We start from the raw sequence: 72,089 nt of genomic DNA on the forward strand, positions 1-72,089 counted from the left end.
ACGGTTTTTAAAAGTAATAAAAACAAAATTTAAAACATAAATTTGACCTTTGACCTTGACCTGGTTATCTTTTTGGTGGATCAATGACATCTATTCAAAAGACTGTAGAGTTCTATCACTTTTTGTTTACCAGTTACAATTGCATATGACTTATATCATGAAGATGTAACGAGCAATTTGGTAAAATAAATGTGTCGGGTTCTTTTACTTTTGCAAATGAGGAGTCGACATAATAACAGTTTCTTAGGAGATAACTCTTACAAGAAAGGTGTTCTGTTGAACATGTTGAATAGGGTCAGTCTCAATAGCATACAAACTTTTTGATATCATATACAAAATATCTTAGCAACATTTTGTGAAACAACAAAACTGCACAAGAAAAAAAAAATAGGCGGAAAAAAAAATCAGAACAAAATCAAAAGGTCTTTCCACTGAAAAGTCGAAAGACTGAATTACACAAATAAAGTTTAATAAAATTGAGAATGGAAATGGGGAATATGTCAAAGAGACAACAACCCGACCAAATAAAAAAAAACCAACAGCAGAAGGTAACCAACAGGTCTTCAATGTAGCGAGAAATTCCCGCACCCGGAGACGTCCTTCAGCTGGCCCCTAAACAAATATATACTAGTTCAGTGATAATGAACGCCATACTAATTTCCAAATTGTACACAAGAAACTAAAATTAAAATAATACAAGACTAACAAAGGCCAGAGGCTCCTGACTTGGGACAGGCGCAAAAATGCGGCGGGGTAAAACATGTTTGTGAGATCTCAACCCTCCCCCTATACCTCTAACCAATGTAGAAAAAAAAACGCATAACAATACGTACATTAAAATTCAGTTCAAGAGAAGTCCGAGTCTGATGTCAGAAGATGTAACCAAAGAAAATAAACAGAATGACAATAATACATAAATAACAACAGACTACTAGCAGTTAACTGACATGCCAGCTCCAGACTTCAATTAAACTGACTGAAAGATTATGATTTCATCATATGAACATCAGGCACAATCCTTCCCGTTAGGGGTTTAGTATCATGCCATCATAACATATATGAGAAAAAACATAACCCGTGTCATGCCAACAACTGTTTTTAGAATAAATGTCTTTCGTTCCGACGCAAAAACCTTATCAGTGACTCAATGTTAACGCAAAAATATGCAATCTTTAATGACTTGACAACAGTATCGTAATTATATCCCTTCTTAATCAGTCTATTTAAAGGTTTTGTAAGTTTCTGAGATGAATACTGACACCTTTTTGCTTTATAAAGAATATTTCCATAAAAAATTGGATGTGAAATACCTGAACGTATAAAAAGTCTGCATGTTGAGCTATATTTACGTATGATGTCTTTATACCGATGATAAAATTTAGTAAATGTTTTGACTAGTTTGTGATATCAAAAAACCTTGGTGTTATAATTTTTTAGTAATACATAAATTTCTCTCGTTAAAATCAAAAACATTGTTACAAACACGAGCGAATCGTACAAGTTGAGATATATAAACACCGTAAGATGGTAAGAAGGGAACGTCACCATCTAAAAACGGATAATTAACGATAGGAAATGAAAAATCATCCCTTTTATCATAAATTTTAGTATTCAGCTTTCTGTTAGTGATATAGATATCAAGATCGAGGAAAGGGCAGTGGTCATTATTGGTATTAGCTTTATTTAAAGTAAGTTCAGCAGGATAAATTTCATTAATATACATACTGAAGTCGTCATTATCGAGAGCCAAAATATCATCCAAATATCTAAAAGTATTATTAAATTTGTTTATCAGATGTTGTTTTGATGGGTCTTTGCTTATTTTTTTCATAAATTGTAACTCATAACAATACAAAAAGAGGTCCGCAATAAGTAGTGCACAGTTAGTCCCCATTGGAATTCCGATAATCTGACGATATACGGAATCCCCAAAGCGAACAAAAATGTTATCTAGTAAAAATTCAAGGGCATATATAGTATCAAAGCATGTCCAATTAACATAGTTTTTTTGTTTATTGCTACTAAAAAATGACCTAAAAGAGTTTGAACATATATATTCACATTCTGATTTTTTGAATGCCCATTTAATTAGGTGTGTGAATTTTTTCTTAATGAGAATGTGAGGCAATGTGGTATACAGGGTAGAAAAATCAAAACTTTGAACAGATTCAAAATCACCTTAAGATTACCTAACGTTGTAATTCGAACACATTTTTAGTAAGTAAATACAAAGAATATTAACGAGGCAACCTACTTCACCTCCCGATCGCTATAAACATTAACGGAGAAGTAATTGTCTATTTTGTAAAGCTGCCAATACTAGCAGCTCTTTCATCAGCTACTTTACAATGTGTACAAGACAAAGCTATCCCATTCGAACTGTGAAATTGAAAACTCAATGTATATATTAACTTGTAACAGCTGTGGCTTTCAATAAGCGGGAGAAACAATGGAAAACATATTATGCTAAAGAACCATCGATCATTGTACAAAATAAGACGTAAACACTAGGTGGGATATTGCGGCGAGAAAGAGAGGAGAAAACTTGTGGATTCACCATTTCAATACTTTAGAACTTAATGGTTTAAATGAAAACGAAAACAAGTACAGCTGAAGGACGCCTCCGGGTGCGGGAATTTCTCGCTACATTGAAGACCTGTTGGTGACCTTCTGCTGTTGTGTTTTTTTATTTTGGTCGGGTTGTTGTCTCTTTGACACATTCCCCATTTCCATTCTCAATTTTACAGAAACGATAAAAATTAACTTCATTAAATGGTATCATCCTAATTGTTCGATTCAGGGAAATAAAACATTTTGAATAAATTCGGAAAAACTAAGTGGTTTCCGATGTCACTTTGTGGTCTGACCCAAATACCAATATATGTTTGATGAAATTTCCTTATTTCCTTATTTAAAAAAAAAGTTTGTTAATGTACTGCTGCGCAAAACGCACGATAAATTTCAAGGGAAAATATTGTATATAACAATAATACTCTGATAGATTACCTTAGCTGTATTTGGCAACACTGTTAGGAATTTTGGTCTAATGCTCTTCAACTTCGTACTTTTTTTGGCCTTTTTAACTTTTTTGGATTCGAGCGTCACTGATAAGTCTTTTGTAGACGAAACACGTCTGGCGTATATACAAAATTTAGTCCTGGTATCTATGATGAGTTTATATACAGACACGATGTAATACACTGACATTCAAATAAGTATATAATCACCAGGAACGCCCGGAATCAAATCACCGACCGTGCAAGGGCTGTATAGCCAGTCAAGGTCGTTAAAACTTCCATTTGTTGAACCAAATCTTTGAAAGTCAAAAATGTATCAGTACATAAACACGTGAATGGCTGTATGACAAAAAGGTACATAAGTATACTAACCAAATTCTTCTGAGGTCAATTTTACTTGAGGCTGTTGGAACCTTAATTTATTTCTTTATAATTTTTAACTTAAGGATCGGAACAATTTGAAAAAAAGTAAAAAAAATATGTATATAGTTTACCATCCTAAATATCTACAAAAATATGTCAGTCAATGAATATTAAGAAAACACACACAAATCTGATAACATGCTATTATGTGTGATTAAGAATCTATAAATCAAACCCAAGTTCATAAAATTACACCATCACGATATAATAGTTTCTCTAATTCTTACCCGATTTATCATTTTCCTAATTTACCTTTATGTCTGTTTTGGGTTGCTCATCCAATTTTGTCAATATAACGGAACTATAAACGACTGTTATACAAGTGGGAGGTTTAGCTAGCTATACAAGCAGTTGTAGCCCACCCTTTTCCCTTTGGCAATGCCTGTTCCAAGTCAGGACAATGTTTTTTTTCAATCGTGCTGTTGGTTGATATCGTTTGATTATGTCAGTTCTTGTGGACTTCTCCTTTTTGTATTTCAGTTCGTTTTTTTTTTGTTATACTCTTTTACGCAACACCAACAAACAATAAACACAAAATGTACCAGACTCAATTTGGTTTTTTTTCCAAAATGAAGCAGAATGTCTAACTATACCATCATACCACATCTTCTTTTTATATACAAAGTTTTAGTTAAATACGAGATGGATTAAACGCTTTCGTACTATGACGCAGTAAACCTTCTCTGAATATCATGCTAAAACGAAATATATCATTTATATATTTTTATATGTATTTATAGATTATAGATGTTTTTTGTTTTTTTTTAAAGAAGAGTGTGTGATATGAAAATTCATCACACAAAAAAAATCCAATGAAAAATACACCAAATAGCGATAATTCATTATATCTATATAAACAAAAAATAATGATGATAATTTTTAATAGTTCGTTTGTGAATGACTAATTTGAATTTAAATCATGTAAAAAGTTACCAGGATTATAATTTATTAGACCAGACGCGCTTTTCGTCTACATAAGACTCATCAGTGACGCTCATTTCAAAATATTTATAAAACCAAACGAGTACAAAATTGAGGAGCATTGGGGATCCAAAATTTCAAAAAGTTGTGCCAAATACGGCTAAGGTAATCTTTGCCTTGGATAAGAAAAAACTTACTTTTTTAAAAATTCAAAGTTTGGTAAACAGGAAATTTATATAATTCATTTTTAAAACATTTGCAAATATCAATATTTATTCCTACCTTTACATGATGTATGAAACATACATATCAGCCAGTGTTATGTTCAAACTAATGTTCAGCAACTTGATTCACTTTTGACTTTCACTCTGATATATAATAAAACCCCATTCAACAGGAAGTATTTACGAATAAAGTCCATTTTTAAACTGGAAATTTTTTCTGTATTAATATTCCCAGTTAAAAAATATTTACCGATGCTTAAATCTGGACCAACTCAACACTTATTTAACCTGTTCATGTTCCATACAAAATTGTTGAAAACGAAATGAATATTGCGGAAGATTATCTGAGTAAATTGTTGATTCAAGTTAATTGCTATGTCATCGAGGAGATGCATGAATTTTTTCTAGTCTTACTCAAAACATTACTGCGTTCGTAAATGACGAACATAACCTTTCTTGAATTATATCTGTAACCACAATAAAAAAAAAGACCTTTATAATGAGTTTCGAATTGATAATTTTTCTCACTCAAATGAATAAAAGAAAAACGCATTTCCATTAATAAGATAGTTTGATGTGGACCAACTCAACACTTATTTAACCTGTTCATGTTCCATACAAAATTGTTGAAAACGAAATGAATATTGCGGAAGATTATCTGAGTAAATTGTTGATTCAAGTTAATTGCTATGTCATCGAGGAGATGCATGAATTTTTTCTAGTCTTACTCAAAACATTACTGCGTTCGTAAATGACGAACATAACCTTTCTTGAATTATATCTGTAACCACAATAAAAAAAAAAGACCTTTATAATGAGTTTCGAATTGATAATTTTTCTCACTCAAATGAATAAAAGAAAAACGCATTTCCATTAATAAGATAGTTTGACGTGGAAGGAGTACACAATCAGTAAATAATCTGCAAAACGTAGTATTAGCCGTCGTGTATTTCGTTGTAAATGTGGCAAAACTCCATTTTCAAGATAGTCAATCATTTGTCGTAGATTTGTACTTTGACATTCGTTCGGCATGCAAGAGAGAAATGGCAAAATAAAAATTTATCAATTGAATGTTAAAGGAAACACCTATGTTGTCTCTTTTTTAATTGCTGAAATATCATTATACATTTGGTTTCAAAATCATTTTATTTTTAGATTATGACAAAATCGGAAGGTAACTTGTATCTTTTACAAGATTTAAATTTGTAATACTCAGTTTAAGACATGTTGTTTTGAAGCACATTTTACAGTGTACTTCTACAGTTCATCAGTTTGGAAAGGGATGTACCAATCGGCATTAAAATTATCACATCCCTTCGATATCGTTAAAAATATGCCGAGGCGATGTGGTCGACAGACTACCGGGCCCAATCACCCTGCAACCACGCCAAAACAGTGTTGGAAAGTATTTTTTGCGTTTTTAATGGAACTGGAGAGTGGAGTCGCATCAATAATTATCAGAAGATCGCTTCTTTGCGCTGTATCTGCTTCATCGTGCTGTAGGAAATATCCCAAACGAACAAATCTCAATATTGTCTGAAACATACGTAACTGACCTGGCATGTAATTTTGACGAATTCAATTGGGAGGTCGCTCTATACCGAACACGTACGCCGGTTTATAACATATCGCGAGTGCTACCATGGCCATGATGGAGATCTATCAGCCACGGTACTACGTATGTTATTGAAAACAAATGTATAATCAAAAATGAACAACGACAATTACATAGCATTACTGCATATTCATCGAGATTTCAGTCTGAATATTGACAAAGTAATAGAGAAGTGTGTTTCTGCTCAGACCCAAAGAGCAGATTTTGGACAATTTTGAGTAAATTCCACAAATATGTGTTGTTTATGTATTACTTTATTCAGAAGATTTATTAATAGTTTTGCATTCATAAACTTTTATATACATATAGCTTCTCTTTTAACCGTCATATGACCACTGTAATACCACTGTCCAACGTTAGGGTGAGGGTTGGGATCCCACTAACATGTTTAACCCCGCCATATTCCGTATGTACAAAAAAATTGTATGTGCCTGTCCCAAGTCAGAAGCCTGTAATTCATTGATTTTTATATCATGTACTAAACCATATATTATTCCAAAAGCAAACACTTTGATAAGGTATCCGAAACCAATGTATATATCTAATTATGAATGGTTTTCAGAATTAACCACCTCTAAAGTTTCGATTTTTTTATTAAAAATTGTTCAAATTGTTTTTATTATCATTAGAATGTATTTGAAATTTGCCACTAAATGAAATTTGAATCGAACTCGTTGAGAAGCCTCAATGAGAAACATACAATTATGAATCACATAATGACAAATTACTTTTGTAATTTTGGTTTTGAAAATAGAAAGAAAGAGGTGTTGTGGAAATCCTTTTTTTTTTATTCATAAGACATGCCTGGTATGGTTTATTTTGGAATAGGTACTGACGATTCGACGAAGGAGTTCCCAGGTGATAAAACTGGGTTAATAAGCTGGTATATGTTCCCCCCCAGTAAAATATCAAGACGGTAATATCACCAAAACAAATATTGTCTTTTTCGGAGGAGACGTGTTTTGTGGGTCGGTGTGGTTGGGTTGTTGTTTTATTTGTTTTTTTTTTATAATTTCTGCTTTATATTGTATTATATGATTAATAGTGATGAATACATCTATTTTTGCCACCCTATACGAAAAATTCTGATAAGCTTGAATAGTATGTGAAATAATTACTTGAAATAATTGAAATAGTTTATCGATACCTTTTTAAATAATAATCATAAGTTTAAAATCTTCCATGTTGAATTTGCATGGGGATTGATGCATGCATAGAAGAAGCTCAACCCGTCAAAGCACCCGCTCTTCCACATTTAGGAGTGCATGCGATTTCACATTTTTTTGTTGTTATTTTGATTTGTCTTTCGAATTGATTGATGAATTATAACACGGGTAATCTACTGTGTCTTTACCTTTATTTAATACAATCCGTACCAAGAAAACTATTTGGACCATTCGTTGTTCATTTGTTTTAATTTTTTGGGTAAATTCTATTTTATCTGATGTTGGCGGATAGTGTTGTCTGTTCCGGGTACGTATGCATAAAACCACGTGTCCCTAATCGTAATAGTTATTTATGCTAAGTTCACACGTAATTCCAATTCGATTCGCATTAACTAATTAATTTAATTCGCATTCGAAACGTTTTACGTCCTACCGTCAATTCTAATTCGAAAAACATTGCACGTCAAATTCGCTTTACTGTCCAAACGACGTTAACTTTTAACTCGTATTCACAAAAGCGTATTTCTATAAATGCGATTTAGATAATTCAAATTAGCCAATTCGAATCATTTCGAATTAAAAAAGAAGAGTGTGTGAACGCGATTAACGAATTCGATTCGCATTCGATTCGAATTCAATTTGAATTAAATGTCCTCGTGAACGAGGCATTATTATAGCCTAGGACAATTTAAAAATACGTTCATTCGGAACACATCTTAAATTAAGTAGCTTTATGCATTTGGGCCCTAATGTTCCAATGTTCTGATGTTGTTAGTGATTCCTCTTTACATTTTTATGAAGCAGATTCACCGAATTTTGGTAGGAACTTTATGATGTTACTTTCGAAATGTTTCGACAACATATGCACATATTTAAAAATGTTATATATGGTTTATTTTAGGTAAATATTATATAAAGCTGGGACATTTTCAACATCCTGTTCCTACACATATTATCACATGTAAAGAAATGAAGACATGGTTTCGTAGTACTGGGGATAAATACAATGACGACGCTACTGCTGATTTAATTGACAATGTAATCAAAGGTAAGGATTTATCAATTCCAGATAAAGACATCTAAGATACCAGGATTAACATTTTATATGACAGACGTATGTTTTGTCTACATAATACCCATCCGTGACCAAGGGATAGTTGTTAATGTATTAACTAACTTTATTGACAGTTTTCCATCTTCAAAGATCTTATAAATTCTCTATCAATGAAAATATGGTAACTGTTTGTGCTGACATGAATTATCATTGATATTGCTATATTCATATTTTATGAAATACTAAGGTTTTCTACCTCAGGGATAGATTACCTTAGCTGTATTTGGCAACACATTTAGGAATTTTGGATCACAATGCTCTTCAACTTCATACTTTATTTGGCCCTGTTTTTTTGGATTCGAGCGTCACTGATGAGTCTTTTGTAGATCTATGATATGGTAAGAAAAACAAGACAGGGAATATTTATTAACTAGGAGATATTTATTCCATGCCTTCCATATATACACATAGGCGCTGTTTAAATGTCCTTTTGGTATCATTTGTCGCTTTTTAAACATTCGATAAAATAACTATTTGAGTTTACTTCTTTTAGGTGTCAACAGGGTTTCATATCACGGAGTGTGTTGCGTTATAACAGAGACACCAACAGAAAGACCCTTCATTGATATGTTACATTCCCAATTTGGTGTTGCGATAGGGGGTAATGGGTAAGGTGCGAAGTCCAGTGATGAGATAGGACGAATCGCAGCGGCAATGGTACTGAAAAATAAATGGGATTCAATTATTCCGAGGACAGTATTTTAGGCTAGATTTAAAGATGTGGATTCAAAGTTGTAGACAGCATACAGATGTGTGCAAAACTGTAAATTAAGAGATTCAATTAGTATATATAAACAGAATTAATTGATATCATGAAATTGGATATATGACTTTATAGGATCACAAATAATTGGTTTGGAGTTTTGATGGAACGTAATTCCAAATATTGATTTTTATGCAGAAAGAAATTCGTGGATATTCACTGCAAAGCCTTTATGTTTTTATATCTTATAAAAATAACAAGGTTAACTCCATTGATACGGAAAAACATTATTTTATTATGGTATTAAACTATAAAATTCAAGTAATTTAACTCTTTGAGAAAACGCAGTTTTACCAAACATGAAAAAATATATTAGAACGTATGGATGAGCTAATAGTTTACCGGTCACTGGTTATGTGACATGTTATGATTTTACACATTCCATGCACGCTTTAAAGCGTTTGAAAAAAAACCTTAACCATGTTTTGAAATAAAAAAAAAAAGCTAGTATGATTATATATTGTATATCATATAAAATACAAAAAAGTAAACTACATAATAGTATTGTATTTTCTACATTAGCTAGTATATAGATAGTCTGTTCAAACTGTATGCCATGTTAATTACCTCATGTCAGAGTCTTTTAAATCTAAATCGACCAAAGCGGTTCTCTACTTGTACTTAAAGAACATTGTCTATGATAGAATGTTTGAATAAAAAGTCACACAACTATCTTGGATTTCTTAATCAAATGTGGCTTATTTTTGCAAAAATATGGATAGCGTGAGAATTTGCTGTTTATTACGAGCCAAGATTGTGGGAGACTCATATACATCTAATGTTAATGGATGTATATTTTTTGTACTAACTGACACACATTTGTTTGGTACCGTTGAATGAGTTGAAGAGTTTGTCACTCATTTTTTTCGCGATACCAAGAGAGGCGAAAGATACCAGAGGGACATTCTAACGCGTACACAGCTACTTTTGCATATGTACTATTAATATACTATTTATATACCACAAGTATGTAGTACTTGAAATCTACTAAAAATATTCAGTACTATTGTGTTATTTCCCAACTTATTCGATATTCAAGAGCTTGTAGCTCCTATTCAGACTTTGTAAAACGTCGACAGTGTCTGAGTAGAAAGTTGATAAATCAGGGGTATGCCAAAGAATGTCTCGTCCTTTTTCTAAAAAAAGTTCATCGGAAGGTACCAAGACTTTGTAGATAAATATTCCGTATCAAATTCTCAAATAATACACGATGGTCTTGATGTATAGATTCTGCATACTGATGTTGTTTGTCATCTTAACAACGTGTTTTATTGTTCTTTCATTTGTCTTTGTTTTATTAATAATATTACTTTTACTGTTGAATGGTTTTATGTGATATCCGTTTGATGTGGCTCGGTACTGTACATATACATCTCGTCAATGTGTTTGTATTGGCTTTCATTTTTTGGTGGTTTTATGTATATGCGACTTTTTGTATTTCTTTTGTTCTTATAACGTGACTCTGTACTTTAAAAGATCCCGTCAGTATGATATTGTTCTATTATATGTCGTTATGATATATTTCTATTATGAGTTACTATATACGTTGAACCACAAACGTCAAAATCATTCAATCGCGTAGTGAAATTAACTATTTTTTGATTCTTATAATTTCTATATATAACGTTTGGACTAGTTTAAATATCGGTCTACTTCTGAAATTTATTCTTACTTACTTTTGATTTTTTAACCCTGTATGCTAACATTGCCTATGTAAATTTTAAAATTGTTTGTATGCACTTTGAACGACAAAGGAGTATGTTCAATAAGACCACATTTTGGCCCCAAAATATAGCGGTTTTACAAAATTGTGAAAATGTAATATTAAAGCTATTTATTAGAAAGAAGATTTTTTCTGCTACATAAATATGGGCTGTTGTTGACAATACAATGCACACACACCGGGTACTAGCACCACTAAGTCATGCTAAATTACTGAAATCTTCAAAATTGTAGCATTTTAGTTATATTTTAGACGGTTTCCACGGATGCGGCCACTTTCATTTTGTGACAAAAAAACATCGAAAAAGTTACGTTTTTTTTGCATATTTGATAGATTTTCCAGATTTAAGCTTGAATCGGAGAAATTTTAATTACTAAATCAATTAAAATCTATCACATAAACTAATCGAATCAACTGAAATAGACACTTAAGAGTTTAAAAAGTGTCTAAAATCTTTCGTTAGATAAACTTGAAAATTGAGGCCAAAATCTGGCCTAATTGGACCTACTCCTTTATGTGACGTATACACAAATTTCTGACGTCAGACACTCAAATCAATCAATGTGTTCGTAGATAGTAGATGTTTTGTGTTCTGTTAAGTTGTTCTTTTTAAAATTGTTATACGATGATGAATGATGTACCCATATTTTTACTATTTTATTCATTGTGTCTGTTTATTTAACGCATCAATGTAAATATAAAGGAATTTGAAAAGACTGTCATTAAAGTGAGAGGGTTAGCGCTATAGAACCAGGTTCAATCAACCATTTTCTACATTTGAAAATGTCTGTACCAAGTCAGGAATATGACAATTCTTGTCCATTCGTTTTTGATGCGTTTTGTTATCTAAATTTGCCATGTGATTATGGACTTTCCTAATTGATTTTCCTCTAAGTTCAGTATTTTTGTGATTTTACTTTTTACCTACGAGTTATTGTAATATTTAGGTAAAATTGAGAATGGAAATGGTGAATGTATCAAATAAAGGCAACAGTAGTATACCGCTGTTCAAAAGAGACAACAACCCGACCATAGAAAAAACAACAGCAGAAGGTCACTAACAGGTCTTCAATGTACGAGAAATTCCCGCACCCGGAGGCGTCCTTCAGCTGGCCCCTAAACAAATATATACTAGTTCCGTGATAATGAACGCCATACTTATTTCCAAAGTGTACAAGAAACTAAAATAAAATAATACAGTACTAACAAAGACCAGAGGCTCCTGACTTGGGACAAGCGCAAAAATGCGGCGGGGTTAAACATGTTTATGAGATCTCAACCCTCCCCCTATACATGTAGCCAATGTCGAAAAGTAAACGCATAACAATACGTACATTTAAAATTCAATTCAAGAGAAGTCCGAGTCTGATGTCAGAAAATGTAACAAAAGAAAATAAACAAAATGACAATTATACACAAATAACAACAGACTACTAGCATTAAACTGACATGCCAGCTCCAGGCTTCAATTAAACTGATTTAAAGATTATGATTTCATCATACAAATATCAAGCACAATCCTTCCTGTTAGAGGTTAAGTATCATACCATCATCACATATATGAAGAGAACATAACCCGTGTCATGCCAACAACTGTTTTTTTAATAAATGTGTTTAGTTTCGATGCAAATAACCTAAGTGAATTAATATTAACGTCAAAATATGCAATCTTTAATGACCTGACAACAGTATCGTAACTATATCCCTTCTTAATAAGTCTATTCAAAGGTTTTGTTAGTTTCTGCGGTGAATACTGATATTTTTGTGCTTTATAAAGAATATTTCCATAAAAAATTGGATGTGAAATACCTAAACGTATAAGAAGTCTGCATGTTGAGCTATATTTACGAATGATGTCCTTATACCGATGATAAAATTTAGTAAATGTTTTGACTAGTTTGTGATATCGAAAACCCTGGTGTAATAATTTTTCAGTAATACATAAATTTCTCTCGTTAAAATCTAAACCATTGTTACATGCACGAATCGTACAAGTTTAGATATATAAACACCGTAAGATGGTGTTATGTACCTGTATTTTACAGTACTTGATTTGTACTTGAAATTTACGTACTATAGATTTTTGATTGCACGGTTAAATTTTCAGCATTTTGACCGTTTGTCTTTTTTAAAGCTCATGAAGTTATGATGTTCAAACATGGAATACTGTGATCAGTGTTGGTATTATTTTTGTACCAATATTTTTAGTACAACATGTACAAGTTTCAAGTACTGGAAAATACAAGTACCTAAATATTACAATAATGCTAATGTAAAGAAATAGTACTAAAAATTAAAAGTAAATTTCAATTACTACAGATTTTAAGTACAGAAATAGTACCTTTGCAAAAGTAGCTGTGTAAGTAAAAAATAAGCTGACAAAGCTATGGCCAAAAAGTAACACTCAATACATAAGCTAGAGTTTGAATATCATTTATTACATTAGAATATCTTTTTAATCAATACTCCTTCTCCTTTTTAAAGTTTTTGTCCTGATACATTTTAAGATCTTTGAACTTCGTAGAGTAATAATTAACGGAAAAAGAATACAAAAAATCGTTTCATAGAATTTGTATTATTTTCCTAACTTACCTTCAACCGGACCAAACGTACCCCTGTACAATCGAAAGCATTTGATCCTTTCAGTTATTCAGTCTTCAAATTTTGTTTATTCATAATTCTTGTTCGGACTTTCTACCTCCTCATTACTAGATTCATAAATACATTGTTTATTTGAGAAACATGTTCAAACGTTTGTAAGTGCACATCTAAATGTCTATATTGCAATGTATTGGTTTGTGAGTAAATCAAACACAAAAAGATGTAGATAGGTGCTTTAACCATTAATATAATTCAAAATGACTACAAACTATATGAATATTCAATACTGAAAGGAGATAACACACTTAATAATCATTTTATAAATAAATGACTACTCGTATAGGGACATTTGTGACGATTATTTTGTATCAAAATGAGTTTATAACAATGTAAATAAAACCATGTTTAACCAACAGATACAAAAAGACCAAACCAGAACATTTAAAACATACAGAAAAGATTCCTATGATGAAATGCATATCAAGATCTCATCGCTTTAAATGAGCTGTATTGGGAAAACGTTTGCGAAGTTTTGGTCGTCAATGCTTTTAAACTTCAGAATCGTATTCTGCCTTTTTAACTTTTCTATGATTCGAGAGTTACTGATGATTTTTTTTGTAGACAAAACGCGCGTCTGGAGCAAATATATTTTTTTAATCTTTATATTTATGATGAGTTTATGAATTAAACTCGTATAACAATAGTAAGCAATATTCAAGAAGCTGAAACCTAGAAATAGTTATCAATGGTACCACGATTATAATTTAGTACGCCAGACGCGCGTTTCGTCTACATAAGACTCATCAGTGACGTTCATATCAAATTATTTATAAAGCCAAACAAGTACAAAGTAGGAGAGCATTGAGAATCCAAAATTCGAAAAAGGTGTGCCAAATACGGCTAATAATGGGATAAGAAAATCTTTAGTTTTTTTCTCGAAAAAATCAAAGTTCTGTTAACAGGAAATTTATAAAAATGACCACATTATTGATATTCATGTCAGCACCGAAGTACTGACTACTGGGCTGGTGATAATTACAATGAATATCAATACTGACACAATGAATGATTATTTCATGACATACAAATAACTAAAGCTAAAATTGTAGAATAGTATGGGAGTATCATATTCACAGACTGAATACATTAATTTTTGTGTATCGTACATGTATAATTGTCAATAATTATATACACACATTTTAATATACTTGACATATAAGCAGATTTTCTTAATTAGAGACCATTATTTATATAGTTTGCAGTAATCTAAATAATGACCACTAAATCACTGATCAATACTACGATCAATGGTAAGGTCTCAATAATATCATTGCATTCGAATTAGAAAAATTGAAAAAAGAATGTTGTTGTTTTAATGTCTAAAAATAGATTTACACTGAATCTTTAATTAGAATCTACTTTACTCAATTCAAGGTCAAATGACAATAGAACTTTAAAGTGTTATTGTTACGTAATTTGATATTATGTTTAATTGGGTTGTTTACCAACTGAATATGTGATAATATTTCTAAGTGAATCAAAATGGAGGACGATGTGTATGATTTGTGTGTAGTTGGAGCTGGAATGATAGGGTCTGCAGTAGCAAAATATGCATCAGAATGGGGTCGTGTTTGTTTAGTTGGACCAGAAGAACCAAAGGTATTATAAAGACTGTAAATATGTATTCTTTTAATACAATGCATATTCTGGAACGTTAGGATGCAATGTAAAACTTATTGAAAATGTTATGATAAAATTGATAATGGAAATGGGGAATGTGTCAACAAAGACTACAACTACACCGAAGAGCGGTTGACATGTGAAACTCTTCACAAAATAACATACATTTAATATAACAAAATAGTTATCAAAGATACCAGGCTTATAGCATAAGTGCGATTCGACGATTGATGGGATTAAGACCAGGTGTCAACGTATATTTGTTCCACCTTACAGAAATTCCAGTGGAAACTTTGATATAAACAATGTCATAATACCTGTACCTGATGGAACAAATATTCCATACTATTTATTCCGTTAGGAATATCTACTGTAAAATTTTGTAATATTTATTCCTGTGGAAATAATATTCCAGAATATTTTCCCATTTGGAACTTATATTATGAAGGAACTTCTATTCTGTGACATCAATTCTTGAGTTCATCTATTCATGTCTGAAATAAACAGAAAATGATATTTTTGTATCGATATGAAAATGAGGTACGATGGCCAAATAAACAAATATCAACAAGAGTTTAAATGATGTAGATATAAGCATGCAGTTATATTCATTGTAAGGCATTCAAAAATATAATGTTATTTAATTTACATAAATCAAGTCAAGATAGGACCAAGCAAGCACGAGATAAATGCAACATAAGGTAAGGAAAAAAATCAATTAGGGAAGCAATGGATGAGAAAGCTAAAACCATGCATCGGACAGCGTAGCCACTAGCAGTCCATTATATTTAGTTTCAATAGAACATATCACAGATATTTTGAAACTAAAATAGTTGAATAAAATTGAGTGTTTCAATTTAATGGAAATAATTGAGATAAAATAAAACAAGATGAGCTATCTTTAAAATGAAAACAAGCTAACAAATAACATGAAACTGATTGTCTTAGGAAAGGGATGTTAATAGAAAGAGAGATATATTTGGATGTCACTATGATGAGGGAAGAATTGCGAGATGTTTAGCTCATGACCCCATCTGGACACAGATGGCACGTATTTCTATGTCAAGGTACAGACAAATAGAAAGTGATTCAGGTAATGACCACTCTGTATCAGCTAAACATAGTTCCGTAATTTATACAGTGTCTATATTTTTGGCATATCTCACTAAAAAGTAAAATCACAAAAAATATTGAATTCCGAGATAAATTCAAAACGGAAAGTCTCTAATCAAATGGAAAATCAAAAAACTAAAACACATCAGACGAATGGATAACAACTGTCATATTCTTGACTTGGTACAGGCAGTTTCTCATGTTGAAAATGGTGGATTGAACCTGTTTTTATAACTAGACAAACCTCTCACTTGTATCATACTATATATAGACAAGAGGATTGTTTTAACAGCTATGAACTGAAACAGCGATATTGATACCACGCTATGACAGGACACTCGTTCTCGTAGGATTCCTTTTGTATTCCATCAATACAATGACATGTCAGTAGTAACTATTCGCATTGCTAATTATTTATTAATAAACAACTGATCCTTTATTGCCATATTTGTGTCTATTTCATTGTATATGTCTTTGTCTTTGTATAATCAAATATCACCAATAAACAAATACTTAGATCTGGTATGATTACCAATGGGAACACTGACTATAAAGGACCACAGTACGAGGTTATATATCAAAATAACAAAAATAAGACAACTATATAGCAACAAACATAGGACAGACATGTACAAGAAAACATGTAAACAAAAAGTAAAAAAGAAGGATCAATATAACTGATTAAACATCCTCAGAATGGTTTAATAATTGAATATAATTCACATAAAATCTATATTTAAAACTTTATCTAAACTATTTTAAAAAAGTACCTAGGTGTTCTCTTAGACCATTATAGATGATTGATACAAATTGATGTGTTGTGAAAAAAATATATTTCCACTTGATATTGTGAAATATTTGTATACTTCAGTTGGGGAAGGCATAAGTCATTATATAAATCAATAAAAAGTCTTTTTTCGACGTTTTTTTATAACCAATATCGTCACCGATTAATTAATACATTAAAGTAATTGTAATCAAAATATTATAGAAGTTTATGGCATGATTCATTTACTGTAACTTGATCTTTCGGTACGTTTTAGTCACTACATTCTAATCTTATTTTGAAATTAGGAATATATTTTTATGATGAAGTTGGATCATTAGTAGCAGGAGGAAAGGATACAAAATATATGATTGACAATGAAAGGGTTTCAAAGGAACAACAGCTGGAAAGTGAGATACTGTCATACGAGACACTCAAAACGAAGTTTCCACTTTTAAATTTCTCTGACAAAGATCACGGTTTATATGAAGTTAAGGCCGGACATATCAGTGCAAGACATTTGGTCAGTGCTCAAATTAAGCTAGCTAAATCCAAGGGTTGTACATACATCAATGAAATTGTTGAAAACGTTACTGAGATGGAAAAAGATGGCAATAGTATAATGAATGCTATAACAGAATCAGGCAAACAAGTCTTATGCAAGAAAGTCCTACTAGCCACTGGTGCATTTACAGCTTTCAGAAATCTACTTCCTGTAGATAAAGAGTTGGACGTAGGATTGTGTCCCCTTACCACTGCTATGATTGAAGTAACTGCTGATAATTTCACGAACATGAGGTTAGATTGTGATTAAATAAAATAGTTAAATTACGATAAGCTGCACCCTCTTGAAACACTGAAAGTTCTGTAAATCATTATTATTTTGACTTGTATTTTTCTGTAATACGGAGAATCGTGTCATTATGCATAATTTAGTTATAGTCTTTCTTCTGTTTGTGGTTATATTGGTTTCTTAGAGTTACATTCATATTCTATTAGTATTAATACGTAAAACTTCGATAGTCACCAAAGCAGGTTATCAAATAAACGAGGCAAATTTAGTATGCAACTGCTAAAAAGTCAAGTGTATTCTCACTTTAAAAAATATTAATTTAAAAAAACAATTATCAGTATCCTTTGCAAAAAGAGTTCTGTTAATGTTTTTTTTTTTTTTTAGAAATTATCCCGCTGTAATATATTTCGGAAAAGGAGCCGATAATTGGAAGAAGGATTACCCGCGCTCAAAAGATGGTGACTACAACTGGTATATGTTGCCGCCTATCAAATATCCAGATGGTACATTTATATTTGCATCACCTATTTTCATCTATTGTATTATTTTTTGATGGACAGGTTTAAAAACTAAGACAATTTAAAAACGATTTTTCAAAAATTTTACGATATAAACGTGCATTTTTTACATTTGTCTTTTTTTTTTTTAGAATAGTCATTATACTAGTATTTGTTGTCTGAGTGTGTAAATACGTTTATATTGTTATCAAAATCAATATGCAGTACTATATAGAAAAAAAATCATATTCTGATATCTGATACCTATATCTGTAAGCAGAATTTCTTGAAATTACCATGATGAATTCCACTATTAAAAGTACTCAATAATTTCTTCATTTACATTACCGACTTCCCTAGCTGTTTTTCAAAATCTCATAATGTCGCCAATTTTCTTTCAGATCTATGCTCCCTTAAATAGTCCTTAAGTATTGTTCTTTAAAATAATGATTTATTATAAGACAATTCTCCACGAGAGATTACATGACACAAAAGTGTACAATCATATGTCACAGTAAAACCTGTAACAATTAGCAGAACCCATATCAAACGTTTCTTGAATACTTTTGAGAAGGTACGATTGGTAAAAAATTAAAGCTAAAATGTTATAATTGATAAGCCTAAAAACCAAAATGGAATTGCAAATAATGCTGGTATCAGTGATCCCGCCCGACAGTGTAAAACATCAGTAGTTCTTGCCTAGTGCGATAAAGTGCATCTACACGTTTTTCTTAAATTTTTAATTAGAAGGTTGGCACATCTATTCGTGCTCTATCAAATATATGTTGCATTTAATTCTTATTCAAACACTAAAACCTTTACAAAGTTAGTTTGTCAAGAATTTTGTTCTCTATGACACATCTAATGCAATAGATTGTATGTGTAGGATTCAGGCAGTTATAGCTTTTAAAAAATTCTTATTATAGAGAAGTACTATATAAAGCTAGGACATTTACAGCATGCTACATCTAAACGTTTTACCAGTAGCTTGGAAGTAAAGGAATGGTATTGTAGTGATGGAGACAAAACACTCGTCAATGATACAGTTGATCTTTTCAAAACTGTCGTTCAAGGTACGTTTCTATTGTTTAATGTTTTTGTTTTACTAAATCGGATGATTTTTGATATGACATGTGCCATAAATACAACACGAGATTGTGTTATTATATGTTCGAATTTATAACTATCGGTTAACATGTTAGGCATTTGATACATTTTTGATATCAGACTGATATCGTTGAACACTCACAAAAAAATCTTATTGCAAGCGTTAAGAGGAGTAGCTTATTTTGCTAAATTACAAAACATGAAGATTTAAATCTTTAGATTGCATGTCGCCATCTTCCAAAAGAATGAATTGAAAGCATAAGATTGTTCCGACAAATCACTGATTTTCTAAACGATGAAATAAAATCCAAACATTACAAATCTTGGAAACAACTTAAACATGAGAAAAGAAGTTAACAGTATTCTTTTACTTTTATTTCCGCCATATAGATAATGTTCCTACACTTAGTAATTAAAAAGTGGGTGATTTTGTTGGACGCATCTATCCCACCCCGAACTTGACATAAAAGATACAACAGAAACAGTTAATTCAGCCTCATATTTTGACTTACGTCTAGAAATTGATACTGAGGGTCGGAGGAAAGCAAACCGTTTCGATTTTACGACATAAGAGATAATTTTAGCTTCCCTATTGTGAATCTTTCATTTTTATATCGCAACATTCCATCAGCGACTACATACGAAGTATTTATCTCCTAGTTCATACGTTATTCTAGAGTTTGTAATTTCTACCATCTTGATTTCTTTTATGGAGGGTTGTTACTCACATGAAGCTGTTAAGAGTTTCAAGTGGTGACGTTTAAATCAACCCTTCGTAAGTTTTATAGATGCCATCACGGCTTGGTTGAGTGGTATCGAATATCCGTTTCACTGATTGAAGCGGATATGTTCATAATGTCCAACTATAATCCTGTCATCTTACATGAATGTGACTACCGAATTAGATTTATTATCGGATTTGTATTGACACGAGTACCACGATGGTTTCTTCCCTTTCTTGTAATATAATATTTGTAGATCTAAATTATATCAACTGTACAGATTTTGAATAAAAGACTATTATTGTATACAATTGCGTGTATCAGATAAGTACCTTGAAGGTTAGTAAGTAAGTAACTAACTAACTAATTTTATTCAGTATAAAATCGAGTACAAAAGGATCATAAGTATGTATATCTGTTAACTCTTCTGGAGCAACTTATATCACCCAAGTTTTTGGTTGGGTTTGTGTTGCCAAGTCTTTAGTTGTCTAAGTTGTGTCTAAGGTACTATTATTTGCTTTTGAATCTGTTTCTATTTTAGCCATGAAGTTGTCAGAATATTTTCGATCTATGCGTTTGAATGTCTCTGGTATCTTTCGTCCCTCTGTTATGAATGGTCATATGTTGAATATGTAGCTTAAATTATATCTGCATTATTTGTTTTATAAATTGTGTTTTTATTGTAGGCGTTATACCGATTTCCTACCATGGTGATAGCTGTGTTATAACAACAACCCCAACCAAACGACCATACATAGATATAATACATCCACAGCTAGGTGTAGCTGTCGGTGGGAATGCGTACGCAGCAAAATCCAGTGATGAGATAGGACGGATAGCTGCTGTGATGATGATAAAAAATGAATGGGATTCATCCTTAGAAAAGACAAATTTTCGCATTAAAATGAAAGAAAAAACGCCAAACTGACAGTTAACGTCTGCAACTGGTACCTAGCTTGTTTTTTGAATGACCCAACAAAGTCAGGAATATAACAGTTGTTTTACATTAGTGTGATGTGTTTAAACTTTCCATTTTGAATTTTACTTGGAATTATATATTGTTTTTCTCCCTACTACTCGTTAATCAATGATTTCAGCAACCCTAACATCAATGATTTCAGCAATGTTTACGGCACGATCTACCGCAACATGTTTTTAATCTTTTTTTAAATTTCAATATTCTTGATTGAACATACATTTAAAAGAACTAGTTTTTTCTTTTCTAAATTATGAAATATATATTTCTATATCATTATGTATCCATTACGTTTTAATTTTTAGTGGAGTCCGTGTTGTTTTTGTACCCCTATTTGCGACATTTTGTTCACACATAGTTGTCAATGTGATGGAAATTTATGCAACTGTCGTACACATTAGAGATCTAGCGATGTAAAACCAGGTTCAATTCACCATTTTCTACATTTGAAAATGCCTGTACCAAGTCAGGAATATGACAGTTGTTGTACATTCGTTTGATGTGTTTTATCATTTGATTTTGCAATTTGATTAGTGACTTTCCGTTTTGAATGTACCTCGGACATGTCTGAATTCAATATGTTTGTGATTTTACTTTTTACTTCCATAGTATTGTTATCGTATTAGCATGGTTTGAATTTTTCCTACTACAGTTATCTTTCCTTAAATTGATTGGTTGGAAAATTGATTCGTTTACAAACAAATATTTGGTTTTTACTAAAACAGTCAAAATGATGCAATATAAGTGTCAAGTTGGTTGGACTTCAACTTCATAAAAAAACACATTGACCAAAAACTTTAACCTGAAACTTGCACTTTCATTTTCTGTGTTCAATTGACCTTGAAATTTGGTTAAAAACTATTATTTGGCATTCAATTTAGAAAGATCATATCATTAGAAGCATGTGTACTAAGTTTCAAGTTGATTGGACTTCAACTTCATCAAAAACTACCTTGACAAAAATATGTAACCTGAAGCGGGACAGACAAACGAACGGACGGATGAAACGGCCGGACAAACGAACAGACGCCCGGTCCAGAAAGCATAATGCCTCTCTACTATCGTAGTTGAGGTATAAAAATCACAAGAACTCATTCCTTTAGAGATTAAAATCTATTAAACTGTTCATTTTATAAAGTATAAGTATATGTATATAACAGTGACATGAAGAATTAGCCTCTAATTGTTACAAAAATGCACATCAAACATTTAACTAGTAATCATCAAAATCTTGCATTGAAATATAAACATCAAATATCTAGTTATACTATCACTACAGACATACGGTGTGTTAGTAAGTTACATCTGCTGTTGCTACTGAACTAAAAATAAAGACGCGGAAGACAAAAATGAGACATTTAAACTCGAAGGTCGAAGGCAACGTTACATCTCTATACTGTAAACGGGGAAATTTTCGCGGTAGTTTTTTTTTCGCTATTTTCGCGGTAAGGTAGCACTCCACAGTTAGGTGTGTAGTTTCGCATTTTGGCCCCTGTGGATTTTTCAAATATGAGAGCTAGTGTGCAATAAAATTAATTTTTGGATAGCTGAGTATTAAAATAGCCTTTGTATTGGGTTTATATGAACATCAAGGTTATGTAATGTATGTAATATAGGCTGTTTTCTGTATGACAGTCCGTATTTGCATGTCCCTACCATACATTGGTCCGGCAATTATTGTAATGTTTTTTTCCAACTTTTTATCGCACGAACTTTGTGATTGGATTTTACGAAAAAATGAGGCGAAAGACACCCATTTTTTATTTGATCATTAGGAAGATTTATGAAAACAGTTTCTAAAAAGGTATCACTCAAAGGCATTGAAATTCTAGTTTGATCCAAATTTTGGGGGGGATATGTGACATGTTCACCCCCCTTTTTGCAATATTTTATGGTAAATAAATGCAGAATGTTGCCATGGATACACATAAAAGGAATTAATTTTCACCCTTTTAACTTTTGAAAATCAAATCTATGGAAGTTACTGATTACATGCATATGCACATGTACAACACAAACAGTTAGGTTAATGTATTAGAAATCCAGGAATAGGGGATGATAAAACATTTTGTGGCTCATTTTTTATTTTATTTTCTAACTGTGGAGTGCTACCTTATGGCACATCAGAAAGCACAGAAATGCATTTTTTAAGATAAAATTTACCACAAATCTTTAGTCTTTTATGTTCTTGTTTTAGTTCTGAAGGTAAAAAATCTGCTAGGAATGCAATTTATGTTTATTTTATTGTTTACTGTCCTTAGCAACCAAATATACACATTTTGACACTTAGACATGTTGCGGTCTTAAATTTGTACTCCATTAGCTTCGCCCTGGTAACCAAAGATTGCGCTTTATATGATATCCTCAGAATGTATCGCTATATATTTTTGAACGCGAATAAGTCAAATTAACATTTTTAGCATGATTTTATATTATAATTTGGCATTAATTAAATTTAATGATGCCAGTACTGTTAGAATTTTATACCCTGCTTGAGAGCTTCTAAACCAAGGTTAGGTATGCTATTTACAGCAAATTTGACCTGTAAGTGCTTTCAAATACCTAAAAATTGTACAATTTGTCCTCTTTTAAGGTAATTTTATGATTTTAAATAAGATAAAGGGAAAAGTTTTAGAAATTTACCCCAAAAATGAGACAGACTTGAAGTTTTTCACTATGATCCAGCATTTAATTTTAAATCACTTATTGTCGCCTTTCAACATCAACTGCTAACCTTCATAAAATCTTTGTTACTGAACCAATTTTAAAAACTAAGGTACCATTTTCATCGTAACAGCTAGTAGAACACAGAAAATATAATAAAAATTGAGGCAGGAGGGGAAAAATTTCACCTTAAGGTAGCACTCCACAGTTAGGTGTGTAGTTTCGCATTTTTGCCCCTGTGGATTTTTCAAATATGAGAGCTAGTGTGCAATAAAATTAATTTTTGGATAGCTGAGTATTAAAATAGCCTTTGTATTGGGTTTATATGAACATCAAGGTTATGTAATGTATGTAATATAGGCTGTTTTCTGTATGACAGTCCGTATTTGCATGTCCCTACCATACATTGGTCCGGCAATTATTGTAATGTTTTTTTCCAACTTTTTATCGCCCAAACTTTGTGATTGGATTTTACGAAAAAATGAGGCGAAAGACACCCATTTTTTATTTGATCATTAGGAAGATTTATGAAAACAGTTTCTAAAAAGGTATCACTCAAAGGCATTGAAATTCTAGTTTGATCCAAATTTTGGGGGGATATGTGACATGTTCACCCCCTTTTTGCAATATTTTATGGTAAATAAATGCAGAATGTTGCCATGGATACACATAAAAGGAATTAATTTTCACCCTTTTAACTTTTGAAAATCAAATCTATGGAAGTTACTGATTACATGCATATGCACATGTACAACACAAACAGTTAGGTTAATGTATTAGAAATCCAGGAATAGGGAATGATAAAACATTTTGTGGCTCATTTTTAATTTTATTTTCTAACTGTGGAGTGCTACCTAAGAAGTGAAACGCGAAAATAAAACGACCGCGAAAATAAAACGACCGCGAAAATATCAAGGAAAAACTCTTTTAATTACATTGACTTTTACAAATTGTGACTTGAATGAAAAGTTGCCTCATTGACACTCATATCACATTCTTTTATAGCTATGTTTATGAATAGAATATCTATACGACTACTGTATAACACTGATTTGGAAGACGACAAATATATAATTTAGATATAACTGTTTCTCTTAATAAAAAGCAATGTTAAAAAATATGTCTTTAACTCAAATCAGTTATTTCACTGAAGCGAACATTACGGATATTGTTATGTAAACAACACTAATTGAAATTATGTAAATTACACCTGTCAATCAGTATAAAGGTATCACCTCGTTGAATCTACTACCACGTTGATCTGATCAAAAGATCGATTAATTAGCATTAATCATGACAGCTATTTGTTTTCATTTATTCCTAATTAAGTGTACTTTTCTTTTATTTTTTATGTGTTTTACAAGCTTTGAAACATGCTAAACTTTTAATCTACTTAAAAATTAATGAACCGAAAACAAAAGATTTCTGATTGATGTTATCATTTGATTTTATTATATATGTAAAGCTGTTCACTTTCCAAATCATTTATGAAAATATTTATCTATTTATCACTGGGAAATCGCGAATTCAAAACGACGCGAATTGGGATCGTGTAAGTAAATCGCGAAATAAAGACGGCGCGAAAACTACCCGGTTTACAGTATTAAAAATATTAACGTAGATGCAACACAAAAACTCGTCACAAACTACCACATAGCAATATAAAGACTGAAAAACCCGCATTTTAGTATATACAGCTTACAGAAAACTACTTAATGAATGGTAAATAAGTTTTAGTCTAATGGATTAACATGACAGTTATTTTCTTTAACTTTTTGTTCCACTTTATAGATAATGTTTTCTGACTGTTTTTCAAAAACATTTTCTTATCCAATGCATAGATTTCCTAAGTTGTATTTGGTACAACTTTTTTAGAATTTTGGATCCTCAATGCTTTTCAATATGTTTGGCTTTATGATTATTTTGATATGCGCGTCACTGATGAGTCTGATGTAGACGTACTAATTCATAATCCTGGTACCTTTGATAACTATTAATCTCATCGCAATTTGAAATAGAGAATATCATAGGGACAATAACGGATTCTTTATACAATGACTTAAATCAAGACAGTAAAAATAACGTCGTTTGAGGACAATATTTTAGACAAAAGAGAAAGTTTAACTTTAAACAGTTGTATGGAAGCACACCATATGCACAAATTGTAAACATCAGTTGAAAAATGCATTGTCTCATTAGATCGACAACAAAACACAAAATAAACAACTAGTGCAAAATGCTCAAGATACATATCACCGATCTTAGACATGTTAGAAGAGTAATCACAGTTGTTGAACACAATATTAAAGTAATTTTTCAAAAATATTAGGGAATACGTATTTCAATTTACAGACGTCATAAAGAATCTCTTAAAAAAATATTGTACAAAGTCAAAATGTAAGTATTGTCAGGATGCAGGTCCGTAAGTGTAGTGTTGTCTTTTTGTTTTTTTGAACTACATTTTTGTTTTAAACTGGATAAAGGTTAAAGTATATATTACACAATGATTGGATATACTATTATACGGATGGGAGATAATAAAAATATAATATTTTTCGATGCAATCAAACCTAACTGATATGATTTCTAACGAGTTAGACACTAGTGTGTTTCTTGATGAGTTATAAATCTGGGATATACAATTAAAATTATATCATACATGATCATTTGACATCAATAGTTTGATTTTAAATTACATATAGTTCTTCTTCATTAATAACCCAATGCGGGAGTCTTCAGTATTTGCTAATTTTAATTTAGACTTTGAATATTCCCAAACATTCTACAGCGTTAATGAAATCTTGTTAATAATAATTTCAAACAATAAAAAATCACATATATACATGTTAGTAATACAAAATGTAAAAGCATTATACATTAGGCTGAAATTCAAAGTACAAATTCTGATTTGATCGTTCTTCGTTCTTTAAACCTTGATAAAGCGTGTGTATGTGACATCCGATTACATCCGCTGAATATGTTACCTTTCTCTACAATATTTCTAAAAAGTACATATACGAATAAAAAGGAAATATTTAAACGAAAAACTGTTCAAACTAACGAACAAGGCGGAAAAATGAAAATGTATGAAAAAATAGAAAAATAAACAGGTGTTAACAAGCGCTCAACCGTTGAAATCCGTACGACAAAGTTAAATCGAGTTACACGTTTCCTGTATCTATTACGCCTGTGCCTGTTTACAGATTTGATTGATAGGTCTAAAAAGCTATGTAACGGAAATCCACGCCGCATACGTTCTGCGTTTATTGCCACCAATAGAGTTAGATACTTCACCGGATAAAATCATCAATTACGCGCGCCCTTGTGACGTCATTTACTAGAAAGAGGGGCACCTGAATCTCTGCATTGTTAACGTGTTCATCAAGCGTCTTAGTGATCGTCATTGTGCAGTATAAAATTGAAATAATGTTTGTTCCGTAGGTAATTTATCATAGTTTCCTAATGACAACAATTCAGAATGTCAATTATAAGAATTCAATTGCCAAATAATTCGTGAAATATGACACCATATTTTCCCAACCACTAGCTTAACATGATAAAGGAAGTGACAATGATCCTAAAACGCACGAACAGTGTTCCATGACACCAAAGTTTTTGACGGATTTGCATCGAACTCGAAAGAATATTAATTTAATTTTGCGACGTGTCTGTATCTCAACTCAGGTATGCAATTTGTGTTGGTCTTAAATCTGAGGAATTTAAGAGTATCGTCTCATTAAAGGTTTAAAAACAAATGTCTACTGATCCAAATAATGACGATTTGCATTAATGCATCAACAGACGATCATCCAATCTGGATCCAGCTATGTGACAAATACAGATGTTTCTTTTGATATCTATGTATATCATGAAAAATTCCTTATTTAAGTTTCATTTTTATGTTTTGAGTTAATTGTCACGTGGACGTTATAATTGTGCTTTGGTTATTAAAAATGTCTAGTTCAAATGATGAATTCTTTCAATTAATAATAGCAATTCAATCTACTGTGTTGTTACTTTAGAATTTAAATTTAATAAAAAAAAAAGAGTCATAAGAAAATATTGTGTGACTGCCATTGAGACAAATATCCACCAGATAACAAATGATGTTAATGCGAGTACATGTAGGTCTTTGTACGGCTCTTGTTAATTATCAAAGCCCTTATTGTATCATGTGTATTGGGTACCATACAAGGCATTTAATTTGCATGTACATATCTATTTTTGTACGTTGATATCATGGTACTTACAATTATTCACATGTAAAAATGTCTTTGGCCATGTGATATTTTCGTCCATGCTTTCAGCGCTCTCCTCTGGATACCGTATTCTACAGGAATAGTGTCCTTCATCTTCCTTTGTTGCGCGAAGTATATTAAGTGATGGGTAATCGAATTGCGATCCTTTATATTTAGTTGATGTGGTCTCATCCACTGTCAGCTCTACTTCTTTAGAGTTTTTCTCCTTAACCCAATATACCGTCGAACCATCGGGCAACGGTACTACTTTTTCACATTCGAGTGTGCATCCGCCACCGATTTTCACTTCGAACGAAGGCTTCATTTTCAGTCTTGGAAATTCTATTTAAAAAAAAGTATTAACATGCAGATACAGGTTCCATGGAAATTTATGTTTGATGTTTTCATGATCATGAATTACATCAAAAGTTTTATTTCCTACATGTATTTAGTTTAAACATATTTATTTATAGTGGATTGGGAAACAAGTTTTGCAACTTATATTAATCCCTTTCCACTTTGCGGGTGCGAGTGCTGCCTTGTAGCGGCATTAGCCTTCTCTTTTTCGAAATCTACAAGGGTGTCTTTAACGTGCAAGAGATGTGGCTCTCTCTTAACACGGGTCAGCCATTTATCGTCCCTTTCCGACGGACTATCATCGTTTCCTCAAGACCATACTCGCAGATGGTGTCAAGGGAGAGCCGAAAATTGAGTTCTTGAAATTTTCATCCCAAACGGGAATCGAACCAGGAACCTTTGTGTTAGTAGTTCGATGCACTAACCACTACACATCGGCTCTCTAAATCAAATGTAGATCGATGCCACAACAACATATTGACTGAGAAAAAAATCAAATATTGGATTAAAGAGCAGTTTAAATCGGTATATTTTATCTAGAAAGGAGGAGCAATTGTCGAAAGATCAATAAAACCCTTCTTTCACTTGGAGTAAAATATAATTCCTTTGCGCACATCTGACGAGAAATTTTTTTGGAAAACATGTTTTCTCTCTCCGTATTTTGTATTCAATATCTTTTCTTTTTTTCATCATAAATGCAACTGTTTTGTTGTAAATAGAGGATAAGTTTACTTCGCAAAATATTTTTTTCAAATACAAACAAATACTCACTCACACAAACTCCCCGGCAGTTCCTGCACCGATCCGCATAAATTAAGTGATGGAGTAAAGGGAAAAGATCCCAAATGACACAATCACTGTACGGAGTTTGTTACTCACATTAAACACAAACTGATAACCGTTCCTCTATGAATTCTTACTTACCGTAAGTTATTTTCTTTTGATAAGTTTTCCAGTCTTGTAATTTTGTCTCTTTCTTTTTCACATTTTTCATTTGGTCTGTGTAGAGCTTTCCTTTCCCGTTATAGGTTTCTAAACGATGGAGGACTCTCTCTAAAATACCACATAGTTCATAGTATTTGTTGTCATCCAACGAGAACTTCTTTGAGTGAGCCATATCATTTCTGGACAACCTGATGCGTTCAATATCGTCACCAATCAGAATGTCGAAATTCTTAATATCAGACCACCTTCCTCCCCATCCATGGCTCGGAATATGCTTGTTTTGTTTTCGTAGCTGTGCATAGAGATAAGTTATATCACACTCGTCTCTTTGTTTAACGAGAAAGCCACCCCTATTGGCGATTGACAGGTCAAATAATGCATTGGTCAGAATTTCTAAAATGATGATGGCCATTCTTGTTGCATTTATTTGCTCACGGCTGAAGATTTTCTATAAACACAATTCACAATCATATTTACTTAGTTAAAACTACATTCATGTGTATAAAAGCAGATGGAAGATGACGAATGAAACTACACATTACATCTTTAACCAGTCTCATCCTTAACGAGAGAAGAAAAGCGCAGTGAAAACTAAATATTCATTATATTTTTTTTAAGAACGAATATTTACAGTCAAATTATTTTTTTTTTAATGTTATTCAATATGAGTAAAGTCATAAAGGATTATAGAAAACAAAGACGACAGCCGCTAAACAACAAGCAAAAGATCTTCATTACAGACAACTTTCATTGCTAGATATGATTGCAACAAACAATAATTTACTTTGTAATTTATATCAATTATACACTTACATTGATTATTAAAAAAATGTGTTTCAAATTAAAAACAAAATAGAATTATACACTTACACAAGATCAATTAAATGTAGTGCTTAATATGATGTGATACAAACATAGATAGGCAGTGATCTTTTTGTTTTAATTTGTGATTGAATAGAAATAACTTTAATATGTCATGTCAATGAAATACTAAGTATCTTTACCTGCTCAATTTCTCCTAACCAATCAAAGAAGATTTCCTCTGAACTGTGGGTATTTCCATGTTCTTCACAAAAATATTCTTTCTGTGGTTTTATGACCTTCAGTTCAACCATTCCATCAAGGCATTCGTAGTCTGTAAATTTGCATTTAAGTTTTAGTTCAAACGATAAACTAGGCAGAGCTCGAACCTCCTTCATCTCTTCTATGATTCCTATCAACTTTGCCTTGACATCGTGATACGAGCGCCTCTCTGGTTCTCCCCATTTCCATATTTGCATCTGCAAAACATTCCGATAATTAGCAATGAGGATCTTTTCGCAACCAGTAGCATCTAAATTGTAAATTGCAAAATCTCTAAAGAAAGCAGGATGTCTTCCATCAGTTGTCTGTGGACCTTTAGCAACGGTGTAATATCGAGTACAGGCTACTAGTATTTGAGTGGCAAATGCGGGTGGAAGAAAAACAAATTCAACACAAAGGCATGATGACTTTGAATTGCAGGAATAAAATATGTTGTTGATGTTGCTCAGTGAAGTGCTTTTGATCATACATGGCACATAGTAGTCTATTTCTTCATTAATTTCACATGTGTCTGACATTGTTCTTGGCCGAACAATAATGTTAAATTTTTCCATGATTTTCAGTAAGTGTATTCTGTATTTCTTTATGTTAACCTCCTGTTGAAGGAAAATTTCATTTAAAAGTTTCTCGCTCAGACGTCCATGCTGTCTTAGCTCTTCCCACTCTGTTTGGTGTACCAAATTTATCTGGAATTGATTGGCTGTTATAATGCATCCAAATGCACTTGCCAACCATTGTGGATCTAAGACGACGTATTTGGGTAGGTCCGAAAAGTAAACATATGTTCCGATACCATTATGATACGTGAGAAACTGCTCTAATTCTTCTTCGTCTGTGATAGGTTGTATAATGTGTTTTGCAATTTCTGCAATGTCTGGTTTAGCAACTACAGGTTTTCCGTATAAATTTTCACCAGCAAGGGCTTTTTCAAGTTGGATCCATCTAGCGGGAGTTGTTATATTCCACTGATTTCGGCTTTTTGCAATTTCAACTATGTCTCTTCGTAAAATATCGAATTCATCATCCGTATCATCTGTATTAGATATCACATACATTTTTCGTATATTTCTTCGTATCTGGGAATTCCTTACTATCTCATGTACTTGGCGCTGAAATTTTGTCTTGCAGTCAATGTTGTTTCCCTACAAAACAGGTAAAACTGGTTGGACCCAAACTAAAACACATACATACACAACTTCGAAGTATAGTATTTAACAGACTTGATGATTTAAGGATGTACTTAGGTGAGGATTTGGAATAAGTGTGAAATGTTCGGAATCCTTGGTGTTTTTCAATACAATGCAAAGTAAAATATTTTGCCCCATGACACCTATTTATTTTTTAACCTGAGAATTAATAGTTCATAAAAGGTCATTTGACAAAATTTAAGCAGATTCTAAATTTTCTTTCTTTTGATTTGAGACCCAAATAATACCAATGCAAGTATAAGGTAAAAGTCCGAGTCAGCCTTTTAACGTCATATTTTATAAATTAAAGTACCGATGATTTTCTAGTGGACAATAAATTAAAAAAAATAAAATCACAAAAATACTGATCTCCGAGAAAAGTTCAAAACGGAAAAACCCTAATCAAATTACATTATAAATATTATCATAATAATACAACAATGTCAAAGTCAACATACATGCATAAATATGTAGCAGCAAAACAAATTTAACCAAAAAAGATTCTATGGGGTTTAATATATTGATATAATATCGCAAGCAAATTATTCGTATTGTATTACAAGTGTTTGCCTCTATTATATTCAAAGATGTTTATTTTTTATGATAGAAAGTTTTATCCTACTCACTGTAAACTGATCTTTGTGTGTTCCTACAATAATAACGGGTGGTTCCTGATATTCATTGTGGTATTCCACGTCGACGGGTAACTTGCAATGGCAATGAATGGTTTCAAGCCAAAATGCCAGACCGTCTGCAAAATATTTTTCTAGGTATAAAGTTTTATAGAGCGAATATCATATATTTGTTTATATATACATAATATCAACATTCAAACAGTCGATTACAATCTGTTTTTCATAATTACTAGAAATTCACAATATTTTATTCTCTCTTTCATCAATGGTGTCATTTGAGTGAATACACAGTTATGCAAACGACACTCAATTATCAAATACATATGATAATTATTCTTAAATGAATATTGATTCAATTAAACAACAAATACACGTAGAAATTTGGTACTGCATAACACTGTGACAATGTTAACCGAAATCACATTAGAAATGGGGAGTAAATAGATGGACACAATCATTTCTTTAAAAAAAAATGATGACGCTTTGGCACGTACTGCTGCCATGGTTGTCAATTTTTGGATATATTTATTGGATTTTTGTAATAAAAAAACATGACTCTGGATTGATTTTCCCTGGAAGATACACATGTCATGTGGAAAAACTATGTATCATCTTGTTACACTGTATTCTGCTTGTATACATAAACTTACATTCTAGGTCGTCATTTTTAATAGTGTCCATCACATTTGTTACAACCACATATATCGATTCCTGGCCAAAAAAGGTTTGATGTGTATTGAAGTGTTCTCGGTCCCCTGCAAAATCCCATATTGCGATTGGTGCAGTATCTTCAACGTCAATATCAGCATACACGATGTCATAAAGATCGTAAAAATCTGGTACTGGAACTTCTTGTGCTTGATAAAATGTTGTCGGATTCACATCTGCTTCCTCAAGGTTGCACGCATTAAATTCGTTGTCAGCCTTTTCTGACTCACTCTCGTCTGGTCTTTCCGACGAAACGTAACCTTTTGACACGTTTGAATCGTGCGCAAGATTATCTTTACTTTTCGCAATACAGCATTTCAAAAGCCTTGAATATATTTCATTTTCATACGTACGATCTGTAAACGATTCAATATGAAAAATTACCCATGAGTCTCAAAGCATAAATTAATGTCATGTCTAATAAACAAAAGACGTAATGGGGTATCTAGAAAAAGCATGTTGTCTATAAAAAATCAAATCCCTAGGTTATAACGTTCTCAATTAACATTGACATTGTGTTTGAATCAGTATTATAATAGGGTTTTGGTTTTTAGTACAATCCTAGGTTGTTACACTGAAAATAAACTATCCAATATCTGTTTGAAACTGCATAGTTGGGTTCTAGCTTTAAAAGTCCACTGATTATTCTATAAATATTGCTAACCCTGTCAACACATTTGGACTCGCTCCTATAAAATTTAGGGTATTGCTTCATTTCTTTGGTTTTGTAAACACTGTGCATACAAACGATTGAAACTGACCGTACGTTATAAAACTTTGAAACAGATTAATTGCTACGGATATGCGGTGTAATTATGAAAATCATCATTATGTTAATGCAAATTTGACTGAAAATCTACATTAAGAAGTTTTGTAAAAACGATACATTTTCAAACGTAGTTGTTCAAACATACTCATCATAAGATGGAACCACGTAATGTTTTGAAAATTTTTTTCTTTTTTTTTTATCATAGATTTAGAAGTTGAAGAACGACAGCCGTGTTTTAGTGTTTAACAGATATATATGCAATATCGGGGTAGTGAAATATGTTTCTTACCATCATGGAAAATCCAGTCCCCTTCATCTACTTTGCCTCTGCACTTCAGTGTATGTATTTCTATTCCATTTGTTTTCAGCACATTTTCAACTGATTCCTTTAAAAGTCGTTTTGTAAGGCTTGTCTTTCCTGTATTTTTTCGTCCAACAATAACAAGGCGAATCACATTGCTTCTTTCCTTACCGTCTTTTAAACATCTAAGATATGTACTAACCGACTCGTGATCAAGGCGAGTAAGTACCTCCGGAATTACCTGTTGGGAGTTGCGTTGTTGCGTGCCAGTCTTTTGTAGCTTATTCCACATTGAGCTATAATAGTTTTCATCTAAAACAGATAAAAAAACAGGGTCTTATGATCTTTGAATGTAAAACAGACTACAGCGACAGACTATATAGACATACAAACACAAAATTATTACGATGAACTTGGTCCTGTGTAAGGGCGGGGAAAATAATACACTTGATTAATTGGTGTGTATCTTTCAGAAGACCATGTGTAACTTTGAATTACAGAGGTGACCAATATTAACCTATTGTGTTACATTTCAAGACTTGTTATTTTGAAGACATTTGGTCTATACCATTAACTTAAAATAAAAGGCCATAACATGCGTAAAAATTACACATCAATTAATCAATCGTCAAAAAAGATAAAAATTCTGAAATCCAAGTTTAAAAAATGTTTGAGTAATATTTAAGTTTTAGAAATAATTTTCTGGATATGACTAAAGGGAAATACAGAGAGACAGCTACAAAGTGTTTATTTATTTAAGAACATTCTCTTTTGTCTGCTTGTTCAACATGCAAACGGCCAAGGTTAATTTAGACGATCATCTCGATAGCATCCATTATTCCCGATAATAAGTACGTATTTACCAGTGTTATCGTAGGCATCATCTGTGTATTCCTGATAATCTTCCTTCATGTTTGCTCCTTCATCTATAACGGAATAAGACATGTTAGATCTCACACGTCACGAGTACTGTCAAACAAATATTTTAAATATGTTTTCGAAAGGAAAGAACAATCACTTGCACGGCCATATAATTTTATTTTTGATAAGTCATGTGATCTTAACTTGAAATGACAGAATCAATCACTTTTATTTAAAACATAAGCACTAAAACAATAAAAGTATAGTATTAAATTAAGTCGACATTATATTTTAAAGTATTCAAAGAGCACAATATTATTACAACATTACGAAAATCCTGAAATATAAAAAAAAAGGAGACATAAGCTGTTACTTAGATATGAGTCAGTTGTGAGTAACGCGCCTGCATAATGCGATAACAACATAATCATAGAGTGCTCGCATTCACTGCCAATCCATTTAGTTAATAATATAAAGGCGAGTGTTTTTCATATGCTTGTGAGCGCTCAACCGTCACTCTTAACAAGAAAAGTAATGACTGTTCAATATATTAACCAACTTTGAAAATAGTTGGATATGGTATGTAAATAAACTCATCACAGATAACAGGATTAAAATTTGCATTAACGCCAAACGCGCGTTTCGTCTTATATAGCCAGCCAAATTCTAGATATAACATAAGCAAATGCCAATTCAAATGAAGTAAAACTGTTTTCATCCAACAGATTTTAATAATAATAGCTACAACGGAATAAGAGGACACACGTCACGAGCAGTGTCATAAACCTAATTTTAAGAAACTTAAAAATGTATAATTGGAAAGACTTTGACCAACACTCATCTTTTCGCATGATCAGGGCTTTTTATCTTTTGTTAATGTTATAGACACAATGGCTTCAAAATAACACATCTTGACATGTCACATAATATCTAAAGCTTAGTCATGACTTTCATTCAAAGTGTACACACTAATTAATCAATTCTCAAGAAAAAAGAACAAATTCTAAAGTCTAAGTTTCAAATATGTTTTTAAAAAGTTTGAGTAAAATTTAAGTTTCAGAAATCATTTTCTGGATAGGACTAAAGGAATAAAAAGGGAGACAGCTACATAGTGTTTAATAATTGAAGAACATTCTCTTTTCTATAATTGTTCAACATGCAAACGGCCTAAGTTAATTTAGTTGAGAGATAAAATCCATTATTCCAGATTATAGACACGTATTTACCAGTGTTATCGTAGGCATCATCTGTGTATTCCTGATAATCTTCCTTCATGTTTGCTCCTTCATCTATAACGGAATAAGACATGTTAGATCTCACATGTACGTCACGAGTACTGTCAAACAAATATTTTAAATATGTTTTCGAAAGGAAAGAACAATCAAATTTCACTTGCACGGCCATATAATTTTATTTTTGATAAGTCATGTGATCTTAACTTGAAATGACAGCATCAATCACTTTTATTTAAAACATAAGCACTAAAACAATAAAAGTATAGTATTAAATTAAGTCGACATTATATTTTAAAGTATTCAAAGAGCACAATATTATTACAACATTACGAAAATCCTGAAATATAAAAAAAAAGGAGACATAAGCTGTTACTTAGATATGAGTCAGTTGTGAGTAACGCGCCTGCATAATGCGATAACAACATAATCATAGAGTGCTCGCATTCACTGCCAATCCATTTAGTTTATAACATAAAGGCGAGTTTTTTTAATATGCTTGTGAGCGCTCAACCGTCACTCTTAACCAGAAAAGTAATGATTGTTCAATATCTGAACCAACTTTGAAAATAGTTGGATATGGTATGTAAATAAACTCATCACAGATAACAGGATTGAAATTTGTGTTAACGCCAAACGCACGTTTCGTCTAATATAGCCAGCCAAATTCTAGATATAACATAAGCAAATGCCAATTCAAATGAAGTAAAACTGTTTTCATCCAACATGTAAATAATAATAGCTACAACGGAATAAGAGGACACACGTCACTAGCAGTGTCATAAACCAAATTTAAGAAACTTCAAAATGTATAATTGGAAAGACTTCGACCGACACACATATTTTCGCATGTTCAGGGCTTTCATCTTTTTTTAATGTTATAGACACAATGGCTTCAAAATAACACATCTTGACATTTCACACAATATCTAAAGCTTGGTCATCACTGTCATTCACAGTGTACACACTAATTAATCAATTCTCAAGAAAAAAGAACAAATTCTAAACTCTAAGTTTCAAATAAGTTTGAGTAAAATTTAAGTTTCAGAAATTATTTTCTGGATAGGACTAAAGGGAAATACAGGGAGACAGTTACAAAGTGTTTATTAATTGAAGAACATTATCTTTTCTATAATTGTTCAACATGCAAACGGCCAAGGTTAATTGAGTTGATCATTTCGATAACATCCATTATTCCAGACTATAAACATGTATTTACCAGTGTAATCGTAGTCATCATCTGTGTATTCCTGATAATCTTCCTTCATGTTTGCTCCTTCATCTATAACGGAATAAGACATGTTAGATCTCACACGTCACACGAGTACTGTCAAACAAATAATTTAAATATGTTTTTGAAAGGAAAGAACAATCATATTTCACTTGCACGGCCAAATAATTTTATTTTTGATAAGTCATGTGATCTTAACTTGAAATGACAGCATCAATCACTTTCATTTAAAACATAAGCACTAAAACAATAAAAGTATAGTATTAAATTAAGTCGACATTATATTTTAAAGTATTCAAAGAGCACAATATTATTACAACATTACGAAAATCCTGAAATATAAAAAAAGGAGACATAAGCTGTTACTTAGATATGAGTCAGTTGTGAGTAACGCGCCTGCATAATGCGATAACAACATAATCATAGAGTGCTCGCATTCACTGCCAATCCATTTAGTTAATAATATATAGGCGAGTTTTTTTCATATGCTTGTGAGCGCTCAACCGTCACTCTTAACCAGAAAAGTAATGACTGTTCAATATATTAACCAACTTTGAAAATAGTTGGATATGGTATGTAAATAAACTCATCACAGATAACAGGATTAAAATTTGCATTAACGCCAAACGCGCGTTTCGTCTAATATAGCCAGCCAAATTCTAGATAAAACATAAGCAAATGACAATTCAAATGAAGTAAAACTGTTTCATCAAATAGATATGAATAATAGCTACAACGGAATAAGAGGACACACGTCACGAGCAGTTCCATAAACCTAATTTTAAGAAACTTAAAAATGTATAATTGGAAAGACTTTGACCGACACTCATCTTTTCGCATGTTCAGGGCTTTTATCTTTTGTTAATGTTATAGACACAATGGCTTCAACATAACACATCTTGACATGTCACACAATATCTAAAGCTTGTCATAACTGTCATTCAAAGTGTACACACTTATTAATCAATTCTCAAGAAAAAAAGAACAAATTCTAAACTCTAAGTTTCAAATAAGTTTGAGTAAAATTTAAGTTTCAGAAATTATTTTTTTGATAGGACTAAAGGGAAATACAGGGAGACAGCTACATAGTGTTTATTAATTGAAGAACATTATCTTTTCTATAATTGTTCAACATGCAAACGGCCTTAGTTAATTGAGTTGATCATTTCGATTACATCCATTATTCCAGATTATAAACATGTATTTACCAGTGTAATCGTAGTCATCATCTGTGTATTCCTGATAATCTTCCTTCGTGTGTTCTCCTTTATCTATAACGGAATAAGACATGTTAGAGCTCACACGTCACGAGTACTGTCAAACAAATATGTTAAATATGTTTTTGAAAGGAAAAAACAATCATATTTCACTTGCACGGCCATATAATTCTATTTTTGATAAGTCATGTGATCTCAACTTGAAAAGACAGCATCAATCACTTTCATTTAAAACATAAGCACTAAAACAATAAAAGTATAGTATTAAATTAAGTCGACATTATATTTTAAAGTATTAAAAGAGCACAATATTATTACAACATTACGAAAATCCTGAAATATAAAAAGGAGACATGAGCTGTTGTACTCAGATATGAGTCAGTTGTGAGTAACGCGCCTACATAATGCGATAACAACAAAATCACAGAGTGATCGCATTCACTGCCAATCCATTTAGTTTATAATATAAAGGTGAGTTTTTTAAATATGCTTGTGAGCGCTCAACCGTCACTCTTAACCAGAAAAGTAATGACTGTTCAATATCTGAACCAACTTTGAAAATAGTTGGATATGGTATGTAAATAAACTCATCACAGATAACAGGAAAAAATTTGCATTAACGCCAAACGCGCGTTTCGTCTAATATAGCCAGCCAAATTCTAGATATAACATAAGCAAATGCCAATTCAAATGAAGTAAAACGGTTTTCATCCAACAGATGTAAAAAATAATAGCTACAACGGAATAAGAGGACACACGTCACGAGCAGTGTCATAAACCTTATTTTAAGAAACTTAAAAATGTATAATTGGAAAGACTTTTCGCATGTTCAGGGCTTTTATCTTTTGTTAATGTTATAGACACAATGGCTTCAAAATAACACATCTTGACATTTCACACAATATATAAAGCTTGGTCATAACTGTCATTCAAAGTGTACACACTAGTTAATCAATTCTCAAGAAAAAAGAACAAATTCTAAACTCTAAGTTTCAAATAAGTTTGAGTAAAATTTAAGTTTCAGAAATTATTTTCTGGATAGGACTAAAGGGAAATAATACAGGGAGACAGCTACATAGTGTTTATTAATATGAAGAACATTCTCTTTTCTATACTTGTTGAACATGCAAACCGTATATTTGCGATAAAATCCATTTATTCCAGATTATAAGTACGTATTTACCAGTGTTATCGTAGGCAACACCTATGAATTCCTGATAATCTTCCTCCATGTTTGCCACTGCATCCTAGAGAATATCATATATTTATCTTTTAAATGTAACTGGCAAATTGAAGCTCGTTTCACTAACACGTTTGTGTTGTGCTTACATTTTTTACAGTTTATTGTATTACTAGTGAATAAAATACTAGTTAACGCATATCAAATACAACATATACAGAAGATATCTTGTAAATATTGGAAAATTCGCTGTTGAGCGTATTTTTTTTTTTAAACATACATAACTTATAGTATTAGTTGTGAATTGAATAGATGTAAAGCAACAGAACTACTAGTCTATTATCCGATCACAACAATATTTTCATTTAATTCATTATTGGCATTAACATTTGCACACACAGACGTTTCCCGTTTTATAGCACATAATTTTAATACTGCAATTGTGATTTGTATTGGGTTTATTAATTAATATTTTTTTGAAAAAAAAATCGAGTGAACGGTCGATGTTACAGGAGAAGATTTTTAGATAAAAAATCATTGTAAATGTAGCTGTAACATGGTATGACTATTTTGTACCTGTCACACAATGATGTGAATTAAGCGGTATTTCTAACAATGACATATAAGCGGGAGGTGTTGCTAGTCAGAAAATGTCTTCTAATGTCCTATACCAAATCAGGTTATGTCATATGTTTTCAAATAATCCGTGTTTGATTATTTATGTTGGTGTTTGGTTTTTGTAGCAATTCAGTGTTTCTGCTGTTTTTCTTTTATAGTTGATGTGTTTCCCTCGGTTTTGGTTTGTAACCCGATTTTTTTTTTAATGAAATGGAATAATGTCTATTGAACAGCGGTATACTACTATTGCCCTTTTTGTCTTATAACAATAATATAGTATCATTGCCTATGAGAAAACTATCCACCGTAGTTCAAATGAAGTTGATGTACGCAATTAAAGGTAACCGTACGGCCTTCATTATTGGGATAAACCATACCGTGTAATACTATAAAAGGGCCGTCATTAGAAATATGTAACAATTGAATTGAGAGAACTAACGCCTTAGTTTATAAGATTAGTTTACGAAAATCAAATATGATTGACATGAACCAGTGACAACCACTGAACTGCAGACTCTAGACGTATGTTACATTTCCAGGTGTATGACAATGACATCTGATTTTCTGATTGAAATGATACGACATATTCTTTTTATATGAAAATAATTTACTGCTGTTTAAATCCAATTGATAGATCGAGAAGACAAATTAATATACTAGACTTGATGCGTTGACAGGGAAAGCATCATTTGAAAGTGTTGAAACAAAAAGTGTGAACACGTAATAAGGTGGACACAGTAAGGGGTTGACACGGTTAATGCATTTAATTCTATTTCTTTGAAGAGATGAAAATAAGGAACATAATGCAAAAGACCCTATTCATCTTGGTTGGGAAACAAAAATATTAAATACCCTAAGAAAAGTGTGACAAAGTGTGATTTTCAGTATTTTTTTTGCACTTTTATCTCAATAACCTTATGAGCTATCAGTAGCGGATCCAGTAATTTTCATAAGTGGTAACCCACTGACTGCCTAAGAGGGAGCCCGCTCCAGTCACGGTTCAGTGATTCCATATATAATCCGCCTCTTGCTGTGTGTAAACGATTGACATTACCGTAAGGAGTAACACATTTTTTATGAGGGAGGTTATTTTAGGTCATGACATTTCATCCATCAAGCGTCTGATCTAAGGTTAACTTGTTTTTCAGTCCGTCACATATATATATATATATATTCCTCTCCGTGTTTGAGGAGGGTTGAACACTAATTTTCTTACTTTCACATGGATTTTTGAATGCATAATGTCGAATGAGCATGCGCGAAAGCGTATAAGACACGGATAGATAACGGTCTCCGAATTTGGATTTTTTTTCTCCAAAATAGGCGTTTTCTGTGGGAAAAAGATTGTTTCAAAGACAAATTTAGGAAAAACAAAACACTACATTTATACGTCATATCACAAATATTTCCGACTTTGTATGGTCTCAGAGGAGTTGCTGCTCAATGAAATCGGTCCCTTCTTTTAGTAGTATAGATTTAGATTATAATTTGAGTCCGGTTATCATGAAATTGAGCAAATGATTTTTTTTTAATCTTTTTTGAATGTTTGAGAAAGGAGGACGGTATATACTTGCAGTAAGAAAATATAAAGATAAGCTATATCTTTTATATCAACTCTTTTTTATATAATATGTAATCTTTAATACAGTTGATTTGGTGATAATTATTTTTTTCTTTAAATATTTTTCCACGCATCAATCAATATACATTAAAAATATCTAAAGCTTGGTGTATATTGATTGATGCGTGGAAAAATATTTAAAGAAAAAAATAATGATCACCAAATCAACTGTATGAAAGATTAAACTACCAAAAAATAAGGGATCTTATGTATATTAAAATTTTCAAAAAAAAAAATTCCCAAAAATTAAAAGGCAGATAATGACATTGAATTTGAAAGGACAATCTTGTGATGCTTTTTTGTTTAAATTTGTTGAGAAAATAATACCTATGACCCCCTTTTTATTTTTATTTTTTCGGAATATTTATGAATAGCAAATCTCTCATTTAATTTCAGGTTTAATCCACCATTTACTACATAAGAAAATGCTTGTACTCAGTCAGGAACATTCGTTTGATATAGTCTTGAGGTTTTGTTTTGCCATTTGATAAGGGACTTTCTCATTTGAATTTTCCTTGAAGTTTAGAAATAATATATCGTCGAACGTTTAAACACCCTTTATACTTTAAGTTAGATAAGTCAAGCGACAAAGGAATAGATCAGTTGTATATTTGTATAGTCTGATTACAATCTGTAAACAATGCTTACACTTGAGGAGGTTCAAAGGTATAACATTAATAGTACAGTTTTTCCTAAAGTTTCCCCTATACAACCAATATAAAAATAAATGTGATTTAGTTCATTTCAATTTATTGTAGCGAGAAAAAGGCCATAACCCCTAGTTTTTATATCAAAATTTGATAGTACATTCACCAAAAAGTGTTTTAGAAAGTTGACAAAACATATATTGTAGATCATTTAGACATCCCAGCTACATTAGGTTAGATCAATCAAGCACTAAAAGAATAGTGTATGAGTATTGTTTGATTACGGAAAACCCTGCTCACACTTTTATTGATTTATATCAACAACAAAAAACTTGTGACTTTAAACGAAAACACAACTTCATATTCATCTCGTTTATATTAAAACCTTTTTTATAGATCATTCGTGGTAACGGTCTTTTTAAAAGAATCAAGAATACGCCTAACATCAGACGCAATAGTTAATCAAGAAGAAACGAAAAGCAACAGGAGTCTTAATATGATAAAAGATACCAGATGGACATTCAAACTCATAAGTCGAAATAAACTGACAATGCCATGGCTAAAAAAGAAAAAAAAACAAAAACAAAAGTACACAAAACACTTCAAAACACAAAAAAAAACATAAAGACTGAGTAACAGGACCCCCACCAAAAACTGGGGTGATCTCTGGTGCTCCGAAAGGGTAAGAAGATCCTTCTTCACATGTGGCAGACGTCGTGTAAGGATTTTCTTACCCCAGGAGTAGATTACCGTAGCCGTATTTGGCACAACTTTTTTGGAATTTTGGGTCCTAAATGCTCTTCAACTTTGTATTTGTTTGGCTTTTTAACTATTTTGATCTGAGCGTCACTGCTGAGTCTTATGTAGACGAAACGCGCGTCTGGCGTTTAAAATTATAATCCTGGTACTTTTGATAACTAATCTCATGTTACAAACACCCGGTTAAGTCTAATTCGGTATGTCACATTCGTGAAAAGGGAAAGGAATCGTGGATACGACATTATGAACATATCCCCTCCCATCTCATGATATGTAGCAACTTTGATTCGAAGGAGAACTTACAAATATCCAAACCGGTAATTACACTTTCCATGACTCCTTGTAATACCTATAAACATAATGTAGTATTTACATTCTTAACTCTGATGTACCGTGTACGTTAACTTTTTTTTAACGTTTGAAACCTATCAAGCTGATAAGTATGGTCTGCTAAAGCATGAATTGTACGGATAATGGAAACTTGAAATATTGTTGTAGACTAAACAATATTTCAAGTTACCATTAGCTTTTAAATACACCTAAAACAGGGTTACCACTATATGATATATAAAAATGTCTTATTTTGCCTTACTTACATCATACCCTTTATGAATGTAGCAATCATCACTGTCTTCGTAATTAATTGACTCCTGGTCTAAAATATGAAATGTATAATGTTTTAAAATATATCAATTAATATTTCTGATGGATGTTTGTGACAGTGTATTTGAACAATTAGATAAACGTAAGAAAACGTGCACAAAGAGATTGTTTCCTCGTAGAAATATGAATGCACAAAAATTCATATTGATGGTTTTTTAGAATGAATGAATGATATGTTATTTGCACCTCGCCATGTTCCTTTGGTAATAGATAGTTAGAATGTGATGACTTCTATGTTTTGTATTGTCAGTACGACTATATACATTTTATTTTTTCTTTCAGAAGTAGTCAATTTTTATATGTGTTTCCGATAAAAAAAAAATGACAAAAATGACAAAACGGAAGAACAATCATGACTTTTATATTTCACTTGCACGCGTACGGCCAATTCATTTTTATGCATTTATGTAAAAACATATGAAGAAAAAAATTGATATTTAAGTATAAAGAAGATATCTTTCTTAAATGCTGAATTGATTAGTTTAAGAATTAATTTATTCAAAGGAGCAAGCAGTTTATAATGATTGCATCTTCCAATTACAGCTCTAATAACAACATCCACGTGTTTTCAAAGCACTTTGGAAGATGTGGGACAGATTATTGGAAAATAAACACGATGAAAATAATGACGTGCGTAAAATTTGATTATAGTTTTGCATTGTATGTTCTAAAACAATGTTAATTAGTGTTTGAAAACCAAGGTACACGTGAATATGCATTTTGCCATTTGTTGACTAACGTTTACTAACTTTTTTCTAATGATTAATGTTATTGCAATGTTAAATATCCGTTCTAACTGGAACGACCAATCAACAGAGTCGTCTGTATATTAATTACTTTTTTCAATGATCTTGACTTGAGAAAATCAATGCAAACATATTCTACGATGCATTAACTACAAACACTGCGCCTCAAATTTTCCTGATATACAAATGTATTTAAACTTTTTTTGAATTTTGTTAACTTGATATGCAAAAAAACACCAAAAAATATTTACCACGATATATTTAGTAAGCCTATTTCATTGGTGACCTGAAATGTTTAACTCATCAACACTAGTGACTTAAAAACAGTATTTTCAGAAAACTTTAAAACAATTATAAAATAATTGAACAACCGGTTTCTAAAGTACACAATATATATATTCATTCTGTGAGACCTTAACAAATATAAATATAAAACTACAGAAGTATACAATATGGACAATAGAATAAAAACACCAAGTTTGAATAAACTCACAAATTTGCTTTTCGTCGTCACTTGGAGTTAATAAGCCTGCACTTTCTTGGTCTGTAATTCTCTTGAAAAATGTATATAGAAATGTGTACTTAGTATCAAATAAGTTCACGTATTTTAAAATAATACAACCAATAAAACATCATCCCCTTTCTAATACAATGAATATCAAATCATCATGAACTTTTTCCTGATGAAACTGTCGTAGATTTAAAATAAATGTATTAAATAGAAGGGAAAATTAACAACAGAAAGCAACAATATATATATATGACTGTTGTTGCGAGTATGTTTTGAATTGCAAAGTTCCTATGTAGAGGTAATATTGATTAAAGTGATATTCGTAATATTTATTAAGAGTATTACAAAGGAGTTTAGAAAGGCTTTTTTTTTACAACTGAAATTATCAAGGCATATATTTAAAATACAAATATAAACAATGTTTTAAGCGGTAAACAGGTTTGAAACTCGAAATCAAAACTAGATGCTCTAAAGAGCCTGTGGCGCTCACCTTAGTCTATGTGAATACTAAACAAAGGACACAGATGGATTAATGACAAAATTGTGTTTTGGTGAAAGTGGTGTGTTTGTACATCTTACTGTACTGAATATTCTTGCTGCTTACAATAATCTCTATCTATTATGAACTTGGCCCAGTAGTTTTAGTGGAAAATGTTAGTAAAAATTAAAAAATTGACTATAAAAGACATTAACTCCTTATGGGGTCAATTGACCATTTTGGTCATGCTGTCTTATTTTAAGTCTTACTTTGCTGTACAATATTGCTGTTTACAGTTTATCTCTTACTATAATAATATTCAAAATAAGAACAAAAAACGGCAAAATTTCGTTAAAATTACCAAATCAGGGGCAGCAACCCAACAACGAGTAGTCCGATCAATCTGAAAATTTCAGGCCAGATAGATTTTTACCTGATAAACAATTAAACCCAGATTTGCTCTAAATGCTTAGAATTTTGAGTTAGAAGCCAAAAACTGCATTTTACCCCTATATTCTATTTTTAGCCATGGCGGCCATCTTGGTTGGATGGCCAGGTCACGCCACACAGTTTTTAAACTACATACCTAAAGATGATTGTGGCCAAGTTTGGATTGATTATGCCCAGTAGTTTCAGAGGAGAAGATTTTTGTACAAGATTATTAAGATTTACGAAAAATGGTTAAAAAATTACTATAAAGGGCAATAACTTCTAAAGGAGTTAACGGACCATTTTGGCCCTGTTAACTTATTTGTAAATCTTACTTTGCTGAACATTTTTGCTGTTTACAGTTTATCTCTATCTAAAATAATATTCAAGATAATAACAAAAACAGCAAAATTTCCTTGTTATTACAAATTCAGGGGCAGCAACCCAACAACAGATTGTCTGATTCATCTGAAAATTTCAGGGCAGATAGATCATGACCTGATTAACATGTTAACCCCTTTCAGATTTGCTCTAAATGCTTAGGATTTTGAGTTATAAGCCAAAAACTGCATTTTAACCCTATGTTCTATTTTTAGCAATGGCGGTAATCTTGGTTGGTTGTCAGGGTGACGCCACGCAGTTTTTAAACTAGATACCCCAAAGATAATTGTGACCAAGTTTGGATTAATTTGGCCCAGAAGTTTCAGAGGAGAAGATTTCTGTAAAAGATAACTAAGATTTACGAAAAATGGTTAAAAATTGACTATAAAGGTCAATAACTCCTAAAGGGGTCAACTGACCATTTCGATCATGCTGACTTATTTATAAATCTTACTTTTCTGAACATTATTGCTGTTTGCAGTTTATCTCTATCTATAATAATATTCAAAATAATAACCAAAAACAGCAAAATTTCCTTAAAATAACTAAATCAGGGGCAGCAACCCGACAACAGGTTGTCTGATTCATCTGAAAATTTTCGGGCAGATAGATCTTGACCTGATTAATAATTTTACCCCTTTCAAATTTGCTCTAATCACCTTCGGGCCAGGTGAGCTTATAATAACCAAATATGTTAGAAACTTGTTAGAACTAATAGATCATACCCTGGACTCAATATGACTGCCTATAAAACAAACACGGTTTCATTTAAATAAACAGACATAAATGATTGGGCAAATGGAAAAAATCGTAATCACTGCACAATATCATTCACCAAAAATCGTTTCGATATGTCAAGTAACAAAAAACCATCTCAGATGGCAGAAGAAATAAAAACTAATCGGAACAAAAGCAAAACTGTGTGCTGTGTTAATTAAAACCTTGCTATTAAGGGGGTACAGAACACCTAAGAAAAGATAACTCTTACTCATAGTCTGATTCTTTGCTGCGTTTTAAAATAATGTGCAATAAGCAAGCTTTTAAAAGATCATGATCAGAATGTTTACATTATTGCTCCATTTGTGTGAGACCAGCTGTACACCCTTTGTTATTCATTTAATCTTTAAAAATCCTTTAAAGTTAATCATTTTCAATAAATGAACCTTCAATGAGATATAATATGGAAATTTCAAAGTGAAATAAATTGACCAAAAGAAAACAAGGACGTTAGAAAAGGAGGGAAACAGAAAGAGAAGGGACCATAACTGTTTTCGTTTTTTACTTGGCAGTGCCTACATGTATGTCTTAAATAAAATAAAATAATGTGCAAAAAGTCTAAGGATGCTACCATTTGATTTTAAAAGTGGGAGGGCTAGGATTTATAAGACTTTGTCCTGCATTTTGTTTTATAGTTGAACTCATCATTATATTGTCCTGCATTTTTTTATTTTTCATTCTTTACGGACCTGTATTTTTCATTAGTTTACTGAAATTGTTTTCATAAATTGTCATCCTGTTATGCTAAATTACTGATCCTGCCTTTGTTTCTTCCAAAGTCTGTCTTGCCTTTTTCAAATTTCATCCAAGCCCCCCTCCTCAAATGAGGGTGGATAGGGCCTTTGTCAAGACTCCTGGATCGAGTGTTTCTAATGTCAAGATTTAGGGATTGACCCTTTCGAGATCCGAAAATTCTTTTTTCGAATATCGGGATGTCGGGATTTAAATTTATTTAAATTTGGGACCTCGGGATTTCGTGTTTTTAAGCCGGGATTTCGGGATCCGGACCCCTCCTACCCTCCTCTCAAATGCGAAATGGTAGCTCCCTCCGACAATAAAATGTTAACCAAATAAATAAGAATCCCTGGACAATAACACAATGCTTATGTTTGTAGATCTTCTTATAAAATTGATAAAATCAAAACTGAATTGACTTCTCATACTTTTTTTTGTTAAACGAAACTAGAATTTTGAAATAAAATTCACTATGGCCTTAGTAATACATGAAGTAATGTAAAAAAGATTACGAATAATTCATGATTTTATAATTGCTGTCATATTATTTAAAGTGCAATTGAATATTTTATTGAATGATTTATATTCATGAAAAAAGTTCAAAGATACCCAGAGGGATAATCAACCACCAGTGCATCATTAACATGTCACGGAACAAGGCAAAAAGAAGAAACAAACATCTCATTCAGTTAAAAAAAACACTACACATATTTTTGCTTTCTTACTTCATCTGAATAAAAAAAAAACTATATCTTTCTAGTATCTTTTTCCAACCTTTATCTTGACATGTGTAGAAAATTATAACGGGTGTCTTCTATTCCGTCCGCAATTTTAGGGAAAGTAAAGTCTATATTTAGAATCATAGTTGAAACTGAAACTACACATGTAGGATATAAATAGAACATGTTATTTTCGCTTTATCAAATTTCAATTTCGAAGGGATAGCAAAATTTGTTATTTTCTTTTGTTGCTCCATTGTCATGTTTGTGTATCTTTCCGATTTTTTTTTATCAAATAAAATTTTGAAATAAATATATGAAGAAAGTGTGGTGTTATTGCAAGTGACAATTGAAAATGTTTATTTTCAAGTCTCAATTCAAGATTATTACTGAATAGAGTCATGTATCATTCTCTATCATAATAAGGGGCCCAAAAATAATGTGAAACTTGTTACTGCCGTGCTTTTAACTAAAAATCAGTTGTATCTATTTGTCATATAAACCTCTGCAGAAATACTAAAAAAAGGTCTATGTTTAACGAACTTGATTTAAAAGTAAAAGTATTTTGCACAGTCAGCTCTATTTCATCTCTCATAAACCATAATTCTTTGCACCAATGGTTTTGACGTAATGTTTTGAATCGTATATTTTTTAATCTGGCCAAACGACCAATAAATTGAAATCTTGATCATGTAAAGCATCTGCCGACTTTTTGCCTATGTATCATGTGTATTTTTGGTGTGTCATGCTTTTAATTTTAACAGCTCGCATTCGTATCTCAAATCAAAAATCAATTACATCCTTTTGTTCCCCCTGCAACTGATTGTCGGTTGGGGTGGGGGGTACCCCTGTCTGTCTGTCCCATTATTGGTATATAGTTATTTGGCATAACTCCTCCTATTGTTTGATTCCTAGAAAGTTTTCACTTAGCTGTCAGTTGAGTATTTAAGTACGTACACTGCGCTTCAATAGATACGATTCCCGTTTCAAACAATTTTATGTGACTACATGTCCATTATGTATTCCGTGTGCATTGAATTACTTGAAATGTCATAAAATATGTCTATATTGTTGTATGGTCGATTAAAGCTTTCGTTGTATGATTTTTTGAAATAAAAATGAATTTATAACTACATGTACATGAAAGTTATGGCCTGTACAAGTGTTTCTTACCAAAAAAACACAATTATCGTCCTTGAGGTCAAAGTTCAAGGTCATATGAAAGTCAAATTTTTTTGAAGGACTTCACCTCATGATGATACATACACATGCCAAAGATGTAAGGTCTAGGTCAAAAGGCAAAGAAGTTATGGCCTACATGGTTGTGTTTTTCACGCAAAAACACCAATAAAATTGACCTTCAGGTCACATTTGAAGGTCACACAAAGGTCATCATGATGCAAGACACTTAACCCTGTGATGATCCATCCACATGCCAAATAGCTATGGTCTAGTTCCAAAGACGAACAAAATTATGGCCATTATGTACTTTTTTAATAGATTTTGCTCTTATTTAATGAACCAATTTGAGGGTGGGGCCTAATTTAAACTTAAATTCCAAAAATTCTAACGGTTAAATTTTGAAAAAAAAATTTGCAAGAACAACCGACTAGTATAGCACTCCAAATGCTTAGTTTTATGAAAAAATTAAACGACACGTTTTAAAAAAAAAATCTTCTTCAAATACAAGAAGCACAGCATTCACTTTTCAGGGCTGATTCTGATACCCCCTTTTAAATTTCTGGCAATTTGTTTTAACCGGAATAAAAAAACTTACAAGAAGGGGGTATCAGTGAACTAATATTCTCCTCAGCTATCATTATTAGCTATGGTATTGTCAATTTAGGATTAAATTTTAAATTTTTTAACAAATTCAACCCTATACCCATATTTCAGAAACTTCCAATTCTGGCCGATATTAGTATGTAAAAGATGCCATATTTGAATTGCCAAATCTTTTAACCCTATGGTTCAAATCTTTTAAAAGATGTTTAGGTTTGCCTAGTTTATCAATGAAAAAAATATAAGAAAAATTAAACGACAGGAATTTTTTGGGGTTTAGTGTTGGGTACCCCCTTAAATAAAAGGTTAATTTTGCTTTAATCAAATTCACTCGTTAGTAATTACAGGATATCATATTTGTTCTTGACTACATATCAATTAGCATTTCGTGTGATGTTATGCGAAACTGATGACTCATTATCTTCTGTGTTTATCTATATACTGAATAACTTATGACATTCAGTTGATGTTGGTAAACTGCCTTCATATTATGCACAAACTGCTGCATTACGGATGTTTGCTACTTTGTTTAAAAAAACAAGCTTTTTAAAGGGCTGTTATGAATTGATAGTATATAAATAAAGAAACAATAAAAGCAGAAAAAAATGGAGGGTCCGTGAGCTTGTTTTCGCTTGTTTTCGAGATTTTAGTTTCATAAAATTTTGCGGGAAATAATTCTCTCTAGATTTTCATCCAATTAACATTGACACTTTTTTTAGTTCAATGATAATGAAAAAATAACAAGGATTTTATAAGATTTTGAATATGGCTTTTTGAACTTTATGTAATGAAATTATGAAAAGAAAAGTAAGAGTTAGTGGGCATTTTTTTAAATTGTAATACATGGATAAAACCAGAGGATTCCGAAAATCTGGCAAAATTTCAAAAAATGGAGGAGCAAACATCCTTTAGATTCAGATTCAGCTGTCTCGCTTAATCTCAATCCTTATATAAGATGATCATAAAACAAAAATACCTCTACGTAGTTCGCAGGAAATAGTCCCTTACAACCGTTTATTTCTCCAAACCACCATCCTTCATCAATACATTCAATGACATTAACTATTTGGTCTTCTAACAATGTCAACTCGTCGTCGCGTTCAGCTGTATAATCATAAGTTACACATGCTTTGAATATTCCTGTAAAGAAGAGTGAGCCTAAAATACTCTTATTACATGAGAAGGAAATCACAAAAAAGTGAAATAACAAAAATACCTTAGAACTCTGAGGAAAATTCAAAACAAAAAGTCTTTTATAAATCTCAATAACATCAAACAAATGGAATACAACTGTCATATTATTACATGATACTACAGATACAGTTAAGTCTGCCTCCATCTTGACTTACATCTAGAAATTGACAATGAGATTCGGTTGAAAATAAAACTTTACGATAAAAGAGATGATATCAGCTTTCCAATTGTGAACTTTCCATTTCTAAGTGGCAACATTTCAGCAGCACCTGCATACGGTGTATATTTCTCCAAATTGATACGATATTCCCGTGCTTGCGTTTCCTATCGTAATTTTTTTGATAGAGGGTTGCTGCTCACAAGGAAGCTATTAAACCAAGAGTTCCAAATGGCAAAGTTGAAATCATGCCTTCGTAAATTTTACGGACGCCATCACGAGTTGGTTGACCGTTTCACAAATGATATCTGATATGTTCTTACGTCGTAACTACAATCCGCTTCCCTTTCATGAATGTGACCTACCGAATTAGACTATTTACCGGATTTGTTATCACATAAACAACACGACGGGTGCCACATGTGGAGCAGGATCTGCTCACCCTTCCGGAGCACCTGAGATCACCCCTAGTTTTTGGTGGGGTTCCTGTTGTTTATTCTTTAGTTTTCTATGTTGTGTCATGTGTACTATTGTTTGTCTGTATGTCTTTTTCATTTTTAGCTATGGCCTTGTCAGTTTATTTTAAATTTATGAGTTTGACTGTTCCTTTGGTATCTTTCGTCCCTCTTTTGGTACAGGCATTTTCTTATGAAGAAAATGGTGAATTAATCCTGGTTTTATAGCTGGCTTGTATTTCTTGTAGTGCAGTATCTCTGAATTTATTTTCAAAATGTTGTGATGTTTTTGGATTTCGCTTTGATTTTCGTTAAATGCATTTTTTTTTTAGTTATTAACAGAAAACATTTTTTTTTCAAAAGATAAGTTATTATTTATATCATTTTCGATTTCATCTTTTTCAATAAATCTTTTCAATGTCAGAACTATCTCTCTAAATAAATTCATCATAGTAACCAGGATCGAAAGAGCATTGAGGATACAAAAATTCCTAAAAGTTTTGCCAAATAAAGTTAAGGTAATTTATTCCTGATGAGAAAATTTTAAGTAATTCAACAATTCAAAGTTTGGTAACAATTGATTTATAATTATTAAGATTTAGAAAGGAGTTAAGAGATTATGGACGTCATTCTAAACTCCGAAATATATAAATGAAACTAAAGTAAAAAAAATCATACAAGATAATTAATAAAGGCAATATGCATCTGACATAATTCAGACACGAAAATGCGGCGGGATAAACATGTTGTTTTGAGATATTAACCCTCCCCTTATACATCTAGCCAATGTAGAAAAGTAGACGCATAACAATACGCATAGTAAAACTCAGTTTGAAAGAAGTCTGAGTCTGGTGTCAGAATAAGTAACAAAGGAAACTAAACAAAATGAAATTGCTACATAAATTAACAAAAGACTACTAGCAGTTACTGACATGACATCTCCTGACCTCAATTAAACTGATTGAAAGATTATGTCTTCATCATATGAATATCAAGAACAATCCTTCCCGTTAAGGGTTATGTATCATAACACCATAAAGTATATAATTTTTTTTTAACCCAAATCACAAATGAATCATTGCAACAACCGGTTTTAGAATACATTTCTATATATATCAGATATATGACCTGTATTTTCCATTCGTTTGATGTGGTTGAACTTTCTTTTTATAATTTTATTACTAGTGGTTGTAAAAGTTATATTTGAAATTCTAATAAAATCCCTATTATTTTTTTCAATTTTTTTTAAACAAAAAGGGTGCCAATATTAAATGTAAGAAAAATTGTGATAAAATTATTTTCCGCCACAATTCCAATGGCTTTATATAGCACACGGACCTTTCGAATGATATCCTTATACCGATGAAAAAAATTAGAAATTGTATCAACTACTTTGTGATATCGCAAACCAGGTTGTAATGTTTTTTCAGTAATACATCTTTCGCTAAAATTTAATGCGTTGTTACATACATGAGCGAATCGTACGTTGTTTTCAGATTAACTTTGTTATATTGAATTGATCGTTAACGATATTTACCAGTTTGACTTGATGCGTGTTCTTCTTTCTCTTTACTCAAGGGCTGGTGTTCCTCCGGTTTTCCTGTAACAATATGAACACACATGAAATCATTTATCTATTATCTTGACAAGATGTTAGTCTATCTCATTCAAGCTTTCATATTTTACAAGTTGGTTCTTTCATTTGCTGCAAACGTCTTGTATTTAAGTGAAAACATATTCTAAAATACACTAAGAGATTTGTAGGATCACTTAATTTCTAGTATTCGATGTTAAAGGGTGCTTTTTTCATAGTCTTATTTCCATAAAAAATTCCACTTCGTTTGCTTTACTCATCTATCTGCACTTTTGTTTTGCTGATTTTTACAGTGTATTGTTATATTGTTCTCTATGAAAATTATCCCAATGATGGTATCCAGTAGAATTATTTTAGAGCCAAAATATATATCATCAGTTGAATCCATTGCTCAAACGTTCAAGTTGGTATATTTTAATCATCTGTTATGCCCTGTTTAATCAAATGAAAAACCATTTAGAAAATTTATCAATTTATAAGTGACGATTTATTGTTGCTTTTCATTTGTATGTTTGTTGTTTGTGTCTTCGTTTCTGTCTTTTATCTTTTATTTTGGATCTACAAGGCACATAACAGTTATTGTACTTGCGTACATTTTGCCTAGTTTATACACTATTTTTGGTATTTGCTCACCTGGTAAGTCATTATCATCTTGATACTTATTCACTGAAGTATTAAAGTATCTGTAAGTACGTGGTGGTAGAGAGGGTCTGGGTTCTACTGAATCTTTAATATCAGATATGTGTTTAAATGCTGATTGTCATTCACTAAATAGGATAGCCCGTTACAGTTTATCGGTAGAATTTAAAAAGTTTAAAAGTTAAATGTTTCCAAAGATGCACAAACAAATTAACAAGAGTGCACACGCTGAAATGTATCGCCTTCTTTACTAATCATTGATGTTATGTTGATAGTCTTAAATTTAAAGCTGTTACAACTGTCACATAAACTTAACACTAAACGATATAACTAAACAAAGACCAATGAACCATGAAAATGAGGTCAAGGTCAGATGAAACATCCCAGGCAGACATATACAGCTAACAATGCTTCCATCCAACAAATATAGTTGACCTTTTGCTTATAGTTTAAGAATAATAGACCAAAACACAAAGCTTAACACTGAGCAATAAACCGTGAAAATGAGGTCAATGTCAAATAAATTCTAAACGACTGACATATAGATCACAACATATTTCCATACACCAGATATAGTTGACCTATGATATAAAGTAGTAGATAAAGAGACCAATACTCAAAAACTTAACTTTGACCACTGAACTATGAAAATGAGGTCAAGGTCAGATGATATATGCCCGCTAGCCATGTTCATCTCACAATCATTCCATACAACAAGTGTTGTAGACCTATTGCATACAGTAAAAGAAACAGACCAAAACACAAAAACTCCACTATAACTAGTTATCAAACTAATTATACTAGTTAACCACTGAACCCTAAAGATGAAGTCAAGGTCAGATGACACCTGCCAAATGGACATGTCCACTTAACAGTCCTTCCATACACCGAATATACTAGACCTATTGCTTACAGTATCTGAGATATGGACTTGACCACCAAACCTAAACCTTGTTCACTGATCCATGAATTGTGGTAAGTGAACCCTGAAAATGAGGTCAAGGACATTGGACATGTGACTGACGGAAACTTTGTAACATAAGACATCTAAATAGAAAGTATGAAGCATATAGGTCTTCCACCTTCTAAAATATAAAGCTTTTAAGAAGTTAGCTAACGCCGCCGCCGCCAGATCACTTTTCCTATGTCGAGCTTTCTGCAACAAAAGTTGCAGGCTCGACAAAAATGAAGAATAAATAGAAAGCATGGTAAACTTTTCAATTGCAGATTGTAAACGTCCAGAAAATGGCATTTGTTCGCAAATGTTTATTTTAGATACAACCTGCTACATTTGACCATGCAAAATATTAACCAATAAAAAATAAAAATACCATTGAAATTGTGTTAATTTTTGTATTGCTGTCAGATCGTACAGCTTTGCCTCAACGGTTACTCGGATAATCATTCTACCGATTTACCGGATAATCAGTAGTTTAAGTTGATGTTGAAAGGCCTAATCTATAGTACCCTACAATGTTCGTATAATACGATAAATTGAAGTTTTTCCTTTGTCATTATAAGACTTGTTTGGCAGGATTCCTGGCAAAGTTTTACTTTTAATAATCAAATACATCGTTTATACTACTGCGCTTGAAACAACTTTACATTGAAAAATTTAAAAAAAAATCTTGATCTTGTCGAGATGTAAATATCTGAAACCGATGATTCTTTTATTTTTCTTGATGTCTTATACATTAAGGTTGATTGTTTCAATTTGAAATGATTAAGCCTGTTACCTGTGCCATCAATCATACGTTCATAACATTCACGTTGATTAAGAAATAATTCCTTCGTGTCATGCTCTATGCTCATTTTAACATGGGTAGGCATTACATTTGTCGTTATTTTACACTGAGCGTTAGCGAGGTGTAAAATGTGGTCAAATATAATGCCTACCCATGTTAAAATGAGCATAGAGCATGACACGAAGGAATTATTTCGATTCTAATAGGACAAATACAGTATTTTTATAGGTCGAAGCGTACGAAAATACCGTAAAAATGTTTGGCTTGTCCTAGTTCCTCCCCGAAGAGTCTGTGCATTACATTTTATATTTGATAAGTTTAAAAACTACGAGCAGGGTAAATATATGTTGTTTTATTTAAATTATATAATAAAAGTTTATGCTAGCTGCTTAAATGTATACATTTTAAAGGATAACGATGGAAATAACGTTTATATACACAGTACGTTCGTGCGCATGTGTCAAACATATTTTTTATGCTCATTAGAACACGGCTTTGTTTACAAAGCGTAATAAGAACGTCATATTAGAATTTGCATTTTACAATTTTTGTGTTGTTATTTCGTTATAAGTATGACAAAGTCTTGCACAATGGAGGTTGCACATTCAGATGTAGACCTACGCAATTATTAAAAATAAAAAATGAAGTAAAGTTTAATCGGATGACAGACGAGTTGGCTAAGATCTAATACTTTGATGATTCTTTGGGATAAACCATAGCAATCAATATACTGGACAATTGATCTGTCAAATTAATCACCACGATGATAATGTTTAAATCGAACAAAATTATTTAATGATTTCAATACAAATTGATATCAAAATTAAAATTGCAAAAACGTATTTGGTATTTTATATTCGGTCCTTACGATGGTTAAAACCGTTGACAAAGCACTTTTTCATTAAAACACTTGAAATCATATCAATCAAATGAATCGATGTCAATAATAGTTATCAAAGGTACCAGGATTATAATTTAGTACGCCAGACGCGCGTTTCGTCTACATAAGACTCATCAGTGACGCTCATATCGAAATAGTTATAAACCAAACAAAAACAAAGTTGAAGAGCATTGAGGATCCAAAATTCCAAAAAGTTGTGCCAAATACGGCTAAGGTAATCTATGCCTGGGATAAGAAATCCTTAGTTTTTCCCAATCCGTCAAAAAGGAGTTGGAAACCAGAATTATAGGCTGACTCTTTTTTTACGGTAGATCTTCGGTATATGTTTCCAGAACGAGATAGAACTTTTCATATACTTTGCCAAAACGAAGATCTTTTCAAAAGTATAATAAAAAGGATTGGTCACCTCGCTATTTTCTAAGCAAGTCGTTGAAAATTGTCTAAATTTGATTACAATAATCTTTAAAAAAACACATCTTTGTGCATTATAATAGATCTATGAGATAGAATTTTGAAATAAATTGTGAGAAGATAGGTTTTATTGTATGTTTTAAGAAAATAAAAAGAAAAAAAAAGTGTCATCGACCTTGTTTTCTTTTACAAGTAAAATTAAAAATTTCCCTCTCAGTCCAGGATAAATGGGTTTTTAAAGAGTTATATCCCCTTCAATGGCTCAATTGAAAAAAATGATTCTAAAACACAAATGTTTTGTTTTTGTTCAAATATTTTGAATAATGCAATAAATCAGCAAGTTTCCTTATATGAAAAACAGTCTAACCAATAAAATTGAACATCTGTCTATACATTTACAGACTTTGGCAAATGACTGGACTGATTGTTAACTGCGATAGTACAATCCAAGATGGCGGTTTAACATGAATCTACCTTACAGAGATCTATAAGAATGATATTTGCTGATTGGTTGTTATTGATGACATTAAATGAAAATCATTCGTGCAATCTGACGTACAGTAGTTGTCGTTTGTCTATGTAATTTATACATGTTTCTCGTTTCTTGTTTTTTTATATAGATAAGACCGTTGGATTTTCTGGTGTGAATGGTTTTACACTTGTAATTTTGTTGCCCTTTATAGCTTGTTGTTTGGTGTGAGCCAAGGCTCCGTGTTAAAGGCCATACCTTGACCTATAATTGTTTACTTTCATAAATTGTTATTTAGATGGAGTGTTGTCTCATTGGCACTCATACCATATATTGCGATACCTACTCAATTAAGTGTTTATATCATACACGAATGTTCTTACCATTACCATATTCTGCAGGTAAAGGTGGCAAAGGTCTTCTTGGTTGAACTTTGTTTCTTACTGAAAAAGAAAGTTTGCACAATTTGAAACTTCCATTCATTTTTACATCAGATCTTTAGCTGAAAACAGCACAAGGTCACCAATATGGCTTTTTGTTTTCTTCCCAGATTGTTGTCAATATAATGGAATTTATGCGACTGTTATACAAGTGAGAGGTTAAGCTAGCTATAAAGCTAGGTTTAATTCACCGTTTTCTTCATAAGGAAGTGCCTGTACCAAGTTATATTACAAATGTTTTCCATTCGTTTGATGTGGTTGAGCTTTTAATTTTGACATTTGATAAGAGATTTTTTGTTTTCAATTATCCCCAGAGTTCTGATGTATTTTTTATTTGTTGTTAGTCAACTTGTTGTGTTTTTTCATTTTCTTCTACTTGATTTAATAGTATGTTTGGTTTACTCTGCACTTGACAAGGCTGCAGGCGACGACGGGTTGACATTGCTAGAAGATCAAATAGTTAATGTCATTGAATCTATTGATGAAGGATTGTGGTATGGAGAAAAAGACGGTTGTTAGGGAATATTTCCTTCGAATGACAATAAAGGTATTGTTGTATTTTATGATCATCCTGTATAAGCATTTTGTGAATACAGTGAGACAGCTGAATCTTATGAAAGTGATTTTTGTGATGTCCGATAAAAGGAAAAAAGTTAATCATGCAAATAGAATCGCAGTGGTAAAATACTAATACAGGTTTAAAGATATAAATTTTAAAAAACGAGTGATAATTGATAAAAATTGATAACAATAATAAGCCTGGTATCTTTATTGTTTCTACTACAACTAGCTATAGGTATCACTTGCTTGGCATGGAATAGTGACGTTATGTTATGTAAATTGCATGTACGTTGACCTATAACTGCTTGTATCCCTATACTAGTTATAGGTCAATGTACATGTACATGTCATCAAGTTAACTGGTGAACATCAACGACATGCGTACTGATTTAACGGAAAACTTACACTATATGGCAGGCAGCAAGCAACAACAATCGGTTAAATACTTTATGACTTTAGAACTGGCACTTTAGGGCATACGATACAGTTACATTAAAGGTAATGACATTGCTAACGTAAATTGTTATTTTCGTGACGTCAAACAATGACTTATTGGGAAAAGATTCAGTTTTCGACGATTTTTATCATTCAAACTTAGTTCATGGACCCCTTTTTTTTAAATGCCATTTGGTTTGTTTACGCGAGAAGATTACGAAACGTCCACCAGCAGTGGCATCGACCCAGTGGTGTAAATAGTTTTCAAGGGTACCAGGATTATAATTTAGTACGCCAGACGCGCGTTTCGTCTACATAACACTCATCAGTTACGCTCAAATCAAAATATGTCTAAAGCCAAACAAGTACAAAGTTGAAGAGCATTGAGGATCCAAAATTCCAAAAAATTGTGCCAAATACGGCTGAGATAATCTATGCTTAGGATTTAAAATTTGATAATTATACAACAAAAAATTATGTATTTTCTACATTCATGAACATTTGATAAATATGAGTTATTTCTGAATAAAAAAAATGATAAATATTACGAACAGTTATAAAATACAGAAATTACAAACTATTTAACAAAAAAAAATTGTGTTTATCTTTTAAAACAAAACAGTTGTCTTTCTTTCTAAAGAGAAAATCCGGTCACAAATCCGAATTTTGAGAAAATATACAAAATGTCGACCTAATTTTACTCAAATAGTAGCACATGAAGATATTTTTTTCTTACAGATTTGTTTTAATCAGGTAAAAAATAGTCTATATAGAAATTTTTATAAACATGTAAATACGGGATCAAAACTTTATCGTGTGCTCTAAACGACATGTAGGTGAAACAGGCTTTTGATAACTCAAACTCCCCAATTTGGGATAAGGTTGTTACAACACAACATTAATAAAAATGTCTACAAAAAGCATTATTATTTACAGTACCAAAGTATACGTGTAGCCAGTGGGTACAACAATTATTTAGTATAGATTTATATCAATAATGTTTTAATATTATGACAAAATCAATGCTTTTACCGATAATGACTATATTCAAAGATCTCGGCATGACAACGACAAATTTACTGGTTTTATAAGCTTACTAGACCGTATCAAAATGTATAAGTTATATATACAGATTCTCCGTTAAAAATAAGAATGCAAAATTATGTTTGTAATTAGATTTGTGTACAGGCAAACATCCAGACAAAATGTTGGTGTCCTTGAAAATCTTAATAATGTTTTGTAACAAAATCACTGATTTAAAAGTTAACCAGTTGTGTTATTAAATAATTATAATTGAATCGGGTAAGATACACACCGCAATAGTCAGTAGAGGCCAGAGGAATTTTTCATTAAAACATGACCAGAAAGGTCTTTCAAAACGACTTTGAGGGTTGACTGTCCCTCAGGTATCTTTTGTCCCTCTTTTGAGCACTCGCAAACATGTTCTTTATGTGCCTGTCTCAATTCAGGAACCTGTTGATTAGTTGTTATCGTTGGTTCTTGTATGTTTAGCGTTTGTTAATTGTTTTGTAAAAAAATAGTCTGCTAGCTTTCTTAATTGAATTGTTCCATATTTTTTTATGTCGGGGCCTTTTATAGACGACTAAACGGTATGGGTTTACTCATTGCTGAACGCCGTACGGTTGTCTACAGAGCTAAAATAGCTACGTCCGTAAAACGCCCGTTATAAGCGTATATTTAAAGGGTGTATAGTACCACGAATGTAAAACGTCCTTTGGATCTCACCCCTGTAATTACCAGTAGCACGTCCATCATACAGATTTTTAAATTACGTATAATTACGGACTTTTTAATAATAGTAACATAGTTCAGTATACTCACTGTATGAAACACAAATATAGTATACGCCTAGCATTTTCATTGGTATAGTTCTTTTGAACAAAGAGAAAGAGCCATAAAACATGTTTTAATTGTGTTTCGTATTCCTCTGTTGTTCCCATAGAAATTTGTCTGGTTGAAAAGTGTTTTTATCACATATGTCATACGTCTGTGTAAATATCGATGAAAAGATCAATGTACAAAAAAAACATGTAATAATTGATATAGGTATATTACTACAAGACGGTGTTGTGCATACCACAATGATCGCCATTAGACCTTGACCTCTTATCTAAATGTTAAGAAAAATCCATATTTTCTGCCCGTTGCATAACTTTTCAATTCGCCTTTTCAGAATCTAAAAGACTACAGGTAATCTCATGGTTCGTACACCAAAACGAAAATAACGTCACGTCATTGGTTGAATTTCCATTGTTAAGAACGTTTAAAAACAATTTTAACGTTTTGATGTACGCTTTTGTAAATATTACCCAAAATGAATTAGATTCTGAAACGGCTAATTCCTTGACATATGCTTTTGATAATTGCCACATGGGTGCAGCTCCTATATAGGATATGTCACATACTTTTGAAGGTGACCTCTGATTTTAATCTTTGTCAAAGTCAAATCGCATTTTATTCGCATATGTCTACAATTAAAAAAATGTCTATTCGTTCATGTCAAGACCTTTTCAGTGTAACTAACGGTTAACTCTCTCCCTCGGGTAATCTATCGTGACATGAAGATATCAACCATAACATTAAGGTACCTAAATTGGACAGATTTCGACAGTTTTCCACCTACGTTTTTTCATAGTCCAAACAAAAGGTTCCATTCTGTGTTTTATTTTGTAGACGTATTATTATTAACTATATGGTTACAAACGTTTAATTTTGACTCTATATTGAATCATTGAAAAATGGGGTTAAACCGACCTCTAAACAATCCATGATACTAAAATAAGGAGTACCTAAATTGCGTTTATGCGTATATTCACATCCTTAAAAATCTAATAATAGATGTTTTATTTTCTGTCTTCAAATATTTAGAAAAAAATGATTTAAGGCCATGCTTTCTATTCATTTTTCACGAAATGGAATCTTGTTAAATACTTTTTTTGCTCATTTTAAAAGACGACTTTTTAAGAACTTCGCATGGCTATTCCTTAAATTTTACTTTCCCAGTGAATGTTTTATCTGTTGATAAATACTGTGAAAGTTTTATTGAAATGTATTTATCTATGTTTAAAGACGTGTAACATGTAAAATCATAAAACTACAAATTGTTTTGTCTAAAACAAAATTAAACGATTGCCGCAGCTCTTTTTTGTTGACTAGTTTAAAGTTTGGTATTCGTTGTAATTGGAGTACTGTGAGGTTATACATGATACATGTGTATGTAGAATATGCATTTCAGTTTACTTATATATGTGATATATGTCAGGATTTTAGTATACTGTAGGCAAATTCTTGAGAGAACAGTATTAATAATATTTGATACACGTATAAAAATATACTGAAAAGCACCTGTGAAGATCATGTCATTTACACATATTGCTACATATATATATGACAATTGCTTGTGTTGACCTTTATAGGTACATCATGTATACATTCAAGTTACTCTTTAAAGCGATTTCCTAAAATTATATTCAAATTGTTATTTTCACTACTCATTACATTGTGAAATCACAGAATGAAACTTATTGCCGATTTTTCTTGCAGCACGACAGTAAAAGCTTATCTTTGAATTTAAACTTGCATGTACCAAGTCAGGAATATGCCAATTGTTCTCCATTCGTTTGATGTTTTTGCACGTTTGATTTTTCCATTTGATAAGGGAGTTTACGTTTTTGAATTTTCCTCGGAGTTCAGTAATTTTGTGATATCAAACCAATTTTTGATAAAGTTCATTTGTTTGTATGATCCGTTGTTACTTTTACCTGCAAAATTGGAGGATGTGGCATCAGTATTTTCATCATTGGCCTCAACATCATCTAACATATCATACCAATGACTTTCTACGTTTACATGACTTTCTACGTTTACATTTCTGCAGACCTTGGATAATGGTAAATAACTGTACAACAAACCAAAAAAAACCAATGAAAATCATTTGAAAAAGGCTTGACTTATCACTAAAACATAAAATATGCATAACAAAAACAAAATGACTGCCGATACCAGGTTCAGATAAAAGAGTACTCAAATTTGTTGAAAGCTAGTTTATTTTTGATAAAATTTTACAAAAATCATATCTTTAAGACTAAGATATTATACAGTAAACATATCAAATGTATTTTGTGTAAAGACGTCACAACCAATCAGAGAAAATTATGATAATTATTCAATATCAAAATATAAGTATGGATAGATTGTAGGATTGTCAATGATCATCGCAAATAAGAAAAATACTAAACTCTTTATCTATGAAGTGGCAGTAAAATACACGATTCACAACAAAGTGACACCTTTCGTATTGTTAACTTGGTACAGACACTTCCGATGACAATAATGGGTTACACCTGGTTTTTGTAGCTAGCGAAACATCCCACTTGTATGTAAGTTGTTTATAGTTGGATGACCAATCCAAACTAGCATAATTTTTTTAAATGACAATAATTGGAATCCAGAGGCAAAAACTGTACATTCGATTTTTTCACGTAATTTCCTTTTAGGTCAATTTCTTAAGTATATTTTGAAATTAATTCATTATTAAAATAAACCATGCATCATTGAGATAGTACAAGAAAATTGACAAAGATGTGTTCAATTTCGATTAAATTGCCTATCTGATGCCTAATCATATTATAACACTAGGAAACATTCTAAAGTGACACAATATTCACCACAAACAAGATTCTAAACAATTACAAGTGTATAAAGCTATAAATGCATGGTTTCTTTTAGTAGTCGTGTTGATAATCATAACACATCTACTTATTTCATAGAAAATTCTTTAATTGTTTTTTTATTTTTGAACCATTGCTTTAGAACCGGATAAAATGTCAGTCTGCTTGTTACATGTGTTAAGTATTTTTCAAAACGATGATATCTTCCTTGATATTTCAAATATTCAGCGAGTGGAGTCTTCCTAACAAAAATATTGACATCCTTTTCCAATTAAAAATAAATTTTTATAATAAGATTAAATGCACCAATAGTTTATCGATGTTTGAATATAGTAAACTAAGCAGAGATAATCAAGGTAACAGCCGGAACCTAACGGATTTGCAGAACTCCAAAAGCAGCATGAACCTATGAGAGTCTCCTGCTATGCACACATCACTTGTAAAGAGAAATAACACTCAGTTAGTAAGTATGGAACAATCCATTACAGGACACAATCGGTAGATTTACAGACCATCGCCTTGATTTATACATGTTTCACATGTTGTCGCACATCCGTATTTCCTCTTGTTCAAGTTTGCGCCCTTGATTTTCTTTATACCAATTTGTATTAAAGATTAATGGATTGTAAAGAAAGACATTTGTCGTTGAAAACGATTTGACAGGGAACACGATTGTATGGAGTTCTTCGAATGCTCTTAAAGATTGTTGCAGGTTTTGGACTTGCCCTCAATCGAAGATATAACTAACAGAAGATGTATTATCACATATTTGTTACGAATACGTTGGGTTTTGCATTTGTTTTAATCTAAAAATTCAAAATAAAAGAGTATACTGGTTATTGTGCCTTGATTCCAAGTGACGTCATGTGACGTCATGGTATCCTTAACGACAATTGATAACACTTTTGTGATGAAATGTTTCATATTTTACCTGTCATGTTTCGTTTTATTGTTATAATTGAACTTTTTTTCTCTTTTCTAAAGAACTTTTAAAAATATATGTGTTAAATAGATTATAACATGTCTTTTATATATTGACCCTGGTATCATCCCTCGATCGATATCGTCCATCGGCTAAAGCCTCCGGCCGATATGGGAGTCTTTGGATAATACCAGGGCCAATATGGAAAATTGCAATTTATAATCTATACTTATTGTCCAAAAAAAATCCATCTGGTGTAATAATATGGATACCGTTAAAGTTAAAATTGAGAAAGGAAATGGTGAATATGTCAAAGCGACAACCACCCGACCATAGAGCAAACAACAGCCGAAGGCAACCAATTAGTATACATCAGATGAAAATCTATTTTTTTCAGGATTGATAAACCTCCAATGCAGACTGTAGCAATATACTGCCAAATTTTTTTTTTTATTGTAAACGAACTAACTAAGAACCATCTGATATCTTTTTACCATATAACATTTGGATCGTTTCGAACTGACATCGTAGACACTGATGTTTGCCACTTTCTATTATAATCGATAATACAATGCGGTTTTGTGGAAGCATGTGATATATTTGCAACGATTTCATTCAATTTTTAAGTTGGCTTTTTGAAATAAGACATAAATGGCTGGCAAATGTATTTTTTAAATACTTACCCTTCGCTTTGACCTCCATTTGCGTTTTTTATTTCTTCTGTAAAACCATTTATCCAAAACTACAATAGTATTGATACATCTTATCATATGCAGGTCAATACGTATATGAACCTAAACTTGACTATTTGGAGTTACAGTTATTTTATAATGTAATCGGCATTACCTTTAACTCGTTTTTACTAGCAGCAGAAAAATACTCTGAATCAAAATAAGCTGGATGAAGATGAACCAGTTTAAACGTCCATATTGCTTTACTATTTGAACATTCCGTAGCCTCCTTTACACTGAAAACAAATGGTTAAAGAAAAATATATGAATTGTATTAAATTTAAGGAAATTGTTTATACGTAAATACTGAAATCATGTTAATAAAATGAATAAATTGTTTAGCAATAAAACAAAAGAGAAAGGGAACAAGGGACCAACAAAAATACCGAAAATGCAGATAAAAAGTACGTTTTCAACTGGCAATATCAAAAGTTCAAACTCTTCGAAAGAACGAATTGTCATATTGCTGACTTGCAATGGGCATTTCCTATGTAGATATTAGTGAACTAAACCAAGTTTTTTAGCTAGCTAAACATCTCACTTTAATGATAATTGCATAAAAATTCCAGTATATCAACAGTTATTTGTGAACAAAAGAAACAAACATAATAGGTATAAATATCAAATATTTTACACCGTTGCTTCATCATCGTAATCACTATAAAAACAAACAACAATGTCAACAAAAGAAAAACAAAATGGCATATAGAGACTCTATAGACAAAGCACATTATCAAACATTAAAGACAAGAAAACAATAAATGACCATAGCATAAAAAGCATTTTATGTTTTTTTTTTGTTATAACAAAAACGTAGACATTTGATGTGTAAATTACTAAGGAAGTCCCATCTGAGAGTATGCAGTAGATAAGGAGTGGAAAAGCATTGGGTACAAAAATGAAGCCTAATTACAGATCCATTAAAAACTAAAAAAAAACATTCACAAATTGCCAGTATGCGTTACAAAATATAAATATTCAATAAAATAGAAGTTGATGAGTGTGGAAAAAATTAGATATTTTATACTTCTCAGATAAATACAAATCCAAAATGAATTCAAAAAGGGGAACGTTTATAAAACCTGACAAAATCAAACGATCTCTACGATATCAAACTAACGGTACAATTGGAAAGAAATGTAATATTCTTGACTTAAGAAGCATTAATTGAGAGATCATCTTTATTTCTGAACGTGAAATTAATAGCCTTGGTTCTGATGTTTCTTATAATATCAATGAGAAGCTTTGTAACAATTTACTCTACTTTGATTACAGAGGAAAATGCAAATTCAAGTCATTGGAATGCTAATCTACTGGTTATATATTTCTTTTGCATGTACATGGATTGTTTAACTATTTACCTCATACATACCTTTTGAATCCGTAGAGTGAAAAGCTTTCAATTTCATTTCTACTGAATTCCTTTTCATAATAATATACACAGCCTTTATGAAGAGCCAGATATGTTTTAATCCCTAAAATAAAGTACTTGCATCTGTTATCGTTAAAGTTTGTTCTGATTACATAAATTACATTATGAGACAATTTTGACTATAACTAATAGTATTTATTTGTCTTGTTCTCTTGCTTTGCTCATTTTAATCAGTATACATTATATAAGCTTATGTCGCCTTACCAACCCCCTTTGGCATGTTAGTGTCTTGATTTGTTGGAAAGAATTCTACACACTTCATTCAAAGATATAAGAAGATGTGGAATGAGTGACAAAGAGACCACTCTCCATCACAAATTGTAAAAGCGAACCATTATAGGTCAAAGTAAGGCCTTCAACACGGTACATCGGCTCACAACGAACAGAAAGCTATAAAGGATCCCAAAAATGACTAATGTAGAACAATTCAAACAGGAATGATTATTTATATTATTATAATAATACATATTTACATTTTCAAATATTGTTATTGTGTTTCTAATATTTAAGGTAGATTAATGGTATACCGCCATCTTGGATTGTACAATCACAGTAAAAAATCGGTCTAGTTATTTGCCTAAATCTGAAAATTTGAAGAGAGATTTGTAATTCAGTGGTTTGACTGTTTTTCTATATATATAAAACTTGTTAATTTTATAATTGTATAATACAAAATATTTGAACAAATATAATTTTTTTGAGTTCTAAAAACATTTTTATCAAATGAGCCATTTAAGGGGAGATAACTCTTTTAGTACAAAAATTATGCTGGGCTAATAGGGATTTTTTACTTTTTTACTTGTAACAAGAAAATAAGTTCGGTGACACCATGATTTCTTTTTATTTTCTGCAAACATATTATGAAACTAGCTATCTTCTCACAATTTATTTCAAAATTCTATCTCATAGAATTATTTTTATGCACACAAATGTGTTTTTTCATGAACAAAGTAAACAAATTTTGGCAATTTTCAACGACTCACAGCTTAACAAATAGCATTTTGACCCAGACTTTTATTAACTTTTTGAAAAAAGTATAGTAAATTCTTCATTTTGGCAAATTATAAGAAGATTCTGTCTCAAAAAATATATACTTATGATCTACCGTAAACAATAATTAAAATCAACACTTCACCAAACCTATACAAATTTTACTTGAAATCATTTCCAGCTATAACATGATATATATAACATGATCTACCAAATACACATATATTTCATCAGATGGTTGTTAATTGAGTTTAAGTTTTCATTTCCATTTATTTTCTATTAAGAAAACATAAAAAAAGCTCACATTTCTTGTATTTCTTCCTTCTCACCCAACCACTTGTAGCGTTGTCTGATGCAACAAGTTGTTGGCATGCTGCAAAATGCAGAAAACAGATAAGATAAGACATTACTACCAATTTTGTTAATGAAAAGCATTTGGATCCCTCTGAAAATGTTACAAAATATCATAAAAAATATTTGCCATGTAAGACCTATTGTGACCACACAGTATGTGTAAAACAAAAGATGTAGTGAAATCCTTGCATAGAATAAACATTTGATATAAACAATGCCATCCGACTGAACTATTATGCTCTTTGAGAAACAGTTAATTTTTATATCATACACAAAAAGAGAACAGTTTGCATTTTCTAGAGAATCAAAACCATCTAAAATATTTTTAAAAGCCACATGCATTTTAGAAAATGTTTGTCTGATGTACAGAATATGAGTGCAATAGATATAGGAAGATGTGGTGTGAGTGCCAATGAGACAACGCTCCATCTAAATAACATTTTTTTTTTAAAGTAAGCCATTATAGGTCAATGTACGGCTCACACCGAACAACAAGCTATAAAGGTCCCCAAAATTACTATTGTAAAACAAGTCAAACGGGAAAACCAACGATCTAAACTATATTAAAAAAAACGAGAAGCGAGAAACACGTATAAATTACATAAACAAACGACAACTACTGTACATCAGATTCCTGACTTAGGACATGTGCAAACATTTGCAGCGGGATTAAACGTTTTAATTGATCCAAACCTTCTCCCTTTTTCTGAAACAATAGCATAACATCACAACATAGAAAAACACACGGTAAAATATCAATTGGCAGGCTTAACTAAAAAAAGTGTGGAAATAGACGTTTAGAGTGATATAATGGAAAAGGGTTAATATTCATATAAGTTGGTCGCATTCATATGAAATGAGTTGTTAAGATCAATGCGCTTTTACTAAAAATTGGCAATTCTCAGGGGAAAAAGAAGGAATGGCAAAGTATGCTGGTTTTTTGTTTTGGTTGGTTCAACAAATGGTAAATCTTAAACAGTGTTATACCTTGTATTCTTCCTGTAATTAAATGCACAAATTAAACGAAACAACTTGTATCAATCTTTGATCTTTTTGGGGCATTTTATTGTACAATATTCTATTTTCCAGCTCAATACAAGGCCTAATCTTAAAGAATGGCCTTTGATTTTAGGTTAAGTAGCTGAAACTGATTCCAGTCTAACAAAACAATGTTAATTGTTACACTATTTTATAACTTTTTACTCCAAAAAAATAAAAATGGCCATTCACAACGCTTAAAGCTATGTATGGCTATATCTTTGATTTAAGGTAGGTTTCAATTGAAAATGTACGAAAATTCCTGGTTATAGTTCCAGGATTATATTTATATTTAGCAGGTTATATCATTATGTTTCACCCTGAAAAAAATCACAGCAAGTGTTTGGTGTCACCTGTTGGGAACCACCTTGATATTAAATAAAACAAACATACATGAAACTCCGTGGAAAATTCGAAACGGAAAGTCCCTAATCAAATGTCAAAAAAAAAAGATCAAACACATCAAAAGAATGGACAACAACTGTCCTATTTCTGACTTGATACAGGCATTTTCAACTGTAGAAAATGGTGAATTGAACCTGGTTTTATAGCGCCAAACCTCTCACTTGTATGACAGTCGCATCATATTCCGTTATTTTTACAACGATGCGTGAACAAAACATACATAATCGGTTAAAAACTCAAAATATGGTTGCAATAGTCATTACTGTGTATAACCACGAGGTTTCTACCAAACAGGAGCTTAACAGCATAAACATCTATGACTTTTAAACGGTGGTATGCTATTGTTGCCTTTACTTATCACCACCGGATGGAAATCTCTGTTGGTGAACAGTCTGTCCCCGAGGTTTCTACTAGTCCGGTAGCTTAACAGCATAAACATTTATGACTTTTGAACGGTGGTATACTACTGTTGCATTTATTTATCACCACGGGATAGACATATCTGCTGATGGTCAGTTTGTCTCAATTGATGCTACCAGTCCGGTAGCGAAACAGTATAAATGTATATGAATTTTGTACAGCAGTTAACATTTGTTATGGCATCCTCAACAAATTACAATGTGTAAAATCATTCAAACGGGAAAACCAACGGTCTAATATATAGCTTATATCTCGGAATGTTATGAACCAATGTTAATGGAACTATACCATAATGTTAACCAGCATGTGAAGATTCGCAATCGTGGTCTGACATTTTCAAGATGGATGCCCTTACCATGGAAACAACAAAAATGTCCAAAAAATCAATATGTTCCAAAGTTAATGAAACTTCACACAAATATTGACTGGCATATGCAAATTTCCCATTTGTCTTTTGTCAATTGAAATTTCCAAAATCGCCACCGTAACCATGGAAACAGTAAAAATGTTAAAAATTCTTAATCTTTTATTAAAAGACCCACCAGCACGAAACTTTTTGGAAATGTTACCCAGTATGCGAACATGTGTACACAATATTTAGAAAGTTCAAAATGGCCGCTGTTGTCATGGAAACTGTGTCAAAGCTTTACATTGAACCTATGGGAAGAAGCATAAAATCTGCATTTTTTTTTAAGATCATTACAGCAAAGTCAATGAAACTGTACGTATATACAGCATGACATGTGGCAATGAGATGTCTGCTTTCAGAATTTTGGAATTATTCACTATAACCATGGTAACAGCAAAAGTTTCTAAAATTTCAAAAAAATTAAAGTCTTCCAAACTGATCGAAACTTTGCAGAAATGTTAAATCGAATTAGCGTATTTGCAATTTGACTTTGGAATTTTCAAAATGGCCGCCGTTACCATGGAAACAGGAAAAATGTTAAAACATTTGTAAATCCTCCAAACTTGATGAAACTTTATAAAAATGATAATTTGCATGTGTAGATACGCTCTTTTACTTTTGAATTTACAAAATGGTTGTTGCTTGCCTGGCATTAGGGAAGGGTGCCATCTGTTATTACTAGCAATAACAAATCTAGTTGTCATTATCTTTGGAATTTTCAAAGTGGTCACCGTAACCATGGAAACAGCAAAAATGACAAAAATTATAAAATCCTCCAAACTTTATAAAAATGATAACTTGCATGTGTAGATACGCTCTTTGACTTTAAAATTTTCAAAAGGGCTGCCGCACGCCTTGCATTTGGGAAAGGCTGCCATTCGTTATTACTAGCAATTACAAATCGTATTGTCTTTATCTTAAATTTTCCTTTCTTATATTACAGTTCTAAATAAAATAGTTCCTATTCTAATTTGATGGGAGAAATGTTTGGTTCTTAATTA

General features: G+C 31.8%; 2 protein-coding genes across 3 annotated transcripts; one reads left to right on the plus strand and one right to left on the minus strand.

The window, feature by feature from the left end:
• The first annotated feature begins 15,015 nt into the window (after window positions 1–15,015).
• On the plus strand, window positions 15,016–21,497 carry LOC134693095 (N-methyl-L-tryptophan oxidase-like). Its single transcript, XM_063553800.1, has 6 exons — window positions 15,016–15,226; window positions 16,196–16,340; window positions 17,435–17,924; window positions 18,304–18,422; window positions 19,343–19,489; window positions 20,932–21,497. Exons 1-6 carry the CDS (start codon window positions 15,110–15,112, stop codon window positions 21,171–21,173), a joined length of 1,260 nt encoding a protein of 419 aa, XP_063409870.1. The 5' UTR covers window positions 15,016–15,109; the 3' UTR covers window positions 21,174–21,497.
• A 4,737-nt stretch (window positions 21,498–26,234) lies between these two features.
• On the minus strand, window positions 26,235–34,407 carry LOC134692909 (uncharacterized). Of its 2 annotated transcripts, none has more exons than XM_063553544.1 (7): window positions 34,097–34,407; window positions 32,981–33,394; window positions 32,322–32,446; window positions 30,430–31,650; window positions 29,405–29,873; window positions 28,136–28,465; window positions 26,235–26,875 (listed from the first exon to the last, which is right to left on the minus strand). In XM_063553544.1, coding segments are annotated over exons 1-7 (2,865 nt in total). In that variant the 5' UTR covers window positions 34,401–34,407; the 3' UTR covers window positions 26,235–26,873. The 2 variants fall into 2 exon arrangements, with proteins under 2 accessions (XP_063409614.1, XP_063409611.1); XM_063553541.1 differs by having other exon boundaries at window positions 26,235–26,886.
• Window positions 34,408–72,089: the final 37,682 nt, after the last annotated feature.

Source organism: Mytilus trossulus, chromosome 12 (assembly GCF_036588685.1).
Source record: "Mytilus trossulus isolate FHL-02 chromosome 12, PNRI_Mtr1.1.1.hap1, whole genome shotgun sequence".
In the NCBI taxonomy this organism is placed as follows: Eukaryota; Metazoa; Mollusca; class Bivalvia; order Mytilida; family Mytilidae; genus Mytilus; species Mytilus trossulus.

Bases quoted from the DNA above. Each gene is read 5' to 3' on its own strand.
- LOC134693095 (XM_063553800.1), top strand. From the start codon at position 15,110: ATGGAGGACGATGTGTATGATTTGTGTGTAGTTGGAGCTGGAATGATA. The intron at 15,227-16,195 runs GTATTATAAAGA...TGATTGTCTTAG, and splicing joins TTGGACCAGAAGAACCAAAG to GAAAGGGATGTTAATAGAAA. The intron at 16,341-17,434 runs GTAATGACCACT...TTTTGAAATTAG, and splicing joins ACAAATAGAAAGTGATTCAG to GAATATATTTTTATGATGAA.
- LOC134692909 (XM_063553544.1), bottom strand. From the start codon at position 34,400: ATGTGGAATAAGCTACAAAAGACTGGCACGCAACAACGCAACTCCCAA. The intron at 33,395-34,096 runs GTAAGAAACATA...AATCGTTTACAG, and splicing joins GGACTGGATTTTCCATGATG to ATCGTACGTATGAAAATGAA. The intron at 32,447-32,980 runs GTAAGTTTATGT...AATATTTTGCAG, and splicing joins TAAAAATGACGACCTAGAAT to ACGGTCTGGCATTTTGGCTT.